Source organism: Zonotrichia leucophrys, chromosome 1 (genome assembly GCF_028769735.1).
Source record: "Zonotrichia leucophrys gambelii isolate GWCS_2022_RI chromosome 1, RI_Zleu_2.0, whole genome shotgun sequence".
NCBI lineage: Eukaryota > Metazoa > Chordata > Aves > Passeriformes > Passerellidae > Zonotrichia > Zonotrichia leucophrys.
The window spans coordinates 5,023,954-5,095,255 of NC_088169.1; the positions used below are offsets into that span (position 1 = coordinate 5,023,954).

The 71,302-nt window shown below is 44.8% G+C and overlaps 1 protein-coding gene across 3 annotated transcripts; it reads right to left on the reverse strand.

Moving 5' to 3' along the window:
* Positions 1-35,412: 35,412 nt before the first annotated feature.
* Positions 35,413-59,746, reverse strand: RIPK4 (receptor interacting serine/threonine kinase 4). Of its 3 annotated transcripts, XM_064705596.1 has the most exons (9): positions 55,064-55,128; positions 50,405-50,522; positions 50,022-50,313; positions 42,194-42,342; positions 41,432-41,481; positions 40,257-40,415; positions 39,268-39,374; positions 38,499-38,751; positions 35,413-37,559 (listed from the first exon to the last, which is right to left on the reverse strand). In XM_064705596.1, the coding sequence occupies exons 3-9, from the start codon at positions 50,304-50,306 to the stop codon at positions 36,382-36,384; spliced, it is 2,181 nt and encodes a 726-aa protein (XP_064561666.1). In that variant the 5' UTR covers positions 50,307-50,313; positions 50,405-50,522; positions 55,064-55,128; the 3' UTR covers positions 35,413-36,381. The 3 variants fall into 3 exon arrangements, with proteins under 3 accessions (XP_064561666.1, XP_064561656.1, XP_064561672.1); XM_064705586.1 differs by lacking the exons at positions 50,405-50,522; positions 55,064-55,128 and adding an exon at positions 59,440-59,746; XM_064705602.1 differs by lacking the exons at positions 50,405-50,522; positions 55,064-55,128 and adding an exon at positions 58,236-58,320.
* Between the last annotated feature and the right edge of the window lie 11,556 nt (positions 59,747-71,302).

Genomic DNA, 71,302 nt, shown 5'->3' on the forward strand with positions numbered 1-71,302 from the left:
GCCATTCCAGAACTTTCTCACCCTTGCTGGAAAAACCTTTTCCCTGCTATCCAACCTGTATTTCCCTTGGTGCAGCTCGAGGCTGTGTGCTCTGGTTGTGTCAGTGCTGCTGCAGAAAGAGCCCAGCCCCAGGTGAGCACAGGCACCTTTCAGGAGCTGTGCAGAGCGATGGGGGCAGCCCTGAGTCTCCTTTTCTCCAGGCTGAGCACCCCCAGCTCCCTCAGGGCTTCCTCACAGGGTTTGTGTTCCCAGCCCCTCTCCAGCCTTGTTGGCACCTCTGGATGTGCTCAGTGTCCCAAGGTCCTTCCCAAACGGAGGGGCCAGAGCTGGGCACAGCACTCAAAGTGTGACCACACCAGTGCTGAGCACAGGGGAAGGATGAGCTCCCTGCTCCTGTGGACCTCCTTTCCTCCATTGCTGGACCTCTCTTGAGCAGTCCCAAGAATTCCCTGAGAGAAACCAGCCCCTCCAAGGGGACATCCAAGAGAGGAACTTGACCTTCTCAGCAAGGCAGACCTCATGTCCTAAAAGGCAGGAGTCAGGGCTGGAGCTGCTGTGACTCACCCTGGGTTTGAGTGACATGTTTCCTGATCCAACACTTCTCCCAGAGCATTTCTCATGTCATTCTGCTCTTAGTCATAAAGTTTTATGGGTGCTTTTCTTCCTGGCCTTTTTACCCTAGCTCAACGCTGCTAAGCAGCCCTTTGTTCCTTTGAGTCATCCACCCACAGCTTTCCCAGTTTTATTGCTGCCAAGATGAATGCTCCTGCTTCTCTAGGCCATTCAGCACATATTGATTCACCCAGCTTCTAATCAGCTTTTTCTCATTCTCCAGTGTGGCACTGGGAATCACCTGAAATTTAAATAGAATCCTGCAGATTAGGATGTCTGCAGAAGCAGATCCTCTTTTGTATGGGGCAGAAGATAAGCTTTAGGTTTCTAAATGCCCCAGCAATCTCTGACATGATTAGCACTCCAGGGAGTGTTCCTGTTATCCAGAAGGGCTTTAATTGTACCCTTGGGGTATTGTGAGGTGGGAGGGGAGCCGACCTGTGCTGGGGAAAAGATAAATCATTTATCACATATCTGGGTGCTTTGAAAGCCCCAGCAAGCATCAGGTTGGAGCAGGAAGCTCAGCCACCATTCCTGCTGGGGGGAATTAGCTGAGGGATAATTCCCCTGAGGAAATCTCCAGGAGTTCTGCTGTGTCCAAGGCACTCTTTGAGAAGACACGGCAGATTTTAGGGCAGACCAGGTGTGCTGTGGCTGCTCCCCATCACTTACAGGGCTGGCAGTTCAGGGTGGGAGGGATCTCAGCCCAAAAACTCCTCTCTGGCATCATGGGCAGCAGATTTTGTTACTTTTTTAATTTTTATTTGTAGCTCCTTTATAGGAATAGCTATCTCCAAGGTCAGGGCTTCATCTGGTAGAAGAAACCTTGTTATCAAGAAGCATAGAGGGAGCAAGGTTATAATTTTTCTCTCGTCTTTAATTAGTGGGATTTTTGAATGGTTCCTTCACAGACTAGCCCTTAAGGTTGCTGCTATTTCTGAATTGTCTGACTGCCTCCTCTTCTCTCTCCATGCTCCAAACTCTCATTTCCACTTTTGGGTCATTTCTTCCCCTTTTTGTTGCCTTTTCCTCCCTGCAGAGTTTATGATCCCCATACCTACTGCAGGTTTTGTTCAACCTGCAGAAAAGGGTTTGTTTAACCTGCAGAAAACCCAAGTGTGAGGAGCCAGTGCTGGCACTGAGCTGTCCCTGCTGTCACTCTGCCCTGCTCAGGGCCAGGTGCCCAAGGGAGCTCTGCCTGCCCAGTCATTGTTTGGAGACCTCTGCAAGCTCAGGCCTGTGGGATTGTCTCTGCTTGGTTCTTTCAATTTTGGCAGGGCTCCCTTGTGACAAACAACTCTTGTCCACTAAAAACCATGAAAAGCAAAACAACCCTGAGCTCACACTTTGTGTCTGTGTTTTCAAACCAGGCTTACAAACCACGTGCTCTGCTATCTTTCTGCACAGACATGTCCTGATCTTTGTGGAGCTCAGCTTTTTCTGTAGGAGTAGCACTGAGGCTGATATTTAGTTTCCCTCTTAAGCCTTAACATCCATGGAAATAGATATAGAAAAATATCTATCTATGTTTTCATAAAGTTTGGGATTGCTTGAATGCCAGGTGAATTCCAGAACAAAAATAAAACAGGCCCGATTACAAGTGTAGTTATAGCAAGTGGGCAGCATGAACAAGAAGCTGAAGAATATTTGGTTTGAGGATATTTTAATATAGAATTGAACTTACTTATTTAAGTGAATGGTACACTTGAGTCGACCCCTACCTGAGTCAGCAGTGTGAAAAACCCCTATCACTTGTTTTTAAAATTTTAAAAGTTTAATAGTAAGAAAATGGTTATAAAAATAGTAATACAATTAGAGTAATAATAATTTGGACAGTTTGAATTAGGACAATATGACACAATAAATACAAAGAGTTACAGATGTCCGGGTACATTTTTCTGGGCAGCACAAGCCCGAGCCCGAAAAAGGACACCTGTTAACCAAGGATTAACCCTTAAAAGCAACAGCCTGTTGCATATTCATACACCTCATACATGATGCATAAATTCCATTCAAACACAGGATTCTGTCTGGTCAGTGTCAGCTTCTTCCTCTGAATCCTGACAGTACCTTCGAGGCGGGAAGAAGTTCATTTCTTCTGATAATGGAGCAATAAATTCTTTTTCTCTGAAAGATTTGGGTGTCCTGTGGCTGCTGTGTCACTGCGAGTCCTTTCTTTAAAAAAAGTATCCTACATAGCATAATTTCTATTTTAACAATTTTTATAACCTAAAACTATTTTTAACACACTACTTAAGAGAATTAATACAGCATTACTTTCTAACAGAACACATATAAAATTCATTTGAATATTTGTGAGAAGCCAATCATAGAATACATGCCTTTTTCACAGCAGCAAGATCAGGTCCACAAAAATCAAAATAATAGGAGAAGTTAGATGTGACCATCAGGCTTCTCATGCAAAAAAAAAATAAAAAGGTGCAGAGAATAGGCCAGGTGTGCATTAAGCCGAGAAGAGGTGACTGCTCAGAGGCCAAGCCCTGGTTGCCCTCTCCCTGCACACCCCAATGTCTTCACCTGGCTCCCAGCCGTGGTGTGGGAGGAGGGAGGAGGAGGAAGGAAGGAAGGAAGGAGAGCAGGAGCTTCCACCTGTGGAGCTGAGCCTTGCCTTGAACTCCTGCCGGGCAGCAGGGCATGGAGACAAGGGGCAGAGCAGGGGCAGCAGCCAGGGCTGGGGAGGGTGGAGCTGGGGGTGACCCTGAGCTGAGAGGAGATGCCACTCTGTGCTCAGAAAAAGGATCTGCGTGTTCTTCCTGTGGCTTTCTTTGTTTTCTTGGTGTTATTTGAAATACCTTCACTCAAGGAATAATTTTCCAAACACCAGATTTCTTAGGAGGATGGGGCAATTATTTCAAAAATGATTTTTTGGGGGGATGTGGACACACACACAAAATCTGTCAGGGACAGCCCTCCATGAAACATGATTCTAAAATCTGCGCACCTTTCAACACAGGAATGTAATTAATAGATTTTTTTCTTCACAAATGAAGCAATCCTCTCCAAGGCTGTCGTGCCAGCCATGTGCTGGGGCTGAGAACTCAGGTGTCTGTAGACAGGTCACTCCTGGGATGCTGAAAGAAATGATCTGTTATTTCTTGTAACCAGAGGTGACTTGGTAATGAGTGTCTGTCCCAATGGCACAAGGCTGAGCCTGGCACAGACAGATTTGCCCTGTAATGATGATACATTATTGATACAAGAATATTTCACCCAGTTACCCTGCAGACCTCTCCCACAATATCATCTTGTGCAAGGGCACTGAAATCTCTGTTGACATTGAGTGTGTCCGGCTGTGTCATTCTGTTTCCAAACAAGCCACTCCTCCCCTTTGTTTCCTAAACCTCTCACTGAAAAAATTATTTACTTCAGTGCTGAGCTACAATGAGAAAAAAACTGGATATTTACAAAGCAAGCACAAAAATAATCTGTAGGAGGGAATTTTTCAACTGGTAGAGGAAGGAAATGCTTTTTTGGGGAGCTGTTTTGTGGGTGATTCTTTCATTATGTTCTTTTATCTTCTTCATGCTGAATTCTTTGGGGAGAGAGAGAGATGACTTGCACTAAGCAGATCCATTGACTGACAAGTGTCTCATCTGAATTTCAAGAATTAATTGCCCTCAAAAGAACTATTATTGCCTCATCTGTTTTTCTGTGTTAAACATGAATGCTTTGGGATGGTAACTTGTCTGTTGACACCTTGTCTTCCTGCTTCCCCAAGTACTCATCCACACTTAAAATACTTGGGATTTTTTGAGGGGAGGAGAGGCTCTTGAGGTTTTTTTGTTTTGTTCTTTTTTTGTTGTTGTTCTTTTTTTTGTTCTTTTTTTTTTTTTAGTGTTTGATTATCAACAGAACTGGGTTGTATAAAGGTGTGGAACAAAGGGACCCTTTCATACAAGGACAAGTTTATTGTCAGCACAGGAATATCTTGTAAAATGTACACAGGTCACTTCTTAGTACAGGTGATATTCTGTATCTCTACAGATATGAGTAGATAAGGAGATATTTATAGGCAAATGAAACCTGGGTTTCCTTTTCAGTTGAAAAGTTTATATGTTTTTATGCCAACTTTAAAACTGTCTTTAAAAAAAGGTCCATAAATTATTCAGATTAGAATCTGTCAGTTGCTGCCCCTGGATTTTCAAGTGTCCAGTTTGAACTGGAATTAGGGCTTGTCATGTCTTCTCTTCTCTTAGGATCAAGCTTCTATGTTAAAAAACATCTCCACTGAGGAAATATTATATGGCTTGGATGAGTAGAAAATATACCATAAAAGTCTAAATGTTCTAAGAAATCCAGCTTATTATGAAACAAAAAGGACACTTCTGTCCTGTATAAGTGATTTTGGAAAGGTGATGTGAAGCTGCCCAAATAAAACTGAAACTGCACCAAAAAAAAAAAAATTCTGAGGTCAGAGTAATTTTTCATTCAAAACTATTTTTGTCAGGAAACTCAAGTTTGTGTATGAAAATGTATGAAAATGGCAGAGGTTCTTTTTGTGCAACTCTGCACGTACACTTGTTGCCTCTTGTATGCAGTCTGCAGAGCAGTCACACAATGACAAAGTTCAAGTGAGTAATGGGGTTTTTTCTTAAGGCTTTATGTGTGCAGGGATTTATAGATCCTGTTGCAATGAGTTATCCTGTGTGGTAACTTCAGAAATAGATTTAGAGTGAACTTCCTTGCCAGTTAAGGAAAGTTATATATGTCAACAGACTTATTCAGTAAAATGCTAGACTACACAGCAAGCTCTGTATGACAAATGGTAATGGGCAAAAAAAAAAAAAAAATATCTGGTGATTGTGTAGTCATCCTGCACTCAGGACGGATAGCAAATGTGGCCACTGTTCAAAATGAGCAGAACACTCATCTGGTCAGTTTTGAAATCTGAATTTCTTCATGTTTAGGAGAGGAACCCATCAGGTGCTGTATGCCAGTCTGCTTTTGGATTCTTACCCATTACCCAATTTCCTTATTTGAGCACACTTCTAATTGTGCCAGTGAAACAAGGTTAAAAAACTCATTTGGGCCAGAAATACCCAGGGTGGTTTAAGGTCAGTGTGACTTTTGGCAGTGTCCCTGCAGTGGCAGGGATTGTGCACCTGTGCTTTGGCTGCTTTGGTGCCAAGGGATTGCCCACAAAAGGGTCTGAACTGAGCTCAGCCCTGCTCTGTTTTCCAGCCTTGCTGGTGGCTGGCCCTGCAGTTCAATGGCCTGGGTTGCAAACACCTCAGCAGGCAGCAGCAGCATCCTAAATTGCAGCTATTAAACTTGGCATGGCCTGCCTGACCCATGCCCTGCAAAGCTTTGCTGGAACTGTTCTGCTCTAAGCTGGTAACAACCAGACCTTTGCAATCCCTGTGCTTGTTTTAGTAAACTGATCTTATCTGCAGATCAAAATAGATTTTAAAGGTGCTAAATGCTGGCAGTATATCTCCTATGGCAACACATTTGTTGCAACAGGTGAAGGTTTAAGACTGAACAGAATGTTGGGCTTGGCTGCTCTTTGCACTCTCTGCAGCTTCAGGGAGGCTGTGGGAGAGATGTGAACCCCTCCACTGTACAGAAATGTGACTTTTGGGGCTCTCTGCAGTGTGTGTTGCACTCTGGGCTCTGATTTGGGCTGTTATCACTCCGTTTCATAAGGACAATATTTACTTTGACACACGTGGTGTTTTTCTTTCCTGTGCCTTACTATTAAATCCACAGCTAAAAGCACGTTGCTGTGTAATTAACACACATGTCCTGCTTTGGGTTTAGAAATAAAATTGCAGGTGTCTGCAAGGGGTATCTCTATCAATTCCAACAAATCAGAGCCCTCTTGTAAAACTTGCCTTGTCTCTCCTTTCAGCCTCAGCTGGAATGAATTCTGCAATTACCTTAGGTGGCAGAGATCTGTGAAGGTGCCAGGGTTTTATTTCTCAGCTTCAGAAATGATGTTGTGATGATGCTGAAACACATTACAGCACTTAGAGGGTGTTATATAACAAGTTAAGTGTGTGCTGGAGCACTTTGGCCAAGAAATTGGGCTGGGGAGAAGAGTCATCACAGGTCAGGGTGTGTGGTGGGGAGGAGGTCAGGCAGCCTGGGGATTTTGGAGCAGAGCTGGATCGGAGGCGCTGCTGCTGCTTTGGGAGTTCTTCCCAAACACTCTGATTGTGGAGAAGCATTAAACCACAAATGGGCAGTGCTTGGCAGAGAGGTGCTACATGACCTGTGCCCTAGGTGGTGAATCAGAGCTGAAATCAGGGGGCAGAGGGTGTTTGAGGGCTTTCCTTGCCCCATGAACCCCAGCTGCCCAACAGCCTTCAGCAAAGACACCACAAGGGCGCATCTTTGCAGTCACAGTCACAGCATCTTATGGGACAGGAGATGGTGGACAAAACCCAGCCATGAACATGGTGGAAAAGCCCCTGTCCATCCTGAGGCCCAGGAGCAGAGCTGGATTTCCCTGCCACCATCCCTGGAGCACGCCCACAGCCTGCAGTGAGTCTGCACTTGTGCACCTCCAAGCTGTGCTCTGGCTGCAGCAGGGAGCTGGACCCCCCTAGATGTTATTAAACACAAGAAGGGGGAGGAAGAAAATAGACTTGTCTAGTGCTGTTTTGTCAAAATACAACCAGGACAAGCACAAACTAATTAGAAATCGAGACAACTCCCATATAAAATGCAATGGTGTGTCATGTGTGTGCCAACAGGCAAAGTGATTACTCAGTTGTTGTTCAGGCAAAAATTCCCACTGAGTAAGGTCAGAGTAATCAGCCCAGGATCTGTCCCTGCTGTGCTTGCCCCCAGTTGCCACCTTGCTCTCCCTGTGAGGAGCTCCAGGCGCTCTCTACTCCCGGCCAGGCGCGTCCTGAGCTCAGGGCTTTGCTGACTCAAGGCAAGGCTTGGCATCACCCTGGACATCACCCCATCCCCTGGGAGAGGAAACACAACCTCCTGGGCTCCTCCATCCCTGTGCCTACTGAAATTGCCACAGGGATGAGGCAATGCTGCCTGTGGGACTGATCACAGCCAATTGATCACCCTCCCCTGCCGTTCCATGTTCCATACCCGTGCCCTTCCTCCACTGTGAAAAATGCCAATCACTTGTTTTTAAAATTTTAAAAGTTTAATAGCAATAAAATGGTTATAAAAATAGTAATACAGTTAGAGTAATAATAATTTGGACAATTTGAATTAGGACAATATGAGACAATAAAGACAAAGAGTTACGGACATCCGGGTGCATTTTTCTGGGCAGCATAAACCCAAAAAAGGACACACATTAACAAAGGATTAACCCTTAAAAACAACAGCCTGTTGCATATTCATACACCTCATACACGATGCATAAATTCCATTCAAACACAGGATTCTGTCTGGTCAGTGTCAGCTTCTTCCTCTGAATCCTGACAGTACCTTCGAGGCGGGAAGAAGTTCATTTGTTCTGATAATGGAGCAATAAATTCTCTTTCTCTGAAAGATTCAGGTGTCCTGTGGCTGCTATCTCGCTGCAAGTGCTTTCTTTAAAGAAGTATCCTACATAGCATCGTTTCTATTCTAACATTTTGTTAGAACCTAAAACTATATTTAACACACTGCTTAACAGAATTAATACGGCATTAGTTTCTAACACAACTCATATAATATTCATTTTAATATTTATGAAAAGCCAATCATAAAATACATGTATTTTTCACATCCACTCTTCCCCAAAAGCTGTGCTGCTCTCTTCCCCACTGCAGGGTGGTGAGGGAGGACTGCTGGTGCCTGGGCCCCTGCTGTACTCCCTGAGCCTCACAGTGTTCTGAGGCAGGTGTATGTTTTACTCCATTTGTACATTTTTGGGGTTTGTATGTGCTGGGGATTCCTCCTGTGTTCTCTCGAGATCAGTGATGGTAGAGCTGTGGTATTTTTGGGGAAAATCCTGGCTATATCAGACCCTTCACACTTCTCCCTGAATTGGTGTTACTCCTCAAAGCCCACCTCCAGGGCCTGTCTTTACCCTGGAGGTGCAAGGCTTGGTCAGCTTTCAGGATCTGCACCAAAGTTTTTGATCTTCACAGGGCAGGAGAGGGTGGCTGTGCTTTTTTTGAGGGGCAGGACTCTGGTGGCTGCAGTTTTAGTAGCTTGGGTAGTCCTTAATGTCAGCGTAACAGCACTGCTAGACAATAAACTGTGTCACACTGTATCCCCAGCCTTCTATTTCAGGGATTTTCAGTTCCCTGCCTCCTTTTCCCCTTCCCCTGCCATGTCCCTGCAGGAATGGATTGCATTAAAAACCAGGGGCTCTCATCATCTCCCACTGCTCCCCAGTCACTGGATTGCATTCTAGGTTAAAAACCAGGGGCTCCCTTCTTCTGCCACTGCTCCCCATTCCCTGTCCTGGGCAAGGAGCTGCAGCTGCCCCTCTCCTGAGCTGTGGGTTCCCCTCCTGGGTCCTTCACACCTACCCCAGGCCAGCTCCCCTCTGCTCTCTTTTCTTCCTGGGCCCCACCCAGCTTTATCTCAGAGACAGGCAGAGATATGACACACAGCTGTGCTCACCTGGCTGATGATGTGTCCCCAATTAGCCCAAATGCAAGCTAGCACAGCAAGGAGGAAAGGAAGTTCTAGGGAGGGCTTGAGAGAAAATGATCAGCTCTGTGGCAACAGCAAAGGAAAAAGAAGAATTGGATTTACAGAAAAAAGGAGGCTGCAAGGTGGACTTCTGGGCCAGTTGGCAGGACTCATCCACAGACAGAAGAGTTCCCACTTTGACTTCATTTTCTGGTGCTCAATGGTGCTTTTCTCTTTTTATTTCACTTTATGTTCCCCCAGGCTTGATGAACGATAAAATGGGGTAGGTTTGAACCGGCACAGCCCAGAATTTGCCAGAAGAGATTTCCTTTTTTTCCCAAAGGACATTTTTCCTTTTTTCTTACCCAGCAATGAACTCACAGCCAGTTTTCTTTCTCAGGAGTCAATAGTACCAGTTCAGGATTTCTACTCATGAACATATTTCAACATGTACCTAAGGAAGACTTTTAAGTGTTTTACCAGAACAATGGGTACTTAAAAAACACAGAATGATTTGTCTTGGAAGGGATAAAGATCAACTCCTTCCAGCCCCTTGTCATGGGCAGGGAACCTTCCACTAGAAAAGATGGAGATGTAGCTTTTGGCATTGTGCAAGAGCAATGCTCTGGGAGGAAATGTCTCCCTTTCTGCTGCTGTGGGTATTAAGTGTGGCTGCTGGGAAGGAAAAGGCCTGTCCTTTGGGAGAGTCTTATTAAGGGAAACCAGCTATTAACAGGTATATATGGAAAGGGTGGGGTTCCTTATTACTGCAGTCATTTCAGCATCTGCTATCTGCCTCAGGAGTGCATCATGGTGATATCAGCCTTTATTAATATAAAACTCACTATTACACATCCCTGATTACACCACAGGTGTAATTCAGGGGCTCCCTGACACTGCAGCCTATCTGATTAAAGTGGCAGTGCAGAGATCAGCGACACCAAATTAAGCTGTCAGTGTCAAGGATCTTTTGGTGCAAAGTTAAATTATATCCAAGGATTAAAACCTGGGAGACTGTGATCTAATTAACTGAAGTTTATCCTGTGAGTGGTTGGGATGTAATAACTTGGTGATGCAGAAATGAAAATGCCCAATGGCCAATTTTCTCTGTGGGAAAGTGAGGAGCTACTTGGGTTTGGTATGTGCTGGATGACTCCTCTGTGTGGTTTTTTGATTTTTTTTTTCCTCCAGTCTAAGGAACATACCATTGTGGAAAGATGTAGTCATTTAATTCTTTTCTAAGCATGTATGGATTACAGAATTTTCCCCTCTCTCTTTGAGAAAAAGTGTCTTTATCTTGTTCCTGTCTTTATTACAGACTTACCACAAAACTCTAATTAGGGGAAGCATGTTTTTAGTGGTGAGGCTGCAAAGAAATTAGCACTTCTTGTCTGAAGTTCAGTGTTGACACTTAAATGCTGTGTGGGAATAAAAAAGCCTGCATTTCTTGCAAAACAAAACTCAATTACTCCTCATGAAACTTTTCCAGAAACATTTCATTTTTATAGTACAAGTGTCTTACACTCTGCTTTCATAGAGATTTTAATAGCAAGATCATAGTTTAAAAAAATCACCCTATCAAAACAATTTTCTCATTAATTTCATTGATATGAAAAATTGTTTCCTTGCTTTCTTGTTAACACTTATATCAAACCAATTCTGAAATACATTTAATTCTTTAAAATTAAAATTCCTTTTAAAATTCCTTTTTACTTTTTAAAATTTTCTTTCCTATTCCTTTTTAAAATTTCCTTTCCTATCCCTTTTTAAAATTCCTTTTTTCCTTTTTAAAATTTCCTTTCCTATTCCTTTTTAAAATTCCTTTTGTTTGTTGTTTCAATAGAAAACTCTTCCCCCAGATGTTGTGATCACCTTCATGCAGCGCACGAGTGCCCAGTGTTCCACCTGGCAGCTGCAGGGTGGCTTCAGATGGATTTTCTGGGACTCAGCACAGCTGAGCATGAGTCCCACAGTATTTACCCAGCCATGAGACAAGCAGGTGTAATTATATTGGCCTTTATCATTTTCTCATGGCTGCCTGGCTGCTAAGCTGCCCTTGGTGAGGAGCCTGCATGCTCCTGTGGCTGTGGGTGCACACAGAGACACCAGGGCTCCCCACTGGAGCCCCAAAAGGAGGGGAAACTCAGCTCTCTTTGTCAGAATTGAAGCTTTTCTTGTCCTGCTGTGGTAGTGGGGACTCTGATGTGGTTCATTCATGTTTCAGGATGCCTCTTCCCTTTTTACCCTTCTCACTCCTCCATACTTTGCTCTGTGAAATCAGATCCCTCAAACTGATCCTTCTTCAGAGGGCTTGGTGCCCAAACTGGCCTCAATTTGCACAGCTTGGAAATAAATAACCTTCTCCAAGTGCCATTATGCTGTGTCTTGTAATATGTCTTGCTTTCTTTTCTTTTTCCTCCTCCAACCTCAGGCTGTTGATGTGCAGAGGAGCCTGGTGGTCCTGCCCTGTCAGTGAGCAGAGGTGGGAAGGAGGATTTTATCATCTGCCAGTCAGTGGATCCATATGAACAGGCAGGAGAAGGCAAGCTGGCCTTTGAGGCAAAAGATGAGCTGAAAAAAAAAAAAAAGAAATATTTTTCAATGACAGTGAGAAAGTGGCATAAGGGATTAAAAATGTCCCAGATTCAGCTTCTTTTCAGTTTCTTTTTCTAGACATCAATATTGAACTGCACAATTTTAGGGAGGGGCTAGCTGGGGATCAATACTTGTGTTTCAAGTCGTGCCTTTGACCCACTCACATGACAAGCTTGTAACTTGGTGTTTAAATAAAAGCTCTGGTGATAAGTAACCAATGCTGTTCCTGAGTGAACTGTACAGGAAATGTGCTGGATTTTTACTCAATTTCCAGCTGGGGAGACAGACACTGGAGTGAAAGCTGAGCCTGAACTCATGACTGGAAACATCAGGAATTGGAAATAGTCATCATTGCTCACAGCTTAACTCAGCTTCCCATTCCCCAGCACCTTTTTGTTGTTACTCGGCCAGGTTTCTCTCTTGAGGGATGTATTTTCCAGTCTTCTCACCTCTCTCATTTCTGTTTCCCTCAGTATTGCAATTTCTGTGGAGCCTCCTCATACCTTTAAAACACCTCCCACACCTCTTGTGGCCAGAAAATTCCCCATTCACCTCCAAATCATCTCTGGGGAGAAGAGAGCAGAGGATGATGTGAGGAGCTGGGGTTACATTTCTACAGTGGGTTTGGGATGGTTATTTCAAGGGCAAAACCTGTAATTTTCTCAGAATTTATATTCATTTCATGAAGACAAAATTCTTCTTCCTGTTCCACTTTTAATTGGCACTTTTAATGTATCCTACTGTGTGCTAGCAAAAAGAAACATGTTCTCTTTATGCTTCCTCCCACTTTTTGATTCTTTTCCATTCACTCTGTTCACTTGAACATCTGATCAGCCAATTTGTCTACCTCAGATTTCTCAAGATAAATATATGATTTGCCTTGTGCACCAAAACACACTAAATGGATAAAAATAAGGAATGTTAATGTTCTTTAAGACCTCAAAGCTCTATATGCCATATTAACTTTCACAAGAAAAGTTTCATGAATTATTTTGGAGATGTTTCATATGGTGAGGACTCTTTCAGGCTTCCTCTCTTGATGCCTTTTTTCCCCCTTAACCAGAAATACATGTTCTTTTGCCTGGTGCCATTTTGATACTCCTACCATTACCTCCCATGCATACCTTTTCCTTTAAGTATTTAATTGGTGCTGGAGACTGTGCCCTGTTCAAAAACAATTACATTAACTCCTGTATTTTTCACCTAATGTGGTATGTGTCTGCTGCAGCCTCCAAAGGCTTAATAACAAGGCTAAATACTCTCTGTGGGTGCAGTGAAGATTAAGCTGGCCTGGGTATGGAAAGTGCAGAAAGAAAAGTGGAGGGGAAAGGTTTTTGTTCAACTGAAGTGGGGTGGGGAGCCTTTTCCTCAAGTGAAGTGGGGTGAGGAACCTTTTTCTCACCTGGGGCCACCCAGGGTTCCCAAGCACTGATGTCTCTGCCTGTGGCACACTCCAGTCAGTAATTCCTTATCCCCCAGATCTGGGATGAGGGCACAGCTGCATCCAGTGGGATCTGTGCCCACTCCTGTCCCACAGCACCAGGACTCCTCATGCTGCTGAGCCTGAAGCCCCCAGGGATGGCACAGTGTCCTGGGTTGACTATATGATGCTTTTATCTCCAATCATCTCGTTCTGTTTATGCTGAGTAATAAGTTTTGCACCTTTAAGCCTTGTTCCAGAGAGTGAAAGGGGGACAGAAGAAGCTGCAGTTTGTTTTCAGACACTGCATGAACTCCTCCACGTTCCTGCTCCTGGCCTGTGCTGTCTGTGCATGGACAGACAGCAGGACAGAGCTCTCCTTTGCTTTTCGTTAGTTTAGCTAGCCGAGGCAAAGAAGTTCCCTGGACTGTGTTTTTTTTCCTTTTCTTTGGAGCTGTTTAAACCTGCTCTGGCCTGAACACCCAGGGGAGCACCGGCAGCTGCATCTGTGGCCACCAGGCCAGGCCTGGCCTGCAACATTTCCATCACCAAGAGACTGAGTGAGCTGAGCTACAGCCCATGGAGAGACTTTCTCAGTTTGTCATCTCTTTTGGAGCAGCAAGGGGTTTTATTGTTTAATATTGTTTAGGTTATATTGTTTAATAAACAGGTTTTTTCCACTTTTCTCCAAAGAGGTAGTTTCTCCCGAACCAGTTGCAGGGAGGGGCCGATTGAAGCTGCTTTCCTACAGGAGCCCCTTTGGGGATTCTCTCCCAAATTTGCTCTGAACCAGGACATACACACGTGGCACGCTCCTGTGTGGGGTCCTGCAGCCCTCTGGGGTCCCAGCACAGAATGAGCTGTGGGAAGGAGCCCAGAGGAGGCCACAAAGGTGATCACAGGGCTGGAGCAGCTTTGCTGTGGAGCCAGGCTGAGAATTGGGGCTGTTCAGCCTGGAGAAGAGAAGGCTCCGTGTAGCCACATTTCACAGAGGAAAGCAAGGCACAATTCTCCTCATGAATATTTCTGAGATTCACATTCTCTGAACCTCAGAGAAAGGAAAAACAATTCTTATCTCATTTGCTGTGCCTGTGTTTGCGCACAAGCAGAATGCAATATGGAGATTGTTTACCCAAAGTGATGGTGTTTTGTTTCCTTGACCTGTCAGGGCCCAGTGTGTGTGTGTGAGTCAGGACTGTTGGGTGACAGCCTCAAGATTCTGTGCAGTTGAGTGCTTAGCAGATTCAGTTTAGATGTAATGTAATATAGATGTAATATAATACAAATAATATAGTATAATAAGTAATTAATTGGCCTTCTGATAAGATGGAGTCAGATGCATCATTCCTGTCCTTCGTTGGGAGCAAAAATATCCACTCTAGCTCCAGGGAGACCTTGGAGCACCTTCCAGTGCCTGAAAGGGTTATGAGAGAGCTGGAGGAGGACTTTTCACAAGGGCATGTAGGGATAGCACCAAGGGGACTGGCCTTTAGCTGAAGGAAGGCAGATTTAGGTTTGATATTAGGCAGAAATTCTTCCCTGGGAGGATGATGAGGCCCTGGAATAGGTTGCCCATAGAGGTCATGGACTCCCCATCCCTGGAATTGTCCAAGGCCAGGTTGGAAGGGGATTGGAGCAACCTGGGACAGTGAAAGGTGTCCCTGCCCAGGCTGGGAGTTAGAACAAAATGATCTTTTAGGTCCTTTCCAACCCAAGTTATTCTATGAGTGGGGAAGTGGAGTCCAGGAGCATCCTTTAGGACCAAAAAGTGGAAATAGAGACTGGACAAAGATCAGTGGAGAGGATGAGGAACAGGGGTGGGACTTTGCAGGGCACCATGTTGGGCAGTTTTCCATCAGGGTGGAGGTTTCACACCTGTGAAACCTTTTTCTGTGCTCAAGAGTGCTTCAAATTCAACCAAGCAAGGACACAGCTCAGCAAAGAGAGCTGTGTGTGCACAGGGATATTCCCTGGTGGAAAGCAGCACTTGTGGTGGCAGGAGAGGGAGAAACTCATGATTTTGGGGAGGGTAATGGCAGGAGAGGAGGGAGGCCCACACTGGTTGTGTGTACAGGCAAGGTGTTGCAAAATTCTAGTTGTGTCAGCAGCTGGCCAAGCCACGTGGATGTAGTGAGGCAGAACTTGTTGCCTTTAGCCTCATTCTAGGGAGCCAGATTGGGTAAAGCAAATTTATTAACACAGGATTTCATTTACAATTTCTCCTGGAGGAGAAAATTCAGAACTCATCTTGTTCTTTTCTCTCTCCCCCTCTATTCTTGCCATGCCTGAAAGCAAAAGTAACCAGCTGAGGTTTAAGGTGTCTCACACCAGTCCTGATGCAATGGCAGTGCAGGCTGAAATAACCAGGTGCAAACCCTGCCTGGGAGCATGGAAGATTTGCTGGTGCTGTGCTGAGGGACAAATCTGCTCCTGGTGCCCCAGCTGTGGCTTCCCAGGCACAGTCCCACCCTTTTAGCCTCTGGTGTGGGCACTGCCCTCAGTGTTACTGCCTCAGCAGGCAGAAGTGCTGAGCAAATGCTGTCAGGTAGGGTTCCCATCCTGAGTCCCTGAGAAATCAGGGTTGTGCAAGGGTGCAGGTTGGAATTCTTGCTGGGGCACAGGGAAGGGGAAGTTGTAATGGGATAAATGTATGCAAGGTAAGATCCTGTGGGACAAGAGAGGGTGACAGCCAGGTTTCTGTCTGCTGGTTGGGGAGCAGATCATTCAGCTGCTGGTTCAGTGTGCTTGTCATTCATGGTGTTTGACCTGATGTAAATCCCTGTTATCTGTTCATATATCCATGCTATTGAGCCGAGCAGGTCCCTATGCCATCACTAGCAGTTGCAAGTGTCAGACTTGCTCTTCAAAACCAGGTTCAATTTCTCCTGGAGATGTGTAAAAATGTGCCCTTTACACACACCTGGACTTGGGTGGCTGTGACAAAATTCCTTACAAGTCAGGCACACAAACCCTTCAGTTATAAAAGGAAAAACCAAGGTAACATGATGTGAGTGTCACCCTGATTTTTTAAAGATTTTCTAAGCCTTCTGATGTTGACATTCTTGTAGCGAACTTTCTCACACACTTGCTATAAATAACTCATTGTTTTGCATTCTTTTATAGAGGAGGAGAAATTTGATGGACTGTTAGTTTGTCCAGTGTCATTGGAGAGGTGGCACTGTCACCCTCCAATCCACTGTCACTTTTGGAAAACTATAAATGTTGGAGTCAGAAAATAAACTCCCCTTTTCTTCTTCACCTTGAGAGCAGAGGTGTGTGTGTTCTTTCATGTCCTATAGTGACAATGTGAGGGTCTGTAACAGATCCCTACAGCATGGAAAGGGATGCAGGGTGATTTAAAAATAAATAAAAATCCCTGTCATGACTGTCTAAGGATGGGACCATGTGTTAAACAGACATCTCACTCTCCCAAAGGTCAAGAGAAGAAGGTCAACAGGAGAAGGAGTTTTGTGGCCAGGCTCCTCCAACATGGGAGAGACAGCTCATCTCAGGAATGGGAGGCAGCTAATAATAAACTGGATATTTCAGTATCCTTCCTGGTTAACAGAAATGGATTGAACAATCCCAAAGGTGGGAGTGAGCTAAGTGATCATAAAAAAAGCTGGGTCACTACGATAAGAATCATGGATTTCAGGAAAGGTAGGGAGCTGTTTGGGTGTTATCTGGGACAAAAGTCTAAAGGGTAAAGGATGACTGGCATTAAGAGACTGTACACAAAACATGCTGGTAGACTCTCCTGATGCAGCAGCCAGCTGGAAAGCTTTGTCTGGAATGCCCTGGAGATGAGTTTGGTACAGACAGGCACAACCCCACCTCAGATGTGGCACAAATTCAAGTGTGGGGAGCAGTTCCTTGGCAGACCAGAAGGACCCAGCTGTGCACAGGGTACGGAGGGTGTCCAGTGGCAAATTTGGCCTTCAGCAAGAATGGCCAAACTCTAAGCAGACTTGTGCCATGTTATAGGCTCTCTGGATTTGTTTGTGTTTTGAGATTCCAGCACGTTGTACCTCGAGTGTTTCGTCTCCACAGGAATGTGAGCAGCATTGAAATCAAGATGAGGGTGATTGATACCATGCTGTTTGTTTGCTAACCTGGTTCCAAAAGGTTATTCTGCTTTGTACTGTGCTCTGGGGTATAAATGGAAGTATCCTGATGTCTGGGTCTGCTCTGGAACGTGCACAGTGGAGCCAAAGGTTCACAGTGCTGACATGTTGGCCTTTATGCAGTCTGGGGAGACAAGGAATGTAGCTCTTGCTATAATAATATTAACAATAATACTGGTGAAGAGCAAGAGATTTGCAAGAAATGTCATGTAATTACCAAAGCCCTGTGAATCAGCCAGCTTTGTTGTCTTGCAGCCCTCTTGCACACTAAATATGTTCTGTTAGCTGCTGCTAGAGGTTCCTTTTACTGTTACAAAGCTGGAGCTTGAAGAGAAATATGTGCCATGTCCAGCTTTTCCTGTTCTGGGAGTAATTTTTTCCATGACGTTTAATCTTTTTCTTTTGCTGAACTGTCAGCAAAGCCAGACCACTTTGGCTTGGCATTCCGCCCACATCCACCTACATATTTTTCTTAACAGCAAACAAACTAATTAAATGCCTTTATCTTATGAGGCATTCCTTTCTCTGGTAGTTACTGATTAAAAAAAATAAATAAAACTTCTCACTATTTTGAGAAAACAACAGATGAGTCAATGTGTTCACAGCCTGGTTTATTATTAAATAAGAAGGCAGGATCAAAAAAAAAATGAGCAGGGTGGAAAAAAATGTTAGTGCTTGTCATATTGTGTTTGTGGCCAATGAAAAAAGACTGTTCCCACTCCAGTGAGCATTTCCAATATCTATTAAAATTCATGAGCAATACATTTGCACATGAAGGTGGACAGGGGTACATAAAAGAGGAAGACGTACCTCTCATGTGAAAGATTATTGTAATAAAATGTAAATTTTATAAACCCCAGTTCATATTGCTTCATGTTCAATAGCCCTTTCAGTAATGCCAGCTGGAAGTAGAAAGGCAATTACTTTCAGAGTCAACAGAGGTTCTCCAACTCTAAAAGATAACAATGACCTTGAAAAGAAGATAAAACTTCAATTAGAAACTCTAAAAAAAATTGTAAATTTTAAAGTGAATTAATTTGGAATGGAAAAATTCAGATGGGCTGTCCAAGCCAACACCTGTTATTGGGGGAGTGGGGGGATAGCAGGACGTGTTCTCCGGAATTTGTAGCTCCCAAACAATTCCCCTGATGATTTGGATAAATTCCCTGGGTACATCTTGTCTGGTGGCTGTCAGGACACACCTGTGCTGCAGAATAGCCCAGGATAGCAAGGCAGCAGGAGCAAGGGCCACAAATCCTGGCTTTGGGTGGTGCCACGAGAGCAATGGGGCTGATTCTGGGACGGTTTCTCGTGCCAGGACAGAAGAGCAAAGGTGGTGCTGGTGAGGGCAGGCGGCTCTGGTGTTAACCTGGACTGATCCCTGTGGACCTCCCGGGCCTGAGCAAAAAGCTGTCAATGTCTGAGTGCTGACTGCAGCTCCCTGGTCAAGCCAAGGCACCAGCCAGGCAGCGAGTGCTGAGCGTGTTGATAATCTCCTGCCAGGACAGCAGCCACTGCAGTGCTCTAAGCCAAAGTGAAAACAACAATAAAGAGGTCTTCAGTTGTCTCCTTCCCTAATATTAAGCCCGGTTCTAGCCTTGCCTGTGTTTGTCTGGAGAACATTTTGTGCCCCAAGACAAACCAGGAGACGCTTGCTGCTATTACCAGCAGCCCTCATTCTGCTTTGGGAGGTGTTGCAAAATGTGTAAATCAGCTTAGCTTTTCATCCCTTGGTTTTCTTAATCAGGGCTTCAACTCCAGCCTTTGATGCAGGCTTTACTCACAACAGACCTATTAAGTTATTTGCTCCTGCTATTGTATACCCAGGAGATCCACACATGCCCCACAGTTACACAGAAGCCATCCAGACTGACACCAGTGTTTATGCAAATCTCCAGGATTTATCATTTGGCCTAGACTTTTGGGATAAAGTGCCAAACCTGTATTTAAAAACTGATGGAGAAGCATCCCAGCCCCAGGAAAAAAAAAAAGAAAAAAAAAGAAAAAAAAAAAGCAGGAGCTATTGGCTTCCAGTGGCACCATCTCTAATCCAGCCTCCCAGCCCTGAATGATTCAGAAGCAGGCTGAGATCTCCCATGCATTGTTCTGAGCCCTAATCCTGCTGGATCCTCCTCCTTTGATATGCAACAGAGGGCTGCAGTTTGCCAAGGGGTGATGAGGAGGCAGCAGATGCTGGAGGTTTGGTAGCACTGGGCAAAGTGGAGTCAGTGTGGCCTGAACAGGGAGCTGGGAAGGCCCCGTGGGTGGAGCTGATGGTGAGCCTGGCCAGACAGTGATGGTGAGGAGGGCTAAATAACCCTGATACCAGCACCCACCATCTCCCACCTGCCTCCCCACTGGGCCCATCCCAGCAGGAAAACAGGCTCTGCCAACCCAAGCATTGTCTGTGTGCCCGTAGACACAAATGTGGGAGTCCCTGCCTCATCCCAAAACACCCCAAAAGTCATTAGCTTGTCTTAATACCAGCCCTCCTCCTGCTTGGGAGCTCTGTGGATCACTAGGGCTCCACCAACCCTGCTGTTCCTAATCTTGGCCCTCATCTTAGCACAGGACTTCTGGCAGCTCATCCCTATGGAAAGCACTAATCCCTTCAGGACGCTGAGCAGGCTCTGATCCCAGGCTCCTGGATTTACCTCGTGGTAAAACAGGAAACTCCTCAGATCCTGCTGAATGAGGCCCTGGCCCTGCCCTGAGCTTTCTGGGGCGTTTCCACTGCCTTTGGGCTTGGATTAGCACTGGTGCCACGTGGGTGGGGGGGTTGAGGCTCCTGTGTCTGAGCGACCATGTGGAAAACTCGGGGCCTGAAGAGTTGCACGAATCAATATCTCTCTGTGCCTACAAGGCCAAACAAGCAAAAGAGAGGGTGTTATCTTGAGTTACCTGTGATTTCTTCAGGTGTCAAAAATTCTGAAGGTTGTTTTGAGATTTTTTGGTGTTTTTTTATTTTTGTGGGGGTTTTTGTTTGTTTTTTTTAATGGAAGAAAGCAGTATGGTCATGGGGTTGGTTTATCACTGGCTGAAGATCTCTTGGGTTTTATGTCCTGTTCTGCTGTGTCCTGATGGACATTTACAAATAGGATGACTACCCTGTGGATGAAGAATCCTTATTCATTTTGTGCCAGCTCAGGGCCTGTAAGCAAGGATATCACCCCATCATTAGGGCTCAGGCTGCTCACAAAGCTGTAATTTCTGTTCGGTTCTTGTAGTGCCATAAAAGTGAAGAGTCAGCATCACCTGGGGCAAAAGGGTCATAATTCACTTAGGTTCAGCTCAACATCACTGGATTAGAGTGTTGAGAGCAGAAGCTGAAGAGTTTGATATGACATGAGCATCTGCAGGGCCTGTCTGGCAAAGATAAGGGCTGATTTATGTGGAGGCAAATAGTCTTTGATAGGCTCAGAAGGCAGATGAGATTTTATTGTAAGGCTAAAACCAGCCAGTGGCTCCTGGTGTAATCCAGTGCTGATTATTCTGGGCCAGATTCAGCTATTTGTGTATATATATATGTATAGTCTATATACTGAACAGGTATTTTGATTTGCACCCATGAAAAGCAAACTACAGGGTAAATGTGACTGTGTTCTGAGGATGAGGGAAGAGACGAGGATCTGACTCCATGTTTCAGAAGGCTTGATTTATTATTTTATTATATATATTATATTTAAGCTATACTAAAAGAATAGAAGAAAGGATTTCATCAGAAGGCTAGCTAAGAATAGAAAAAGAAGGAATGATAACAAAAGCTTCTGTCTCGGACAGAGAGTCTGAGCCAGCTCACTGTGATTGGCCATTAATTAGAAACAACTCTATGAGACCAATCACAGATGCACCTGTTGCACTCCACAGCAGCAGATAATCAATGTTTACATTTTCTTCCTGAGGCCTCTCAGCTTCTCAGGAGAAAAAATCCTAAAGAAAGGATTTTTTGTAAAAGATGTCTGTGACAGGTAAAAGCAGATGGGGTTGTGGTCTAGGCAACAAGGGCAAGATGGGTGTTAGGTCTCAGAAAAGCAGTTTTCCTCATTGTGAAGTGAGAGCTGGCTCATCACAGGAATGCAGAATCAGGTACCCTTGTTTAGGACAAATGAATGTTAAGTGTTACTGCAATAAGTTACTTGTTCCTGTGGTGACCACTGGCTTGCATTCATCTTCTAGGTAATATTGTTCATGTTATTTCTTTTGATCACAAAAGAAGTTTCTAGCAGATTCTCAAAGAAGCCACCCCAACCCCCAAAATATTGCCATGCAAACCCAATGCACCCAGAAGATAGCTGGCATGCCTCCAGCTCTGAGCCTTCCCTACACCCAGGAATCCTCAGCCAGTGTCTCCAACCTTCCAGAAACTTCCTCCATGACTCATTTTAGGTCATCTTCTGCTGAGGCAGAACCCTGACACAGGAGCCTAAAGAAGCACTGCTAGCTCAGGCTGGATTACACAATTACCCCCAGAGGCAGCAGCACTCACTGGAGGGCTTTAGTCCCTGATAAAAGCAGAATGTTGGACTCAGCTCTTTGGTTCCTTCTGGACTCGTGTCCACAAGCATAACCCAACCTCAGGGTTAGCCCAGGAGACTGGGCAGCTCAACCCACCCTGTTGGACAATCAGCTTTGCCAACAATCTCTCACAAGCAGCACTCTGCCCAGGGCAACCCATCAGAGGAGACACCTGGCTCTGCTGCTCCTGCACTCCTCTGCCTCCCTCTAAACTCAGGCATGAGCCCAGTGCTCCATCTCCTACACCAAAATCCTCCTGTAGCTCCAGTGATGCCCTGAGGTGTGTCCCAGGAGCTTCTTACTGCTGGGCTTTCCTGGGGCTGTTTAACAACACAGTGGAGGCAGCCTAGGTGGGATCCTTCCTTCCTTCCTTCCTTCCTTCCTTCCTTCCTTCCTTCCTTCCTTCCTTCCTTCCTTCCTTCCTTCCTTCCTTCCGCCCCTTCCGCCCCTTCCGCCCCTTCCGCCCCTTCCTTCCGCCCCTTCCTTCCGCCCCTTCCTTCCGCCCCTTCCTTCCTTCCTTCCTTCCGCCACTTCCTTCCTTCCTTCCGCCACTTCCTTCCGCCACTTCCTTCCGCCACTTCCTTCCGCCACTTCCTTCCTTCCGCCACTTCCTTCCTTCCTTCCGCCACTTCCTTCCTTCCTTCCGCCACTTCCTTCCTTCCTTCCGCCACTTCCTTCCGCCACTTCCTTCCGCCACTTCCTTCCCCTCCCTCCCTTCCTTTCCCTCCCTTCCTTTCCTTCCCTTCCTCCCATACATCCCCAGACTGAGAAAGGTAGAATGGATGAATAAATTCAGTGTTTTCCTCATTTTCTCCCACTGGTTGCTGGGGGAGCTTTGGCACACTTGCAGGGATACCTGAAGCTGGGTGTGCTGCATTCAATCTGTCTATGAAAATTTATATTTAATGAACAGCCTAAACAACTGTGATTGTGTAGCTGGCAGCCCTATTTGCTCTGGTTTCATGGTCTCTGGTTTGGTCAGGTATTTCTATCCCTTGCAAATGTGTTTTTTTGGTCCTCTGTTGGTGCTCCCAATAATTAATTGGTGAGAATGTTTCCTGCTGTGGGCTGAGCACAGCCCCTGCCCTGGTTGTGTGGGAGCAGCCCCTGCACTGCTGCCTGGTGCTGCTGTGGGAGCACTCTGGGTCCTGGGGGATGCTCAGACCCTCGGTGCTGTGGATTTCAGTTCTGAGAAGCTGAGCCCTTCCTTGGCATCCCTGTCACTCCTGGAACAGCCTCTGAGACCACACATCCATGTTCATCCAGCATGTTCCCAGCAGGAACGGATGGCAAGAGGAGGCCAGGGAGAGATGCAGCAGTCAGAGGAAAACAAACCAAACCCACAGCCTCCTTTTTGTTAGGAGCTGTCAGAAAAACACCCGGTGGAGAGCTGATTTCAGCTGTTACCTGACACCAGGTGATGTCATGGTGCTGCCCTGGGTGGGGTCTGCACAGCACAACTTTGGTACAGGAACATTAAAGATGTAATGGCTGATTCAAACAATGGGAGTCAAGGGAAATAAAGGAGGAGGATAAGAAAGTAATTGTCATAATTAGGTAGGAGGAGAAAACTGAATAGGCTGTGTTGGAGGCACAAAAGCACTGCTGGGTTACCTGCTGCAGGTGTTGAGCTGCAATGGCAAAGTCTCAAAAGGAAAAATTAGGAGTTGTGGAATTAATACCTCCTGAATAATGCAAATAGGTGCCCTCACAAGTAGTTGTATAACTGATTTTGTTACAGGGATGCTGCATAATTCCACAATGTGCTTTTCATTTCCAGCTCTCTTCTTGATGTTCTTCCTCCATGTTTCTGTTACAGGAGTTGGCTTTCTTTTCACTGAATTCCTAAGTTGGCCATGTCTGTCCCCATTTTGCTGCTGCTAGAGAGAGAGATCCTTAATAACTCAGCTAAGATAGGAGGAAGTGCAAGGCAGATCCCTGTGGATCCAATGTAGGTGGCAGAGAGAAGAAAAACACTGTAGTGACTGTGCAGGGTCACAGAATGAGTTACAGAGGATGTTGGCAGCTGTAAAACACTGAACCAGCTTCTCCAGGGAATGAGACCTCTCCAGCCTCTGGAGATACAGAGGGGAGAGAAAATCTCCACTGGACAGGGCTTGAATAACACAGGCTGTCCTTTGTGTTCATTTCCCTCCCTCCCCTGCGCTGTGAGTCACTGAGGATTCACCTTCCAGCTCTGGGTGCATGAATTCAGCACGACTCAAAGGGCACGGCCCAGAAGAGGAGGAGGGGATGAAGAGAGGCTGAAGCAGCCTGGCAGTGGCAGCTGGCACACCTGAGCAAAGGAAGGGCAGGCTGGACCCCTGGCATGTGTGGTGACTGCAGGCACAGCCATGTGTCACTGCTGGGTCACCCTGCAGCGACAACACCCCTGCAAGAGCTGCTTCAAGGGACACCAAATGTGGGCATTTAGGAGCTGGCCTAAACTCTGATGGGTGAAGTTTGCAGTTAAGACTGAGTTGAAACAAAGACACGACAGATAAATTTGCAGCTTAATGATCTTTTTCAGACAAGAGATCAGCATTTAATGCATCCTAGGCACAAGACTGGAGCAGCCATTCCTCAGAGAGCCTTATAACTTCCTATTTTCATGGATGCTAGAAAATATTTCACCCAGATGTGAGTTTTTCTGGTCAGGAAATCTTCCTGTCCCAGGTTCTCTTAATGGCTTGATTGAAGGATGGGATGTCAAATAACACTGAATTTAATCCATGGTTAAAAGATTATTTCTTGGCTCCTCAACAGCAACATATTCTGTGGAAACCTGGTGATCTTGCACGTGTCACAATATAATATTTATATCCTTGTTAGGTATTAATTGTGTCACAACTCGGATCTGCAGCCAAACTCTGCTGGCATCAGATGTGTTTGTACTGACATCTTAACTTCCCTGCTGTCAGCCAAATGCCTTTTGGGCGAAACTGGAGGGCTGGATTGGGTGTTTAAGGAGTTAAAAGCACTGGAGGGGGAGCCAAACCCAAAAACTGAAGCTGGCTCTGGCCTTCTGGCAGGTTTCTCCAGCAGCAGCAGCAATGAGTTCCCTCTTCCACTTCCCTCAACTCTCCTGGTGTCCTGGGGAGCAGCAGAGCTGCCCCCAGAGCCCCAATGTTGTATTTGCAGGGATGCCCCAACGAAGGCAGGAATGATGAATCTGACTCCATGGTCTCAGAAGACTAATTTATTTTTTTTATGATACTATATTATTAAAGTATTAATATTATAGTATTAAAGAATACTATACCATGCTAAAGAATACAGAAAAGATACTTACAGAAGGCTAAAAAGATAGTAATGAAAACTCATGGCTCTCTCCAGAGTCCTGACACAGCTTGGCCCTGATTGGCCAAAGAGTCAAAACAGCTCCCACCAGAATCCAATGAAACAATCACCTGTGGGTAAACAATTCCAAACACATTCCACCTGAGCACAACACAGGAGAAGCAAATGAGATAAGAATTGTTTTCCTTTTCTCTCAGGCCTCTCATAGCCTTTCAGCTTCCCAGGAGAAAAATCCTGGGCAAAGGGATTTTTCCAGAGAATGAGCATCTCTCAAGAGCTGGGCTACGCCTCTCCCAGAACAGACCTCTCAAGAAATTGAACTTTCTGTGGAGCTGAGCTGCTGGGGCTGGCTGTTCCTGCAGGACATCAGTGCCTTGCTCAGGAGAGACTCTTATGGCAGCTGGGTCTGTTCCCAATGCTTGCTGCTGGCACAGGAGCTCTGATATCTGATCAAGAAAGATAATTGAAGGCTCTCAGGAGGCCTTCGAGGAAGCCATAATCCTCTGGCATGACAAGTGGCTGGTGAGGAGTGGCCAGGGCTTGGCACAGAGCCCCGGCACTCACCAGGGGCTAGGGGACAATTTTAGCTGAGATACAGAAACCTAACTTTACTGGAAGTCTTCATCTATTTGGCTGGAAGATTTTGCCCCTTGCATCTTGGTCTCTGGTGAATTTTGTTAATCTGGGATACATTCAGGGCCTTAGAGTAAAGGAAAATAGCAGAAGGGCAGGAAGAGGTTTGATAAAAAGCAATGTAGCCCACTCTATGTGTGCACATGTATGTCAGCAATGGAAGTCAGAAATGCTTGATAAATCCCTTATTTGTGGGCCAAAGAATGACCTTTAGGGGAGCAGCAGTTATTAAAATATGGTGGATAAGTCAACTGGGGGACAAGGGGAGGAGTCACAGAATGGTTTGGGTTGGAAGGAGCTTTAAACGTCATCCAGCTCCAACCGCACTGCCATGGGCAGGGACACCTTCCCCTGGACCAGGTGCTCAGAGCCCCATCCAGCCTGGCACAAACAAACCACAATAAACCCCTGCAAAGACCTGAGGCCAGAAGTAAGTGAATTACTTGCAGCTCCTTTAGTTTTTGGTGATGCAGGAGCAGAAGCCTCATGTACCATTATGGCCCCAAATCCTTGCACCTGGGTTTGGATTTGGGTTGTTGGGATGGGATAGGGCTGGAGCTGTTGTCAACAAGTAGCATTGTAGAGGAATCAGTAGGAGTTTATATTCTGTCTCATGTGACTGCGAAAAAGAAGGTAAATATGACTTATTGAACATTATTAAATATGACAAGAGGATATCTTGTCATATTATTAAATATCTTGAGGTATTGAATATTATTAAATATGAGAAGAGGATATATTGTTATATTATTAAATATCTTGGGATACTGAGTATTATTAAATATTCAATTGTCATATTATTAAATATCTTGAGATATTGACATATATGACAATATATGTCAATATGACAAATGACATATATGACAAGACGAGGCAGAAGCAGAATCCAAAGGTAGGATACCTTTAGACTGATCAAATAAATGCTTTCAAGGAGTTTTTTTAATGTGTGTGAATATATATATATATGCACACACATATCTATTTATATGTCTGGATATGTATAACAGTAAATATGTATCTATTAATAATTTTTAAATGGTAATTGAAGAGCAGTGTAGGATTCTGGAAATATTTATATATTTACTATAGATAAAGTGGACACTGTGATAAATGACTGGGATGCAGAAGGTATTTTCCCTATGAGCACTGTTTCCTGACTTAGAGAGGAATTCTGATTTGATTTTTTCTTGGGCTTTTAACACAGGAAACTCTTGAGGCAAAACCAAATTTAAGGAATGCTGGTCTCACCCAGATTGTACTCTCTGAGCTGGGAACAACCAAACCAATGTTCATGGCTGAGGAAGTGGGTGTTTTTTCCTCTTTCTTTGCAGATGGGATTTGATTCCTCTCTGGCAGCAGCAGTGTCCTACAGGAGTGGATTATGGGGTTGTGATGTGTCACAACAAACTCCAACCCTGAGGACACACCCTGAGGCAGCTTTTATCCCCATGGATGCTCTGCTAGACCTCAGGGAGCTGGGATGGAGTAGCCAAAGGGGAGAGCTGCAGACTGCTGTGGGGCCAGGTCAGCAAAGCATTGCACAAGCAGAGATGAGTTCCTGCTATCTCCATCCTTGTTGGGATCATTAGCTTGTCAGAGAGACCCTGAGAAATATTAGAAAGTCTCTTTTCTCAGCCTGGCGCTTGAAAAAGGAGTCAGAAACTCTTCGTTTCTCAGTCTCAAGGTTCTTTATTGTATCTTATCTGTAAAATTTTTTCTCCTGTCGAGGTGAGGTCCATTCAGCAAGACAGAGGCACTCTGCCTGTCCCCAGGGTGGTGTTATCTTTTTATACTAAAAACTACGTGTACAATATTTACAATTACTTCCCAATACCTATCACCTATGTTAGACAGTGAGCTTCTACTCTAAACCAATCCAAAAGTGCCAACATCACAGCAGAAGATGGAGGCCAAGAAGAAGAAGGAGAAAGGCTGGACATGCCCAGTTCCCTCCATCTTGCCTCCATAACCCCCATACCAAAAACCCCAAAATCTACTTTTTCACCCCATGATAACTTCACTATTATTCTACTTAAACTGTTGTGGCTTGCTGATCTTCATCTAAGGTTGGTAATTTGCTCCACGGGTCATAATCAAACCCACAGGCACCTTGGGCTCTGTGCCAGGGTCTCTGAGTTCCCTGTCAGGGGTCTTGGCTGCTCAGGTCAGCCAGAGGGGTGTCCTGGGTTCTGACACATCCTTGTGATTTTGTGCCCCTGAAAGGAGAGAGCCATGGCCCTGCTTGTGCTGGGGGCAGTTTGGTGGATGTAGTGCTCTGATGTGGAGGGACAGAATGTGAGAAAATAAAGATAGTGCAGAAGGCAATCTCACAGGGGTGAGATACAGCTGAGGAGATGCAGCTGTATTAATCACCAAAGATCAGGAACAGGCCTGCCCTTAACAGGCCACAGCTGTGAGGATGAGTGCTATCAAGAAGTGGGTTATTCAGCTGAGGACAGAGTTGGAGTTTCTTGGCTGTGCTGTGAGGAAGAAGGAGTCAGTGCTGCAAGGAGCTGCACATGAGCAATCACTGAGAAGGTATGGGAGCCTTTGCAATAAGGTGACAACACTCTGAGAGCTCCCTGCCGTGAGAAGTGGAGAATTTTTAGTGTGAAAACAAGAAGTGAGTGTTGTGTGAGTGAGCACAGGTGTGTGCCTTTGCAGGGAGGGGCATTGGCAACTGGCTGTCCCTGTGAGGGCAGTGAGGAAAGAGCCACTCTAAAAAGCTAGAATGGCTTGAGATCCCATCCCCATGGCTTCCTACCTCACCCTGTCCTGTTGATTCCCCACAAATAGCCCAGATGGGGTTGATCCGTGGGTTGGGTCTTTCCCTGGGAAGTCCCACTGCCTTTCTGTGAGCCTTGTGACACTGGGAGAGCTCTGCCTGCCAGCTCAGAGAGGGGACAAAGTAATGGCACACACTTGGTGGCACATCTCAGAGCAGTTCTGGGAATTTTACATGGAAACAACCTGACTTTACACATTTTTCTGGATGCTGCGGTGGGGGCCAGGAGGGAGCAGAGAAGGTGGCATTTGAAGGAGCAGTTCCAGATGTCTGCAGGCATCAAGCACAATGCTGGCCAATCCCATAGGTCAGCATCCCTCTGGTTTTAATGAGACTCAGATGCATAAAATCTTCTTTCCAGCCTTGGGAACAGGCTGCTGTTGTTAAAGCAATGACAGCCTCCCCTGGAGCACCTTTTCTTGGCTTGCTTCAGGCTAGAGAGTCTGTCAGCACAGTGCTGAAATCCATGGAGCAGAACAGTCCCTTTCCAAGGGTGGGCTTGGCCAGCTGTGCCAGGGCACTGCACCCTCTGCCTGACCCCTGCTGCCCCCCTGCCCTTCAGGAAAAAGGGAACCCCCTCTAGGCACAACCCTCTGCCAGCAGGGCGAGGCTGATGTATTCCTCCACACTTGTTGGCCTTTTAGTTTATTTTTTCTTTTAACTCCTCCAGGAAGGAGGGGCTGAGTTACCTCTCAGCTAATTGAGAGGGAAGGGAAGCTCAGAGGGGGGAGGGGGAGGATCAGGTGTGCCTCAGCTTCCCCAGTGGCACAGGCTGGTCCTGGGATGACTCCCCAGCCCTTTCTCTTTGGTGGGTGTGCTTGCCAGCACAGCTCATTAACAACAGCCTTCACCATCAGCCTTCACCCTGGCTGGAGTGGCTGTTTTGGTTACTAATGAGGAGAAATGAATGGATAAAGTCCAGTGGCACCTTCAACACCACCTGCCTGCCAAAAGCTGGCTGGCAAAGCCCAGCCAGCCTGTGAGCAGAGTCAGCTGTAGCACAGAGCTTGCTGGCACACGCTGAGCTGGCTGCCACCCGGGGCCAAGGGCTGCTGTAGGGCTGCCTCATCCTGGCAGGCCTCTGGGGAGGAAACACAGGGTGCTGTGCTGAGAGCATGTCTGGGGCTGTGTCCTTGGCACGGCCACGGGGATGTGTCCTAGTTCAGAGCAAACTTGGGAGAGAATCCCCAAAGGGGCTTCTCTAGGAAAGCAGATTCAATCAGCCCTTCCTCACAACCAGTCCGGGAGAAAACACCTCCTTGGAGAAAAGTGGAAAAAAACTGTTTATTAAACAATAAAACCTAAACAATATTAAACAACAAAACCTCTTGCTGCTCCAAAAGAGATGACAAACTGAGAAAGTCCCTCCATGGGCTGTAGCTGAGCTCGCTCAATCTCTGATCAGTCCCTCAGTGCTGCAAATGTCGCAGGCCAGGCCCGGCCCCATGGGCCTCAGGTGGAGCTGCCAGTGCTCCCCTGGGTGTTCAGGCCAGAGCAGGTTTGAACAGCTCCAAAGAAAAGGGAAAAAACCCCACAGTCCAGGGAACTTCTTTGCCTCAGCTAGCTAAACTAACTAAAAGCAAAGGAGAGCTCTGTCCCGCTGTCTGTCCATGCACAGACAGCAGAGGCCAGGAGCAGGAATGTGGAGGAGTGAGAGCAGTGTCTGAAAACAAACTGCAGCTTCTTCTCTCCCCCTTCACTCTCTGGAACAAGGCTTAAAGGTGCAAAACTTATTATTCAGCATAAACAGAACAAGACAACTGGGGATAAAAGCATCATATAGTCAACCCAGGACAGGATGCCAGGAGCAGTTCTGCAGCTCTCTCTTTCCCCAAAGCTGGCAGAGACAAGGGTGAGAAATAAGCCCCTCAGTTTACAACTCTGCAAAGATTTTGGTTTGGAAATGACATACAGCTGAGAGCTTTTTGGCAGAGAAAATACTGGTGAAAGGGAGGGAGGTGCAGACTGTGGGTTGTACCTGTGGCCCAAGAGCTTGTCTGCATCTGCACTGGCTGCCCTGGTTTGCTGCAAACTAAAGCAAACTTCTTCCCTGGGAATTGGTGCAGTGAGAAATGTGTCAGGAGAGCCAAGATGGTCCTGAGAGCAGTTTGGATTGGTGAACAATGGAGCAGTACTGCCTTTCTTTAATAAATCACCATCAGAATCTGGATTTATGCCGAGACCTGGGGAATAAAGGCTTTTCTGCTTTGGCAAGTCAGTGGTCAGGCTGAGTTAATCTCAGGGCATCCAGCATTTTCTTCAAGATCTACTGAATAGATTTTAAATCTTACCTTTTTTAAAGGAAGATGTAGTCTTTTGTGAGCTGTGGAGACTGGCAGAGGTTAGGCTGAAGTCAGGTTTTATATTCACCACAAATGTCTAGACTTTGATTTTGCAAATGCCTAAACCCCATTGCACGTGTGCTTTTGGATGTGTGATAGAAGTTTCCAATGTCAATTATAATTGTGCCCTGCTAAACCTCCTACAATGCCCCTAGCTAAGCATCTTTGCAAAAGCAAGGCAATGCTGGGGCAAAGCCAGCCTCACTGGGGGTTTTAAAACACAGCAGACATCAGTAATTCAGCACAGGACTTGGCATGTTCTGCCTGTTAGTGGACTAAGACAAGCAATCCTATTTAAATAGATAAAAGGGAAACACATTGGACCCGCTCCCTGTTGAGGCAGGGTCAGGGCATGAACTCCTGTGAAAACTGGCTCTGCCAGGATTTATTTCCTCTGATCTGATCAGGCAGTGGAGATTGGGGTGGGGGAGACTCGTCAGGCAGATTTCTCTCCTTGTGCATGCTCTGAGTTGGCCCACGGCCCTTGTTCCTGTCAAGGGTTACTCTGTGCCTCTGGGGCAGAGCAAACGGGCTCCTGCCTGCTCTGCCAGGGGAGAGTGCAGAACATCCTTCCCCTTCTCCTTGCCACAGCTGGAGTGTTTGCCTTACACTCCTGCATGTTTCTACTCGAGTCTCTCAGGCAAGGTGTTTCTGTGTGGATCACAAGTTGCTCTTTGTTAGCTTTTAAATGGTCTTAGCTCTACATCACTGCAGAGCAAACCCCTCCCACAGTATTTCAAAAACACCAGAGTGGCAGCACTGATTTTAAATCCCATTCTTCCTCAAGTGCCTGCTGAGTGTTTCTCTATAAGCTCAGGATTCCTCTGGTGCAGCAGTGAGAGTTTTCCAGCCCAGCTGGGTGTCGTGCCAGCCTCTGCAGGGTGTCCCCAGGGCACAGCCTCCCCACCCTCCTCTTTCCATCCCAGCTCATGCCCTCCCAGCCCTGTGTCTCACTGTGACAGCCCCTGACGCCCAGCTGGACGTGTTGGGATCTGCCTGTGCCACCTCCCCTGGAAAGGGCTTCCTGTGCTCTCACCCTGCCCTGCTTCAGCACCGCTCCCTTTGGGCTCTGAGCCTCTCCCTGGCTTGGCTGGCAGTAGTGGTGGACATGGCAGTGCTGGGTAAATGGTTGGATTCGATGATTTTGGAGGTCTTTTCCAACCTGAACGATTCTGTGATTCCTGGGTTTGGCATTTCACCACAGCCCTGGATGAAAGAGTGTCCCAGAGGAAGAGAGAGGGGAGGCAGTGGAGCAGTGCTGTGAATGATCCATCACTCTCCGATACCAAACTGGTGTGGTCAAAGCTGTTACACTCTTCATGCAGAGACCTGGGTGTGCTTTCAGGTTGTTTTGACCAAAGAACAAGACAGGCAAAGTGCAGCTGGGCATCTTCCCTCAACCCCCCTCACCCCAGGACTTGAAGAACCCACTTGTGAAAAATGCATGTATTTTACGATTGGCTTTTCACAAATATTAAAATGAATATTATATGTGTTGTGTTAGAAAGTAATGCTGTATTACTTCTCTTAAGTACTGTGTTAAATATAGTTTTAGGTTATAAAAAATTGTTAAAATAGAAACTATGCTATGTAAGTTACTTTTTTTTAAAGAAAGGATTCACAGCGAGATAGCAGCCACAGGACACCTAAATCTTTCAGAGAAAAAGAATTTATTGCCCTCTTATCAGAAGAAATGAACTTCTTCCTACCTCGAAGGCACTTTTAGGATCCAGAGGAAGAAATTGATGATGACCAGACAGAATCTTATATTTGAATGGAATTTATGCATCATGTATGAGGTGTATCAATATGCAACAGGCTATTGTTTTTAAGGGTTAATCCTCTGTTAACGGGTCTCCTTTTTCGGGCTTGTGCTGCCCAGATAAAGGCACCCGGACGTCTGTAACTCTTTTATTTATTGTCTAATATTGTCCTAATTCAAATTGTCCAAATTGTTATTACTCTAATTGTATTACCATTTTTAATAACCACTTTATTACTATTAAACTTTTAAAAATTTAAAAACAAGTGATTGGCGTTTTTCACACCGCTGCTCTGTCCTCCTTACTTTGTGGGTCTCCTCCAAAGAAACATCAGAAGTCAAGGAAGGGGAAAGGCTGGATGCTCCCTCCCCAAGACACAGGAACAACGGGATCTGATCAACAGCTGAGCCCAGAGACAGCCAGGGAGGTAACACAGCTTTGCACCCCATGAGCACTTTTGCACCTGAAGGCTTTCCCTGGGGTTTTTGGAGACACCCATGAGCTGATCTGCACCCCATGCCACCCAACTGGGGTTAAAGGAGGGAGAGGAGATTCTCACCTCCTCCAGAGCCTTCTGCTAAGGAAGGCCTGGCAGAGCAGCTCCCACATGCCTTGTTTTTCTTGCAAGCCTCATATTGAGCGCAGCCAAGGTGGTGCAAGAGAGGAGAGGAGGCAGGAATGAAAGAGCTGAGGTTTGCCTCAGGGCCTCTTTGCAATCACCCAGCAATTCTCTCCTCTCTGCACCACCTCCAGCAGCAGCGTGTTTGAACCGCAGGCTTGTCGAGTCTTCTCGAGGCCTGTACAAACACAGCAGCAGGTAAATAAAGCTGCCTGGTGCTGGGAACAAACTGCTGCAAAGACAGGTTAATGCAGCAGGGGCTGTGTGTCCCCTGGGGGCAGAGGCTGGGATGGAGGAGTCAGGAATGGGGATGGTGTGAGGCACCTTCCCCATTGCTGGGGCTCCTGCATGGGGAGATGGCACCAGTGGGTGCTGGCAGGAGCCCAGACTGTGCCACCAGAGCTGTGCAGGCAGAAAAACCACATCTAGAGATGAAAAGGTGAAGGTTATGGTCATGAAAAGCATTTCACTGTATCTTTTTTTCTTATGTTTCGTACTGGGCTATGTTTCTCCCAGGAAATAGCCACCCGGGGCCATGGTCAGAAGCCCATGGATGAGATGGAAGGAGGGAAGGAAGGAAGTGGATAAGATGTCTGCAGAAACTCTGCAAACAACCTCTGCCTGATCTTGGAGGCGAGCAGGAAGGGTTGATGTTCATCTTTCAGCCCTCTCACCTGCAAGAGGGCAGCTGGGGTACCTGGAGCAGGCTCAGCTCCATGGAGCCCTTCACACAGCACCTCAAACCCACCTCCCAAACCTATAGGGTTTTTTTGAAGCAACACACCTGAAACTGGAAAGAGACAAAGAAATGCCTGTAAGCTTTAGGTCAACAGCCAGAGACTTCAGCTAAGTCAGAGGAGTGCACATAGGACTACAAAAGTCACCCGCAGGAGACCTTTACAAAACAGTAATTCCTAATTGCTGCATTAGTGCCAATTTAGCACCCCCCTCATCCCTCCTGCCCCCAAGGAAGGCTGGTTCATAGGGAAAAATACGACAAATACCCACTCCAATACTGCAATACTGGCAGCATATCATTGCAATCCTTCTTTTTTTTTTTGTCTAGTGGTGCCAGCTGTGTTGCCTTCCCTGTAATGCATAGCTGGTGCCTGTTATTGTGAAAGACAGCATGGAAATAAAGACTCATGAGTGTGGCCTCATGTTTAATTAGAAGCTAATGTACTATTATTATTAGGCACTGAAGGAATGCACTGGCGAAGCAGTGTTTGAGCTGTTTTAAAAGCATTTTATAAGTGTACTTTCCCTTTGCCTTGCTGGTGTTAACCACCTTTATTAGGAGGTGCAAGACTGCTGTTACCTGATCTTACAGCTCTTTTGCACTTCAGGCAAACACTGGGATTTAAGTATCTTTAATCTCACTGTTCAGGAGACTGTGAAATAGAAGGGAATGGTGTGTGCTAGACTAAGCCAAGTGTTTAAGCTTGAGAGACCAAGTGGTCTGTGGTTGAATTTGCTATATTGAGACAGTGATTAAGCACAGCTTAATGAAACATGGCCACCTTACTGGTCTCCAAAGAAGTGGAAGGAAGCAGGAAGATGACAGTTGTTTGTTGAGTGAGAAGTTCCACTGTCAGCACCTTTAGGAGCTTGCTGGGACTGCCATGCTCTGCTAAGAGTGGCATTGCTTTGTAACCTCTATGTAGTGGCATGAGGGTGGCTTCACCATCTACTTTTTAATACCATTTCATTTCCCACTAACAGCTATAGCATAAGAGGAAACCATCCCAGTTGTACATCAATCTGTTGCATGCATAAAGATTAGGTTAGGTGAGGCTTTATTCTACAATTTTGTTCTGTAAATAACAAACACCTCCCATTCCTGCAAGATCCTGGCTTTCTGTAAAGCTGTAGGGAATGTAAAACCAAGGGCAGCCTTACATGTCAACAGTTTGGACTTCAGCATGATTCAAGACAAGGCAGGATGGAGCTCTGAGCAGCCTGATCTAGTGGAAGGTGTCCCTGCTCAGATCAGGGGGTCTTTAAGGTCCCTTCTAGCCCATTCTATCATCACTGAACACATGATAGTTGTGTTCTGCTGTTGTTGGTCAGTGGGTTTTCAGTTGCTTTATCGACTCCAAAATACAGACAAGTTGTGGAACACAATTTTTTTATTAATAACAGGCCACATTTGTACTTCGAAAAGAGTGAAATTAAAAGGTGTATTAAAACATACCCACTCTAAGCAATCTATTTTCTTCAGTAGAAAAAAGCGTACAACAGGTAGAAATCCTATATACACAGTATATCAATTCTATCATCAGCCTCTCCAAACAGTGTTTTACAAATTGGTACAATGGTGTTAGAACAGACCATCCAGTTCCAGTCCAGTACGAATTTCAGCTCTTTACTTGCTCATTTAAGACAAACCACTAAGCACCTAATCCAGTTTACTGATCTCAGGATACTTACAAGGGAGTACTGTACATGAAGACAGCAGTGTTAAGCTTTTACTTCTGCTTAATTTTTTTTTAATCCTGCCTTGTTATTAAGTCTGCCTCATAAACTTTGGGTATGTGGAAATCTGTAATCAATGTCTCCATTAAAAAACGTAGCAGAAATGTGATTAACTGTACCTTAAACAGCCCTTTCCTCAACTCCTGCATTATTTTCCAGCAGACTGCTGTTATGCTTATTCTACACTGGTGGCTTTCAGCCCAAAATATCAATGAACCACAAATCTATGCCATCTTTTTTTTTTTCTTTTTACTTTGATGAAAATAATGAACCACAAATCTATGCCATCTTTTTTTTTTCTTTTTGCTTTGATGAAAATAAAAAAAAGCATAATGTTAGTTCTTAAATTAGTTTGGCACATAAGAAAAAAAAAAAGGCAGGGAGAGCACACAAGTTGCATCCTTCTCTCACAACGTCCTTGGGGAGGGGAATGTCCGGATCCAGGCAGGTTGGGCAGGCATGGAATGAGTGACAGACCATGGTAGATTGCAGCACCTGGCCTCAGTTCCACTCAAACACCTCAGTCCATCATCTGCCACCGCTGGTGAGCACATCCCTGCACAGCTGGAGAAGGCCCTGAGCTCCAGCAGCCTCCTCACACCAAGTCAAAAAGCACCACTGGGCATCTTTGGCTTAAGTGTCACTTAACAACACCGTAAGTGAGTTATTCCTGCTGTGCTGAGCAGGAGGGAGCGGGGCCTGACCCTTGGGTCTCGGCATGTCAGTGTGGGCCCCGTGCTTGAGGAGAACCTCCACTGCTTTGGCATGCCCCCCTCGCGCAGCCAGGTGCAGAGCCGTGAACCCCTCGCTGTCAGAAATATCGATATTCTCCGCACTGACAAGTTCTTCCACCACCTCAGAGTGCCCATTTTCCGCGGCAAGGTGCAGCGCTGTCCTGTTTAAAGGCCCTCTGGCTAGCACGCTGGCCCTCTCATCCATCAGCAGCTTCGTCGTGGCCAAGTGGCCGCTGCGCGACGCCAAGTGCAGGGCTGTGTATCCCTCAGCCGTGGCGGCCTCCATGTCTGCCCCGTGCTTGAGGAGCAGCCTGGAGGTGCTGGTGTGGCCGGTCTCAGCGGCGATGTGCAGAGCAGTCTGCAGGAGCCCATTGCGCACGTTGACGTCCGACTCCAGGTCGATGAGGAGCCGGGCCACGCGGTAGTGACCCCGCTGGGCGGCCAGGTGCAGCGAGGTCCTCCCATCCACGGTCTGCACGTTGACGTCGGCACCGCGCTGCTTGGCCAGCAGCTTCACGATGGGCAGGTGGCCCTGCCAGGCAGCGTAGTGAAGGGGCACCCAGTCGTCCTTGCCCTTGATGTTGACGTTGACGCCTCTCCTCAGCAGGATGCGCACGATGTTCTCCTGGCCGTACTGGCAGGCTATGTGGATGGGGGCTCTGCCCTCAAAATCCACCTCGTTCAAGGATGCGTTCTTGTCAAGCAGCATTTTGGTGCTGAAGTCATCCCCGTTCTGGGCAGCAAAGTGGAGAGCGGTCCACTGGTCCTCGTCTTTGGCATTGACGTTGATTTTCCTGGCCATAATCAGTTCCACGATGCTTTTGAATTTCTTCTCGATGGCTATGTGAAGAGGGGTGGACCCTTTCTTGTTGGTGAGGTTAGGGTTGGCATTGTACAGCAGGAGCCATTTGACACATTCTTCTTGACCTGCTTCAACAGCCAAGTGCAGAAGGCTGGAGTTCCCATCTAAAACAATATCAACATCTTGAGGCTGAAGGATCTTCATCAGCTTGCTGGTATCTCCAGATAAAATGGCCTCCGTTAGCTTCCTCTTCTGTATGTCTGTGGTACCAATATCTAAATGGATACAAGGAAGAAAATTTTTTTACCATGAAAAACATTTTACCATGATTACCATTTTTACCATGGTGGTGAAACACTGGAACAGGTTGCCCAGAGAGGTGGTGAATTTCCCGTCCCTGAACACATTCAGCTTGAGCTATTTGAAGATGTCCATGCTCATTAAATGTCCATTCCAACCCAAACTGTTCTAAGATTCTATAGAAAAGACAACACCACAATTCTGACACCCATCAAACTATACCCCCCCAGCAATGAGCTGCCTGCACAGCAATTCATACCCCTTGCTCACAGGAGTCCCAGAACATTTTCAGGTCAGATTTGGGCCCCCACTAACTCCCTTTGTTGTGGCATGAAGACCAAAGGATGTTGTGGTTCATCTCCCTGCTCTAACCACTGTTTACCTAACAGGAAAACAGATGTCTGGGGTTTGCAGCCCTGGAATGAAAAATAAAAGTGAGGGGGTCTTTATCACAATGGCCCCAGGGGCTGCTGAGAAGGTGGCTTGAGTCCTCTCAAAAACTAAAGTCTTGAGGTTTAGGCTTAGTATAACTGAAAAAGCCACAAGCTCAGCTGACCTGACTGGGCAGTGGCTTTAATCCCATGTCAAGCAGGATGCTGGACTAGTAGTGACCTCCCTTCCAACCAACCTCTACATGACTGATTCAGTAATTGCTTTAATGGGAGTTTACTCCTTTACAAAACTAAATGAGATTTATTATTTCTCATTAGATCATGTTTGGGAACCACATAGGTTTTTTTTGTTTTGTTTTTATTTTTTTCCTTTTAAATAACTACCTCCAGTAAACAAATTTGTAGTGCTGACAGCAAGAGAAAGCAAGGCTAACAGTAATTTCCAGAATGTAATTCTGCTCTCTAACCCATTGACTCCCATGCCCCAATCCAAACAACTACAAAGGAAAACTTGACCATTACCTGAACTCTCCCGTTCAAAGGAAAGGGAAAGGGATCCTCTGGATGAGAAAGCTGAATCTACAGATGAAACTCCTGAAAGCCTCTTGTCACTGGAGGCAAGTTTGGACTCAGAAGAGCTGCGGCTGAGCTCCTCAGGGCCTTCCATAGTCTGTGAAATCCCCGAATCCAACTGGGACAACAACTCTGAGAGACTGTAATCCTTAACTGATGGTAAAGCAGGCTCCTTTTTCTTCTGGGATAGTGCACAAATCCCCTTCAAGAGAAGCACACAAGCATTTTAGAAAGGTCAGCAAATAAAACTGAGCACAAGGCCCTACAGAAGAAGCATAAATTTGTTAGTTTGCAGGTAGCATTTAAGCACTGTATTAAATGAAATCTATGAATAAAGTCACTGAATTTTTTCAGAAGCAGGAGGGCAGTTTCCATCAGTACTCACAGAGCCACTAAAGCCTTGTGGCTCCTCTGTCTATGATGGTTTTTAAGATCAGTCACACCCACACAGTTCCAGCCTTTATTTCCTAACTGTCCTGCTCTCCCTCCACAGAACAAGATGCACTTGTCATCTGGTTCTGCCCTGAGGTTTTCCTGAGCTGGTCCATGCCCCTGCTGTCATTTGTGCATCCCAGTCCCTCACCAAGACCCACTTCTATTGGTCAAGGTGGTGCTCAAAAGCAGCAAAAAGAAGGTTGCTTGGAACCTTCCAGGTCATAAAGGAGCCTGTTCCTCCCAAAACCCTGCAAGTTTGAACAAAAAGTGAAAGAGAAAATACCTCAGGCTGCTGCTCTGGGGCATTCTTGGTGTCCAGGTCCTGAGTTATCATCTCTTTTGTGTCATCTTCTGGTTTTTCACAAAGGGCCTCTGTTTCTGAAGTGATTTCTTTAAAGAAAACAAGAGAAGGTTTTAGTGCTTGGTTTTTTCAGGAGGAGAGTTTCTGAGATACCCTGCTGCCTTCCTCTATCAACTGAACTTAAAATCTCTGAGCTGCTGAGGGAGAAGAACTCCAGTGCTGACCAGTCCAGTGGGCACAAGCCTGCAGCCAAGCCAAGGGCACACAGGGCTGCCCAAACAATTCATTTTCAGTCACACCAGGCTGGTGTTACACAGGGCCCACACTGCAGGACTGGGAAATAGGAACCACTGTACTACTGGCAGATTTAGATTTTTTTTTTAAAGATGGAATTCCTCATCCCTTCAGTCCTCATTCCTTGTTTGAGAAGGAGAGGGAAGAGGCAAATCTCTCCCATTCTTCTAAATGAAGCTACATCCCTCTGCACACTTGAATTCATAACAGGTGCTTTGGACAAGTTCAGACCTTTTACTGGCAGAGAAGTGACTGTACAAACTGTTTCAATACAAGAAAATAATTCCGTTTCTCAATGTACAGATTTCAAGAGCCAGTTCCTTCAATGCTTTGGTACACTGCAAACCACACCAGCTCCAGCTTGGCTTATGTCCTGACACTCACTATCAGTGAGTGAGTGATAATAAACATAATTTCTGGCTCAATGGACCAATGGCTCAGTACAAGGGTTATTCCTGGCGTGTTTACATAACACCATCATGGTCAGACATGTCCTCAGATAATCCCTTCCTCCACAAATGAGTAAGTGGCCTGTATCATTGTCTCCACCACACAATGTGCTCTATTTACTCTGTCACAGAGCTTCTCAGCCTTTACCCCAAGGATTAGCAGAGTCCTGAGCAATAATGTGACTCACAGCAGAATAAATGGGCAGCCAAGTTAAGAGGAAATCTTACCTTGAAATGTTGGCCGCTCACCAGGATCATCTTGCCAACATTTTTGCATCAGTTTGATCAAGTTATTACATGACTGAGGTCTGGATTTGGAAACAGCAGGTAGCTCTGGGCGGTGCCCTTTAACTACTTTTACCATAATATGTAAAATGTTGTTTTCCTCTGCAAAGCAAAAGCACACATATTTAGATGGCCCAGCAAAAGGAATAACTTCTCTTTTTTCCAAGAGCATTCAGAGTGCATTAAGCTGAAAATTTGTTTTCACACTTTTCTTTCTAGATTTCTTATCAATAGGGGAAAAATTTTTGTTGTCTTCTCCAACAAGATATTTTTAATGCAGTAACATCTGATTCTCATTTATCATTTAAAGAAAAAATTTTCAGTGAGTGTTCTTTTTCCAACCATTAAAGAAAAAGAACAAAAGGAAAGAAAAAAAACCTCAAACAGTTCTTTGCTACTTCTCTTTGGATTTCCATATCTGCTGTAAGAAAACAGAACCTCAGGTTTTATTTAGACCAGGTACCTGAACTATTCATAAAGGTGAAGGAAGAACACAAATCAAGAGGTGCAGCTATGCAGCTCCCGACTGTAAATCAATCACTGGGCTAAAAGGAATCCCTCACTGGGAGAAAAACCAATAGTAGACTGGAACTTGCTGGGACATGTTTGCTATACATAGGCCAGTCACAGACACAGGAAAGTCATAAAGAATAAACAGCTGCCTCTTGAGGTGCATTTACTGCAGGGTGGAACAAGGCTTATTCTCACAGACAGCTTTTCTTTTTTTTTCCTTTTTTTTTTTTTTTAAGGAACAAATCTGTACCCACAATCTACAAATAAACTACAGAACCTCTCTACAGAGGAGCTGCCTCTGAACAACAGCAGAGCTGCCTGCCAAGGTGGCTTTGCCACACACTGATCTGAAGCTGTGCAGCAAACCCCAGCCGAAGAAGAAATGTGCAGACAAGGGTTGCTGCAGCAATACAGGTTCTGTTTTCATGACACAGGACAAAGGAGGACTCAAACTTGTGATCAAAATTTGAGAGCTTCAAAGTCTCTGCCACACAGGACTGTCAGAATTTGGAGGTCATGCACAAAAATCTGGGGCTGGTGGGGCAAGAAGTGTGCTTATCAATGGGAAAAAGGGGAAAAAAAATCCATGATAACTCATAACTTACCTGCAAAAGGCTTCTTCTGTGTAAGAACTCCCCAAACCACGATGGAAAAGCTATCAAAAAAATTTTTAAAAGGTAAAAAAAATATCTAGAAAATCTTTTAACTAAGAAAACCTCACCAAAGTGTAATTCATTTTCCTTATCCCTCCACTTTTGCACCTAATTCAGCTGATGAACACACACACAGAGGAATGAAGCTAAGAACCATGATTTCAAAGTCTGGCTTTGGCAGGGAGGAACCTAAGGCAGCAAACACAGGGATTTGCTGGAGGCTGCCAACCACTCCACATCCACCCTGACAAAGTCAGAGAAAGCATTACAGTGGGTTTAATTTAATGCTTCTGCCCTGCAAGATGACTTAAATCAATTTAATTTAGAAGAAGAGATATCTTTTTAATCTAAAGCTGTGATTTCCTTTTCCTAATAATCTTGCCATGAAAGAAGAGCCAAAGACCTAGTGATGAAATCCACAGAAGATAACTCAGAATTTTGCCACAGACTCAAAAAGTAGGTCAGGATGTACCTTTAGAAGGGAAATTAAAGGTGGGCAGAGTGCCTCCCACTGCCAACAAATGATTTCAAGACCCAGGATCACCTGCAGTTTTTAAAAGGCCTCTACCCTACAAAGACTTTGCAAAACCCAAAGCAAATGTGACACATTTCAAGACGAGGCTCAAATTGGATTTAGGGGTTTCATGCTTTAAAAAAGGGCTTATTTTACAGGGTTACTAAAATAGCATTTAGGTGTTTTCATAGTTCACTAACCTGTACACATCATGTTTGGTGTCAAAACACCTGTTTTTCTCCTTGATGCGCTCTGGAGGCAGATAGGCAATGGTGCCACACAAGCCATCCATGCTGATGTCATGGGAATGGGACAAGCCATTGCACTTTGCAAGCCCAAAGTCAGAAATCTGAAGAAAAGAAAAAAAAAGGAGGAGGAAGAAGGTGAGAAAAGTGCATGGTACCATCAACCTTTCAAGGTGTTCACAAAATATTTTCTGCACAGAACAACAGATGCAACAGGATCACCCAACAAATTCAGTGAAGGGCTGTTCAGAAATATTAAGCCAATAAAACATCTCTGGAAGCATAATGCTATGGTAGGCTTTTCTTTATGGTTAAGCTAAAGGAAGAAAAAAAAAATAAAGGCAAGCAGTTCTTACAAGCAGCAGCATGCCAGCCCATTACACAGCAAACACAACAAACAGTCAAGACAATTTATTGTAATTTAAACCAGTCGAATTTAGCTACTGCAAACTACTTTAATGTAATTATTGGCCCTGCCACCCCCTTTCCCTACATAACCTCACATTCTATGAGGTGTTTAAATGTCTGGCTCTGCAATGAACTCTGGAGAATCACCCTTTCAGGTATCCCTGCTACACTGACCATGCCAATGAGCACCAAGCCCAACAGCAGAGCCACCAAGTGCTACAAAAACCGAAATGGAAACACACACACACCAAAAAGCCACACTGGGAACTCTTTTTGGCAGCCAGGAGATACAGCAAGTTGGTGCAGTGACGCAGGGAGCACAGCTGAAATGAGCACAACAAGTGACAGCAAGTTTATAAAAAGGACACACCTCCACTTTAATTTGAAGTGTCAGGCAAATATGCATTCATTTGCTCTCAAAGGCATACCAATCATCGAGCAAACAGATAGGGCAGGAATTTCCTTTGTCTTACTTATTTCCCACTGGACAAAAATGTCTATTATGCCAAGTGGTAATTTCAAGAAAAGTCAAGTCTTTTTGGACCACTGAGCCCACTGATTTTTGTCTACATGTCAGATAAGACTCCCCCTCCCCCTAACTTATACATTCCTTTTATCTAATAAATACTCAGGTTTTTCAATGACTCATTCCCCTTTTGATCTTCAGAGCTTCTCCTTTGAGAAAGTTTTCCCTCAAAACAACAAGCATAATTAAAAAAAAGCTTTGTTTTTTTTTTTTTTAATAGGCACACTTTGAGAAGTTTCTCTCTAAAGATACCACAAAACCAGTTGTAACATGTGTCCATTACTGGAAAGGGAGAAAACTGCTGCCAGCTTCAGCCTCCTGGAGAACAGGCGCATTACACAGCCAAGCAAGGCATCTCCCTATGCCATAAAACAAACAAAGCAACCCACACAGCCTCAGCAAGAACTTCTCCCATGGACAAAGAGCTCAGCAGAGGAATTCTGAGGAGCTGGAAAAGTCCTGCACCCTAAAACACAGGTATGTCCAGCCTGTTGTCCCTCTTTAATCTGTAGGGTAATGTGGGAATGACTTGAGAACAAAAAAAAAAAAAAAAAAAAAAAAAACACATACAAGAAAAAAAAAGAAAAGGGGTAAAAAAAAGAAAAAGCAAAATTATCTGGAGGAATACTTTCTCATCCTTGTGGAGCTACACTCTCAAGAGAGGGATTGCTGGATTTCTCACTAAGCCAAGCATTAGAGCCCAGGAAAGCAGCAAGAAACCTTATCCACACACCAGGTCACCCTGGAAAGAGCCAAATTGACCACCACAGGAAATCCTGCACGAGTCTGGGGCACTTGGTGCTCCACAGGAGAACAAAAGCCCAAGCCCAGCATCACAGCAGGCTGTGGTGTCAGGTTCATAAATGAACTGAACCCTGCAAGTCTGAACGGATCCGAAGCGCTGCTCTCCTTTGATTAACGTGAGGCACAGGCTTGTGTACACCTCAAGAAATCCAGGCATAATTAAAGCCACACACCTCCCTCTTTGTCTAAACAATGGCGTGTTTCCTACTGCCTGAGTTAAGAAATGAAGATGAAATGCAGACAGCAGGGTGACACTCCTGTGTTTGGAGCCACCAGCTACGGTGTGAATCTAAGGCTGGGGGCTAAGGCAGAGCTGCGCACTCCAGACAGGAAAAAATCACTCTACAAACTAAGAAACAGCTAAGGTACATAGCATACACCCTCCCTGGGCTAGCAAAATCTTCACCTTGTGGATCTGTCCCTACCTAGTGTGAAGGGCTGGGTGTTATGTCAATAATCACCTGTACAGCAGGGCTTCGATCATACCAAATTCTGCAGGAGAAAGCACTGGAAATTGAGGAATTGTTATCTTGCAGGCTGCAACAAAACAGCAACATTCTGCAGACAGCTTTTTGTGGCTTTTATTAGTTCCTCTAGGGCGAATTTTCCACACTACATGGGGTGTATTTAGTCATGCAGGCTCTTTAAACACCAGTGGGAACTGTGCAGTGGGTGGAAGATGCAGCCATTTAGCTCGCCTGGTTTGCCTTTAAATTGCTTGCCAGGCACCTTGTTCTGCAACTCCCTGGCTGGGGGAGGCACTGAAAGTGGAGCACCCTTCCCCACTCCTTCCTCCACATCCTTGCTGGTCCCTACAGCCCACCCCAGGCTCTGCCCTTCCCCTAAATTCCAAGGGAATCCACAATCTCACTCCTCATGTTGATGCCTTGTGTAGGCTGACCTAGAACAGAGACTGGACAGAACGAAAGAATAAAACGGATTTATTAAAAGGATTTCCTCAATGGATACACCTTGAGCAGCACAAGAGCCCAGCCAGGGCTGCACCCAAGATGAACCAAAATGGCCACAAAATGAACCCAAAATGAACCAAAATGGTCCCAAAATGCACAACTGGGCACAGGGTCTCTCCCTTGGATCAGTTCTGCTCCATTTGCATCTTGAAATTCATTGTCCAATTCCAGCTTTAGGTTATGCAGTCCCATCCTGCTTGTTTTTCTCTTTTGGGTCTACATGGTTTATGCTCTTGGGTCTGAAATTTGGATCATTTGTCCTTGGTGCCCAGCTGGAGCAGGAATTGTTTTGTCTCCCTGCTCTGTGCACAGAGCTCACCATTCCCTTATACGAAGCCCAGACCCACACACTAAAGCAGCAGAATCTGAAACATATAAAACCTAAAACCTGAGGCACCAACATCAGTGATTTCAGGTGGGTCCCATCAAAAGCACACGTGGCAGCAGCAGGGGAGACACGGAGGCTCCACACAAAACCCACGGCGGGAGCTGGGAGAAGGGGAAGGAGCCTTGGCCAGAGCCCACGCAGGCTCTGGGCTGTTCATGTTCAGGCAGCTCTGCTCCTCCAAGGGCTGCATGAGAGCCAACACGTGAGCACCAAGCAGGGACAGGAGCTGCACGTGTTCTCCTGCCCACTTCCAGCAACACTCACTCTACTGAAGGGCTCCGAGATCTGAAGATTTCTATTTATTTGTTTTTATTTTTAGTTTGGTTTGATTTTTAACTCAATGCACGCAAGACTTTCTCTGCTTCTGCCATTCGTGGATCTTTCCGTTCTAGTTCCTACAAAAATGCTCACTTACAAAGTTTTAGATGCTTTTTGTAATTTTTTTCTATTTTGTAATTTTTTTTTGTTTTAAAACTAGAAGATACACTCACATAACCACAACAGCTACTACAGTCAAGCACTGCAAGGATCTAGCTCCCAGGAATAAAATGAGTGCTTGGAAAGTGCTTTTTTTTCCTGACAGGCTGACCTGAACTCTGCTCTCACCTCCTGATGTCCTGAACTGTGCACTTCGCTCCTGATGTTTTATGTCATTTTTCTGCAAGGAAAACTCAAGAACCCACTGCAATGGACTCAGGGACAGAGTTCACCAAAAGGTTTTCTGCATCAAATCTACTGGATTAATTTTTAATCTGTGCTCCAACATGCAGTATTTGTCTCTGTACAAAGCCTCTGCACTTGGATATTGAGAATGCCCCCACATTTGTCTCTGTGGGGTATTAGGGCGTCTGGTGGCAGGGGATGTATGTTTCCTTTGTTCGTTTTTGTGGGGATAGGGGGAAAAGACTGTTACATTTTTTATTCTTTGAAAATGCCTGAAATTTTAAAGAAATTAGCACGGGTCACAGATTTGGACTACTAAAAATTATGACTAAAAATGAATTCCAAATACCAACACAATGTGCGCTTCAAACCTATATCTTTATGAATAGGGTTTTTTAATGAATGCACTTCAGTTAGCTTCTAAAATAAACTTTTTTGAAACAGATTGTATTTCCTTCCTTTTCCAACCTTTCCTGAAACTTTTAACTCCTCCAAACCAGTTTCAGGTGGGACATTTGTAATGCTCTTTTCAGAAGCACCACAAACAACCCAAAGCCAAACACCCATTTTAATCCATCCTGAATCTGCATTACTGTAATAGGGATGGTTTTGTTCCCTCCCCTACCACCACAATCAGATCGATCAGAGAATTGATCAAGGTGCAAACCAGCTTTGTTGGCTGGGATTAAAGAGCCATGCAACAACAGCCCTGCATGGAAACCTTGATCAGGAAGGGTAGGAAACAAGCAGAAGGGACACACAAAACAAAGGCTCTCCTCATCTGTAATAACAGGAGAGCAATTGCAGCTGATAAAGTGGCTATGCCACCTACATCAGGCAGCCTCTGGGTATTGCTTGTACCTACAGTTAACAACCTACATGAAGAAGCTTTCTGATCATGAAATTTGCCATCAGACTAGGCTGCTTCTAACTCCATTCCCAGAAATTTTGCAGCTGAAGCAAATCAAAGTGAAGACTACAGAGGCAGCACCATCAGCACAGTATACAACACAGCAGCAAATTTCACATTGGTTTAAACTGGAGAACTGGGGAGGGGAAGAAAAGCAACTACAGAGAGCTTAACCCAGTGCACAGCTGACAGCAGCTCGTTCTCCTTCAAGTTCCTTAAAACCAAAATGTAGGAGGTGAAAAACAGCTGGTCAGACTTGTCTCTAAAAACCCAGGCTGGATAGTGAGAGAAACAAGAGCTTAAAAATAAGGTTTTCCCCCAAAAGTATTAAGCTGCAGGTTGGCTTAATTTTTAACACCTGAATAAAAAGTAACTCTTGACCACGAGATTTTGGAAGACAGGAGAGCTGTGAAGCAGCAACAGAGATCACGAGGGCATGGCAGCTGGCAACAAGCTGGGCATGAGATTTCTGCACGTGGTGGGGGTGTTTATTCTCCTATCCAGGGCCCTGGAGAGATCACATTGCAGCAGGGAAGGAGCAAACTCCCAGCCCACGAGGGCAGCGCTGGAATGTGGCATTGCTTCCCCCGTGCCAGCGATTGCCACATCACAGCAGCTCAGGGGACACATCCAGAGTGTGTGTGGAGGGCAGCAGAGCTGAGGAGTGAGCTCAAAAGATGTGGGTGAGCAAAGAAATAGATGTCAGCATGTAAATATTGGAAGATGGGATATGAGGAAGACTGGATATGAGGAAGACTGGAGAAAGGGAGGATCTTGGTGGTGCGAATAAGAGAAAAAGGCTGGCATGGAGGACAACAAAGCCTGCCTGGGTATGGAATAATCCTGCCAAGGAAAGCACAGTGTTTAAGCAAACAAGATGGAGCAGGACATGGCAGGGAAGGGAGCTCCCAGCACCAACTCACAAGGGAGGATGGATGTGTGCACCTTCCAAAAACCAGCAAACCTTTCTCTCTACACGTTACACACAAACACTTAAAAAATCACCAGGGAATCCCCCAATGTGCCTTTGGTAAAGTCAATATCTGTCTATCTATATCCCTGCCCATCCTCCTAATTATCCTCCCAATTCAGCCCAGGCTTATGTAATGGCCAGGCTTTATGATATGGAGGCACCCACTTGATGATAAGTTGTGCTCAGCAGCACTGCCTGAGTCACCAGCCTCACTCAGGGCTTTGCAGTGAGCACAGCACTCGTAAAAGGAGCAGGGTGTGTTTGCATTTAACTGCAGCATGGCACAGCAGCATTTCCAGGGCTCTCCTCTGGAAGACTGACTGCTTCCTGGCTCAAGGGCAAACAGTTTGTAAAAGTCCTCCCTACCTACAAACTCTTCTTTTGCAGTCTGCAACGTCTCTTCGCTCACCTTAGGATTCTATTAGGGACAGGTCACATACTAAATTAATGCTGACACTTAAAAACACTTCAATCAGCAGCTCCCATTAGCCTTCCAGCAAGAAAATGCACATTAAATCAAGCTGCAGGGTCTGAAATTTAATTGTAAATTTCAGGTCACACAAAGAGAAGGTTCGGGGCCACATTTTTAAAGGGAAGGCGCCTCACAGAATATGTTCATCTCTCATTCTGCATATGGGTTCCTGTGCCTGCTCTGCTTCTTGGAGGGCTCTCCAAGATGCCTGTGGGTGTAAAAGACTGCTGGCTGGAAAAGGTTTGGATTAGACCATTCCATTCTGGACTCCATGGAAAGGATCTGAAGACACTGATGTGTTTTGTACAGAAGCACATCAGTGTTGTCAGCAATGACTTCACCAGAGACTTTTCTATTTTTGTACATTTTGCACTTTGCCCCCTCATGTTACATCACCACCCAGATATGGGCCATGCATCAGGCACTTCAACCTCCTGAAACAGTGAGAAAAACAGAGCCTTGCTATCTGGACTCATGGATGAGTCAAGAATCAGGAATTTAAGAAGTTATGCAAGCAAGCATGAACTTTTAAGTAAATAAATACTTAGCAAAGGTCTCTCAGCTCTATTGTGTGAGAACAGGCTTTCAACAGTTGAAATCCTGATGTTATGGTCATAATAGCATGACCACCTGCAGATGCCACCTACCTCAGAAAGAAAATCCTTCTAAGAAATAAATGACTAAGAGGCCTAGTAAAAAAGCTGAGACCGTCACAAGTGCGGCTTCATTAGTGGCACACACCTCTTAAGGCTCCAACCCTACCATGACATCAGGAAATCTGTCTTTATTTAATGAAAACTTCATTTTTAGAATGATACAGGGAAGACCAAAAGCACTTGATCCGTGAGCAGATGGATTATGGCACTGCTAAAAAAAATTGAACACTAAAAAAATATAACAGGAAAAAAAATTGTATTTCAGTCTCTGTGCTCTCTAAAAAGAAAGTTGAGAAGGCAAGCACAACCTCCTTGGTCCAGCTGACCACAGAACCTCCAGCAGAGAAGGCTAACAAGTTTGCCTGTTTACTCTGGAAACGGATAACGAAAATAATTTCATGCTGTTACAGCCACAAAAGAAATTCCTTTCAGTGACCTGTGGCACGCATGAACAGTCAGGACAGAGATCCTTCCTCACTGTACATGCCCTGAGCAAATGGAAATGAGCTGCCTCTGGGAAGGCTTCTCCAGGCTATAGCTGTAAATGAGATCTGTGCATTTAGTGGCGCAGACAAAGACCCAGAACAAGGCAATCGTAGCAGCTGTGGAAGTGGCAGAGACGATTTAGAGGTTCACACCACTTTTCTCCCCCTTGTTCTCAAAGAAATTTGTGGTTCTGAGACCTAATGGGTCCTGCTAGAGTTCCTGAATGCAGTTTGAACTGAGATGCAGTTCCTGAGCTGCATCCTTCTAAAATTTCAGGGGTTTTCTCACAACTTCCCTAACCACACCTCTATTTATGTACTAAAATAAAATGCATAAAATGGTGCATAAACCAGGTGCATTTCTTTAAGGGCTCTATCTGGGTGGATTTTAACATGGGAATCAGAGGTGTTGGCTCAGTGAGCATTTCTCTAATTCCAAAGGAACGCTGCTGCTTTCTCTCAGCCTTTTTGCACCTGGGGGACCATCCAAAGCTTGGACACCCTGGCACAGAGCATCCAGTGCGTACCTTGACGTGGTAGTGGGCATCCAGCAGGATGTTTGCAGGCTTGAGGTCCAGGTGGAGCAGGGGAGGGGACATGCAGTGCAGGAAGTTCATGCCCACCGCAGTCTCGTGGATGATGCGGAAGCGCAGCTCCCAGGGCAGGGGCTCGGAGGCCAGCAGCTTCTCCAGGGACCCTGTCTCCATGTATTCCATCACCAGGCCCACTGGCTCTCTGCAGATGCCATAGACAGGGAGGATGTAGCGAAACTTTGCCATTTCCATCTTCCTGGCTTCTTCCAGTAACTCCATGCGCTCCCTGGGTGGAAGAGAGAGGGAGGTGAAGGATGGAGCAGCTGCTTCTCCTCAGGCCAAACAGCACAAAATATTTCTTATAAAACCCAACACACCTTTCACATCATCCCCTGGCTGACCCCTGCTGCATCTCACCAGCCTGAACCCCTGAACATCTTTCCCAGGTGTATTTCCATATTTACTGATTTGGGGGTTTATGCTTTCAATGGTTGGCTGTGGAAGGAAGAGGTTTTACAGTGACTTCTGTGAGCCAGAGAGAAGTTTGATAAGAGGATCCATGTTTACCCCTGAAAGAATTTTCTACCAAGGTTGTTGACATAGAAACCAAGAAAGAAGGATAAATAAGAGAAACCTGCAACTGCCTATTCCAAAGAACACTTGGTTTGTCTCTCATGAGCAATGAGTAAAGTGTAAACTTATGAGTTTTGTAAGAATGTACAAAAAGCATGCACGCTATAATAAAAATTAATAATTAACGGAGCATTTTCTAAAAAAACCCAGAATTTTCTGTTTCATTAAAATAATATTTTTTAAAAAAAGCTCAATTTCTGTTTGGACCAGATCCAGTTCATTGAATGAATTAAAAGAATAAAAATTTAAAACAGTTGGAAGCCTTCTGGAAATGCAGTGTATTGCTTTGTATTGTCTCTGTCTCAGCTAGGACCGTAGGCAGCTCCCAGCTGCAGGAGCACAGGTGAGCCCTACACTTCTACAATGTGAATATCCTGAGTGCAAAGCCCATCTGCCTGCTCTGATGGTCGTGCTGTGCTGCTCAGAAGGAGGAAGATACACTTAGAGCCCAGATGTACACTGCTGGAGCTCCTTGGGCTAAAGTAATTAACTTTTGGTGAGTCACAAGGCTGTGTTAATCAGAAGAGAAGCCAGACAGCATCTCTTCAGCAGCCCTGCTGGTGTATCCTGAGTGCTCACAGAGCCAAACCATGGGAGAAGAATCCTTGGACCCACCATTGAGGGGAGCAAACTGCTGGCTGTAACCAGGGGGACACAACACAACAAAAGCCTCCCCAAAATACAGCTCCGACAAGTCCAAAACTGCACTCACTCAGCCCCAGCAGGTGCCCAAAACTCCCAGCTCACCATTTTCAGTGATGTAACAGGCCTGGGCCTGGCAGCTGTAATGAGCACCCCGGGTTGTTTACAGGTCACTCCAGCCTGACCCTGCACAGGGGTAAGTGTTACTCAGTCCCAGCTGCAGCCACCCAGGGCAGGACCCTTAATTGCTGTGCTTTTCTTCTGCACCTCACTCACAGCCTTCTGCAGCAGCCCACAGGACCTCAGGCTGGAAAGAGGACACAAGGGTTCTGTCCCCAGGCTGGCTGTGCCCACAAAGAGAGGCCACACTTGATGGTTTAAAGACCCTTCAATCTGTAAAAACTGCATTATCAGTGATTATGAACCCTGCCCAGAGGAGCTTTGAGCACTGACACATCACTGCTGCTGCCACAGATCCACAGAAGAGGGCACAGGGAGGTCAGACAGGTAAAATTTCCTGAGCAGACCCTCTCTTATTACACAGCAGCTCCTGCAATGCCCCCAAAGATGTGCAAGCTATCTAATGGACAACAGTACCTGAAGTAAAAGGACAAAGTTTGTGCTGTGTGCCACCAACAAGTGATGCCAGTTACCAGTGTGGAAGCCTCATGGGAGATCCCCAGCTCAATCAAAACTGTTTTGGTTTTAAAATTTCAAATCCAAGCCCAGCTAGTGGCATTGTGCACTTCTAAAAGGAGAAAACACTAAGTCCAGCCTGCACATAGCTGAGACTTTTCTTCTCATGTGTCCCCCAATGCCTGGATGACCTGGGAGAAGCTGAAGCACAGCCTGTGAGGGACTCTCAGATTTTGGGAGCTGTCATTTAGCCATCAGACTGGGCAGCAGGGCATTCCCCAAGGCTGGCAATGTGGTCTGCAGCCTGCTGCAGGTAACATTTCCCACCAGGACCCAGCCAGGAGCAGCAAACCCATTTCAGAGGCAAGATCAGGCTGAAAAATGGCTTAAAGAGGGACATACATGCAGAGAGACAAACAGAAAAGAGAAATATTTTCCATTAATCATGTTACGCAGAGAGAGAAACAAAAAAGATAAGAGAAATCTTTTCCATTAACCATGTTGGCTCCTGCTGCTCCCTACAGCAACTCTCTTGTGAAATAATTGCCTTTGCAGACAAGTCCCCAGTTTGCTCTTTGGCACGCTGGAAGGGAGCGCCCATGAATAACACAACCAACTCCTTGCCCCCAAGCCACACGCAGAGCCAGCATAATTCACCTGAGCTGGAGTCAGGGATGTAAAATACCTGTCTGAGCCCTCCCAGGCAAGGCAAGAGCCCAGCAACAGCCAAGGTCTCACAAGAGCCACTAGACTCATGTTCTCAGGCTAGCAACAGCCTCAGAGAGCATCGCCGAAAGCGCAGATTGGCTGCTGGAAACGGGGCGTTTGCTAAAAAACCTGAATTTTCTGTTTCATTAAAATAATGGCTTTTTTTAAAAAGCTCCATTTCTGCTTGGACCAGAGTGAATTAACAAAATAACAGGTGAGTGCCCTCTATGTAATTTGCCTTTTTAAAGCCCCCATGCAACAATTACCACCCTTAGCACTTTCCCATACCCAGAGCATTCAAAACCCAACCAACCAGAGGCCTGGCACAGCTTTCCAAAGCACCCCTGTCACCTTCTGAAAGCAGAAAGGGAAAGAAGAAAAAAAACCAGAATTCTCTGTTTCATTAAAATAATGTTTTTTTTAAAAAAAGCTCCATTTCTGCTTGGACCAGACCCAGTTCATTGAGTGAATTAACAGAATAACAGGCGAGTGCCCTCTGTGTAATTTGCCTTTTTAAAGCCCCTATGCAACAATTACCACCCAAAATAATGTTTTTTAAAAAAACTCCATTTCTGCTTGGACCAGATCCAGAATTTTCTGTTTCATTAAAATAATGTCTTTTTTAAAGAAAGCTCCATTTCTGCTTGGACCAGAGTGAATTAACCAAATAACAGGCGAGTGCCTTCTATATGTAATTTACCTGTTTAAAGCCCCCATGCAACAATTACCACCCTTAGCACTTTCCCATACCCAGAGCATTCAAAACCCAACCAGCCAGAGGCCTGGCACAGCTTTCTAAAGCACCCCTGTCACCTTCTGAAAGCAGAAAGGGAAAGAAGAAAAAAAACCAGAATTTTCTCTTTCATAATAATAATGGTTTTTAAAAAAAGCTCCATTGCTACTTGGACCATATCCAGTTCATTGGGGTGAGTGCCTTCTATGTAATTTGCCTGTTTAAAGCCCCCTTGCAACAATTACCACCCAAAATAATGTTTTTTAAAAAAGCTCCATTTCTGCTTGGGCCAGACCCAGTTCACTGAATGAATTAACAGAGCAACAGGTGAGTGCCCTCTATGTAATTTACCTGTTTAAAGCCCCCATGCAACAATTACCACCCTTAGCATTTTCCATACCCAGAGCATTCAAAACTGAACCAGCCAGAGGCCTGGCACAGCTTTCAAGCATCTTTCCAAAGGACCCTGTCACCTTCTGAAAGCAGAAAAGACAAAAGCAGCGAAGGGAGCCAAGGCAGTCATTAGGAGCACGCTCGCATGAACGCCACTAACACCAACAGCTGGTTAGGGCAAGATCTCCTGCAGCAGGCAGAGATCAAAGGTCTCTCCCCTCCCTTCCCTTCGCCCTGAGGATGCCACCGGCGCTGGGCACAGAACGAGGCAGTCCTGGAGCCCCAACACTGAGCACTGCTCCCGGAGCGCATCCCGCGCATCAAAGGATGCAGCAAGGATGGGGATGGGACTGCTCCGGTATTCTGAGCTCAGGAGTTATCCCAAGCTATCCAAAGGGAAGGAAAAGCAAAGCTCCTGATGGGGTTTCTCAGTCCAGAGCTGTAGGTTTAAGCCTGGTTTTTATTTTGTACCCACGCGGGTGAAGAATTGGGATTATCACCTCTAGGAGCCTTGGCTCCGCTCACCTCTCACTGCAGTGGGGTATCCTAATTTTATTGTAATAAAGGAGAAAGAAAAAAGGGAAAAGAAGGGGGAAAGAGGAGGAAAGAAGAAGGAAAAGGGGGGAAAAGAAGGGGGGAACAGAAAGAACAAGGGAAAAAGAAGGGGCGGGGAAAAAATGGACAATGAAAAATGGACAAAAAGGGGGGAAAGGAAAAAGAAAAAAGAAAAAGAGAAAAAAGCAAAGAAAGAGAGAAAAAGGAAAAAAGGAAAAAAAAAGGAAAAAAGGAAAAAGAAAAAAGGTATAAGAAAAAGAAAAAAGGAAAAAGAAAAAAGGAAAAAGAAAAAAGGAAAAAAGGAAAAAAGGAAAAAAGGAAAAAAGGAAAAAAGGAAAAAAGGAAAAAAGGAAAAAAGGAAAAAAGGAAAAAAGGAAAAAAGGAAAAAAGGAAAAAAAGAAAAAAGGAAAAAAAGAAAAAAGAAAAAAAAAAAAAAGAAAAAGAAAAAAAAGGAAAAAGAAAAAAAAGAAAAAAAGGAAAAAGGAAAAAAGAAAAAAAAGGAAAAAGAAAAAAAGAAAAAAAAGAAAAAAGATTTAAAAAAAGAAAAAAAAATGTTACACCCAGGACAGCTGAGGTCATGTAAATGATGGGCTGCACACACTTTCTCCTGTAAATATTACCAGGAGACAGGGGCCCACACATCAAGAGCTCCAGCACTGGGTCTGGTGCCAAAAGAGCACCTCTGTCACAAAAGTCAGCACAGATCAGTCACTTTCAAAGCAATTAGAAATATTACCTGAATGGGAGCCCTCCAAAGAGCTGTCTGCTCCCACTCCACATCAGACAGACAGGGCTGCATTCCTTGGATGCTCCTGCAGACACAAGGGCCTCCTCTTGCCCACTGCCCCAGTCCCCAGGGCCCAGCCCTTGTCCCACAAACCCTGCCACAGGAACAGCAGGAATTACAGCTGTGCCTGCATTTGCATGGATCCAATCTTCATGCCCTAGAGATAACACTGCTGTAAAACTACAACCTTAGACTCACCAGGCAGTCCTTGCAGTTTTATATTCCCCCACCACCACCATCGCATTTCCCTAATGCAGTCTGAGACTGAGCAGTTAAAAGTTGCTCCAGAGAAACCCAAAAATTGCTCCAGAGAAGCTCAAAAAATTGTAATTGGGGCCATTTGTGTGAGGCACCTCCAGACACAGAGCAGCCAGGGGAGATCCAGCCCTGCTCTGCAGGCAGGAATTGCAGCTCCCTCTTCACAAAGTGCTGGTGGTGCAGATGGGGGTCCATCAAATTACACCACCCCTGAATATCCGCAGAATTCCTCTCCCCTGCATCATGGCAGAGGTTTGGAGAGCACACAGCGGCCTCTGCTCTGTGGGGTTCATATTTAACAATTTCCACACTGCTGACTTGCAGAGAAAAATGTGAATATGAGACAGAAAGCACTGTGTGGTCAGGGCAGAATATTGGGGTGGAGGGGGGGAAAAAGGAAGAAAATCCCTTTTTTCAGGTTTAACAGATGCCAGCCCTGCTAACAGATCTGTGCAGTTCTGGTAGCAGAGGATTACAGGACAGCCAGGCTCTCCCCAACTCTTTAAGGAGAACAAAGTGACTCTTAGGTTCTCCCTACAGAAGAGACATTCATTCACCTAAATAAATGCAGCATCCACTACCAGCAAGGCATTTCTAAAACCTCCTCAACATCAAAGTCCTGCTCCATTCCCAAATCCAGGATGTGCAGAAGGAGAAATATGTAGGGCTTTGCTTGTTTTTTGGGGTTTTTTTCCCTAATCAAGAATTTTTTTCCACCTCCACAGCCTGTAGTCATCCTATGGCCAACACCTCCAGTAAAGTTCCCCCTCCAGGAAATGTTACACCTTACAGCCAGCACGTTTATGTTCAGCAGAAGAAATCAACAAAGGATTTTGTTGATTTTGCCACTGTTTTTCTCCAGACCACACCGATAAAGAGAAGAGACTTCCACTGCAAGTCCTGGGGGAGAGGCTCCTCCACACTTCTGGATCACAAAATTCTTTAGTTTGGATTTACCTTGAACTTCCCCCTGCTGAGAGCATCCTGAGTCCCAGGAGAGAAAGGAGATCTCAGGAAAGTGGGAGCAAATAAGGAGTTAGCAATGGAATTTGGCTGGATTGTCTGAGAGGGCTTGGGCTTAAAGGTAAAAAACACTCCTGGCTCTACATTCAGTTTTTCTTCTGCTTGAGGCCACTTGGCTCTGTGATGTGATAATTGCCGAGGGAATTACTCCAAATTTCTCACTGTCTGCAGAAACACGGCAAGAGAGACTCCACAGGGTATTACCACCACCAAGCCATTACAAACGGGGTTTTAATGTGGTACCAAATAAATACATCAGAAAAAGCCTCTGTGCTTTTCACTTAATGTTTCTGATACCACCGGCAATTCTTCTAACTCTTCACAGGGTTCCAAGAAACAGCTAGTCAAGTTAATCTGCTGGATTAACAATCTAATTACACAGGCTTGTTGCAACCTGCCAGCTGAAGAGGCTGTGTTTGATTCTGTCTGTGCCCCCCACCATTTGAATAGCACAGGTTTATTAGAAAAGTTTTGGGTAAAAAGTCTCAGCATAACCATCTCCTGAAAGGGGTTTGATAGAACAGCCCAGGAATCAAAGGAGAAATTAAAAAAAAATATTTTAAAAATCAGTTTACATTTATTTAGCAGGGGCAGCTCTTTCAAAGGGCAGGGACACTCCAATTTCTTATCAATGCTCTCCTCAAGCATCTGAAGCACAGATTCTGCAGTAAAATAAATTAGTGCTTCAAGGAGTGGTTTATTAAAATCAATCAGAAGCTGCAGGAGCCCTATGGCCTTAAAGTTCCCAAATTCTCAAGGCATTTTTTGCTTACTGAGCTGCATGTTTGTATGGTCTTCCAGCATTTGCACACCTCACAGCCATGGAGGGACAGGTGGCTCTCTACTGCACATGGTATATATTAATATAGAGATCTGATAGCAAATCTCAAAACAAATTATTAAATATTAAACTAATAAATAAATAATAAAATTCATTACTAGTCATATTAAAATAGGTGACAGCATCCTTTGTCTCAGAGTGGAAATTAACTTTCAGAGTAAATTTCAAGATGTAAACGAAAAATGAAAAGTTCTAGCTTATTTTTCAGACATGTTTTAATCTTAACTTCAAAATTAATCAGCCACGGTACTATTTTGATCAATAAGCATCAAACCTGAAATCTCCTTTAAGGTTTTAATAGCAGGGGGCTTGCACATTAGCACAATAAAATACACTGTGCAAGTTCAAGGTCTTTTCCATTTTATTCACAGACAGCAGTTAGCCTATGCTTATCGTAAACTCTCCTTCTCCAAAGGACATTTAATTTCATTTACTGCACTTCACAAGCCATGCCTACTGCAAAGTCAGCAATCCACATTCTGGAAAAGATGCTCAAGTACCCGAGAAATCCTGCAGAAGATGGGTTTACAAAGGTTTTCAGTCTTGGGCTGGCTGATCTCCCTCCTTCAGCAGGAAAGGCACCAACAGGAAACCTTTTGTGACCGAGCCAACCCACGTCTCAAAAACTGAACTGCAGAATCAGCTTGTGAGCTGGTGGAGATCCCAGAGATCAAGTGGAGCTGGGAGAGCTCCAGGAACACGATTTGGGGGTATTCACCTCCCTGTGCACAGAGGCTGAAGCCACCACTGTCCCTAAAACACAGGGATGTTGCTAAAGCTGCACCTGACAGAATTCCCCTCCTGGAAAGGACACCTGCACTCCATAGCTCCCGTCCCTGGAGGTGCTCAAGGGCACCCTGGATGGGGTTTGGAGCAATCTGGGGTAGTGGAAGGTGTCCCTGGTCATGGCAGGGGATGAGCTGTAAGGTCTTTCCCAACCAAAACCCATCTGTGACTCTGCAATCACAGTGTGAGAGCAGCACAGCCCATCGTCCTCACCGAGTGACAGAGGGCAGGGGAGTCCCGCCGTGGGGCACCTTCACCTGCACTGCAGCACACAACACACCTGCACGGCCTCATCCCGAGCAGACAGACACACGGACAAGCGCTGCCCCTGCCCTGGGGCCGGACACATTGCCTAGCCCGACTCCTTTCAGCGCCCCAAAGACACCAAACCCGCGGCTCCACGCCCGCACCCCAACATCCCAACCACATCAGCCACAACTCCTGCACCTGGCAGCCAGACCTGGCTCTATCCAAGCCCCTGCATCCCAGACACATTCCCAATCCTCCTGCCCTTCCCTTCCCATCCCGGCGCGGTCGGTGCCTGCTGGGGCCGCAGCGGGTCCGTGCAAGCCGGCACTCGCAGAGCCGGGCAGGGCAGGAATGCTTTCCGCATGGCTCCGAGGGACAGGCGGGCACTGGGGCGGTTCAGGGTTCCCAGGGAACTGCCAGGACATTTGGGGCATTCCATAGTGCCCAGGGAATACGCAGGACATTTAGGGTATTTAATTGTTCCTAGGGAACACGCAGGACATTTGGGGTATTTCATGCATACCAGGGAACACGCATTTGGGGTATTTAATTGTTCCCAGGGAACACGCAGGACACTTGGGATATTTCATGATTGCCAGAGAACCGCCAGGACATTTGAGGTATTTCATGCATCCCAGGGAATGCGCAGGACATTTAGGGTATTTCATTGTTCCCAGGGAACACGCAGAACATTTGGGGTATTTCATGATTCCCATAGAACCGGCAGGACATTTGGAATATTTCATCCATCCCCGGGACCAGGCAGCACATTTGGGATATTTCATGCATCCCAGGGAACACGCAAGACATTTGGGATATTTCATGATTCCCAGGGAACATGCAGGACATTTGGAGTATTTCATGCATCCCAGCGAATGCGCAGAACATTTAGGATATTTCATTGTTCCTAGCGAACAGGCAAGACATTTGGGATATTTCATGCATCCCAGGGAACAGGCAGGACATCGGAACTCCTAAATTCAGGATATTTGGGGTATTTCATGGTTCGTGCTGTTGGTTGTGACACGGGCAGGGCTGCACACCGGGAGCGCTCGCTCGCCCCGCAGCTCCCCAGCCGCGCATCCGCGGGGTGACCGAGGGCTCGGAGCGCTTCTTTGGGAATAATCCCTCGTCCCCACAATATCCCCATTCCCTTTTCCCCCCTTACTTCTCATCCACATGCAGGCTGGGCGAACACTTGATGGCGAGCCACGTCTTCCAGTGGAGATGCCGCACCTTATACACCTGCCCGAACCCCCCGGAGCCGATCTTCTCCCAGCTGCTGAACTCGCTCTCCTCGAAGGTTCTGAGCAGCCCCATGGCCCAGGGGGAGCCGCCGTGGCCCGCTGTGTCCTTCGCCATGGCCGCGCCGTGTGCCCGGAGCCGCCCGGCCCGCGGAGCGCAGCGCCGCCGCTGCCGCCCAGGTGAGTGACTCAGGTGTGCCCGGGCTGCCGTCACTTCCTGGGCCGGGCCCGTGGGTGGGTTCTGCACGGCTCCTTTTGCTGTCCCGGGACAGAGCAGAGGGGCAGTTCCAGGGTTGGAGCAGCCCCGGGGCGATGCTCGTGTCCGGAGCGATGGGGTGGGAGGGGAGCGCACGCTGCGGAGCTGGGACAAATAAACTGTGACAAATAAAGTGTTAAATAAAGGAGAGGGGAGCGCCAGCCACGTCATTCCTGCCTTTTCTCCTTCATTCCTGCCTTTTCTCCTTCACTCCTGCCTTTTCTCCTTCACTCCTGCCTTTTCTCCTCTATTCCTGCCCTTTCTCCTTCATTCCTGCCTTTTCTCCTTCACTCCTGCCTTTTCTCCTTCACTCCTGCCTTTTCTCCTCTATTCCTGCCCTTTCTCCTTCATTCCTGCCTTTTCTCCTTCATTCCTGCCTTTTCTCCTTCATTCCTGCCTTTTCTCTTCTATTCCTGCCTTTTCTCCTTCATTCCTGCCTTTTCTCCTTCATTCCTGCCTTTTCTCCTTCATTCCTGCCTTTTCTCCTTCATTCCTGCCTTTTCTCCTTCATTCCTGCCTTTTCTCCTCTATTCCTGCCTTTTCTCCTCTATTCCTCCCTTTTCTCCTCTATTCCTCCCTTTTCTCCTCTATTCCTGCCTTTTCTCCTTCATTCCTGACTTTTCTCCTTCATTCCTGCCTTTTCTCCTTCCCCTGCGGGTCCCTGTCCATCTGTCCCCTGATCCGTGCATCCATCCCAGCCTGGAGTGCGGAACTCCAGCCAGCCTGCCCCAGGCTGCTGTCTGTCTGTCTGTCCTGGCACACTCTGAAGCAACAGATTTTCCTCTCTGAGAAGCTATTGCTGAGAACTCAGACACCTCTAGGTTTTAGTTGCCCGTGGGATTTGAAGCTTTGATGATCCCAGTGCTATATTTCTGTGCCTGGATCCCTCTGGGATCTAATTGCAGGGACCACAGAACCCCCAGAATTGTTTTGTTTGCAAAAAACGTCTGAGATCATCAAGTCCATCCTCTGGACAATCTCCACCTTGTCACTAAACCATAGCACCAAGTGCCATCTCCAATTTCTTGAGCACCTCCAGGGATGGGGGCTCCCTGGGTAGTCCTCCCAATGCCTGACCACCCTCTCAGTGAAGAAATTCTGCCTGATTCCAGCCTAAACTTCCCCTGGTGCAGCTTGAGGCTGTGGCCTCTCATCCTGTGCCTTGTTCCCTAGGAGCAGAGCCCGAGCTTCCCTGGCTGCCCTTCCTGTCAGGGAGTTGTAGAGAGTGAGAAAGTCCCCCATGATCTTCATTTTCTTCACACTAAACTCCTTCAGCTCCCTCAGCCACCTTTCATTGGTCTGACTCTCTAGATCCTTCACCATCTCCTTTGCTCTTCCCTGGATACACCTCAATTTCCCTAAATATGAATTTTGGGGCCCAAAACTGGACCCAGGATGGGAGGTGTGGCCACAGCAGTGCCCAGCACAGAGGGACAATCCCTGCCCTGGGGGATCCCCACACTATTGCTGACACAAGCCAGGTGCCCTTGGCCATGTGGGCACACCTGGGCACACCTGGGCACACCTGGGCACATCTGGGCACACCTGGGCTCGTGTCCAGCTGTGACTCAGACCAGTGGGTGCAGGGTCTCACCCTGAGATGCTGCATTTGGAAGGAAGGAAGGAGCCTGCACCCCTTGGTGTGTGACAGGATTGGTGAAGAGGCTGTTCTGACCTGCATCACAACCTTCACACCACCTATCACAGGTCTGAAGGTTAATAAAGCTGGCCTTTGTTTGTTACTCTGAGTATCAGACTCGAGGGGATTGTTCTAGGCAGGCAGTGTGTGTCATTTAATCTGCCAGGTTGGGCAATAGATAGAGGACAATGTGTTTTAAAGCCAGGATAATAGCAGTTCTTTGCAAAGCTCCATTTAAAAAAGAGTCTACAAAGACATTTAATTACTTTCAAAAGGCACAGGACATGAAGCCTGTTCTCAAGGCTTTATTCCACATGGATTTCTTCCTGCTTAATTTACTCTGGATTAAACTAAACAATGGTTTACTCTGAATGAGAACATCTTTGTATAAATAAATCAGGAACAAGAAATAGCTGTGTGCAGGGACAAGCCCATGGGTCACCTCTGTGACCCAACAATGCACCTCTATCTGCTCTCCTGCTCCTGGATATCATCCTGGCCTGTTCCTTGCTTTTATTTGGGATTCAGCTCTCAGTGGGTCAGCCTGGAGAGTGTGCCATGCTCTCAAGGAGCTCTGCTTAAACTGAAGGGATTTGGAGAACCACGGCCCTGGAATTTCTGGAAGAGTGCACAACTTTGTTCACAGCAGATATTTTTAATTCCTCTAATGATACATTGTCATTCAAACCCCTGTTTCACTGGGCAGATGGTGAAAGTGAAGCAAGACAAAGCCCAGCTTGCATTTAGCTGGCAGCTAAATTTAAACAAAAAGTGAATTCTTCACCTTCTGCCTCCACTGTGATTTGAGAATTAATTCAACAAACACCAAGCAACAAAGGAGACAGAGCTCATGACAGAATACGGAAAGAGCTCATCTGAGAGAATTTCAATTATTTAAATGCTTTCAAAAGGGCTAGGCCTAAATAAAATTCACATTTAAGGTGCTTAGAGGACTGGCCTCCCAGGCTCTGAGCTTTTTCCTGATGCAGTGTAGGAAGGCTGGAAAAGGACACCAGAAGGACTTGTCTTCCAGAGGCAGACAAAGAAGCCATCAAGGGAATTCCAGAGCAGTCAGGTCACTGAATAAAAATGAATAAATAAATAAATAGACTCAATAACTAATTAAAAATTTAAAACATCCTAACAGTTGGTCAGGCTGACGAACAACAGTGAGCACCAGGTTTATTGAGAACAAATCTCATGCCTAATTTATCTTTTTTGTGGCAAGATAACCTGTCTCATATAATTCCTTTTCTCCTGTGAGTGTATATTAGCAGGGGCAGCACGGAGAAACTCTGTTCTTATTCTGCTTTGTTGTCTTGCAGTATTTCCCAGTCCTTTCTGAGAACAGAATCCAATCCAGTGCTTCAGCTTGGTCTTTTTGGAACAAAATGCTTCTAAAGGATTGCTTGGCATGAGTGAACTCAACCAGCCTGGTGCTTCAGCAGGTCACAGGGCACCTTTGTCCCGTATGTTAGAGCTAAAACATTTTGCTTTTCCATTCTGTGCACAGACAGCAGCTGGCAACTAGGTAATGGCTTTAAAGTCGATATAAAACAGCACTAATTTGCAAAACTATTAAACAAAAATCCATCTATTTGTCCACTCTGCAAATATTTAGCTGTGTTGTTTTTTTTTTTTCCTAGACAGATGGTGCAATAGTGCAGCTGGGTTGAGCCAAGCCCAGGCTCTGGAGGAGGCTGCCATCCCCTTCTTGTGCTCCCATCCCCACGGCTGCCTTTGCCCTCACGTGGTTGAACAGTAACTGAATCAGCTCAGTGATCTCACTGAAAAAAAACTCCCTGGGTTAGTTTGGAGCCAGATCAGAAAGCTGGCCTGACTTAGCAGGTGCTCCTTCATGGCAGCAGCCAGGCAGAGGAGAGGGCTGGGAGGAAGCTGCTCCACAAGGAGGGGATGAAAGGAGCACGGCTGGGCTGGAGGAGATGCTGGAGCTCCTTGCTGGTCTCACTCAAAGCACCCTCACAAACCTTGGAGAAGTGCAGAGATGGAAATGAGCAGTGGGAAGATGTGGCAGTACCAGTTGTGGGTTTCTCTGGGACTGGATTGAAGGCACCTGAGATGGTGTTTCATGTTCACACTCAGGTATTTATTATTTCTTATCAGTAAAACAGTCTCACTGCTGTGAGTTTGGCAGCTTTTCATTAAAGGCACAAAATGGCCAACAATCTCTTGTTCCAAGGACTTTTAAAGCTGAACTATCCAATGAAGAACTGACACCTGGATTATTTTCCCTTTTAATCCAATAACTGATCCCACAGAGCTGCAATGGGGACTTTTCTGCCCAATTTCAAAATGCCACCCAAACCCATGGAGAAGAAGGAGGAAGAAGGATGAAGAAGAAACCCAGGACAACATCCTGTGCCCTCCATCTTGCTTCCATCCAAAACACACTAAAAACCCCAAAACCTAAATTTCTCACCAAGTGATACACCTACACTGCTCTCTATAATCTATTTCACACTTTTATGGATTCTAGGTTATCTTGAAGTCTGGGAAACTTTCTCCATGAATGAGGGTCAGAGTCAGTGCTGCCCTGGGGGTCAGGGTACCTTAGAGCAGACAGAGAAATATTCCCTGTGTGCCCTGGGTTTCCACAGGAAGACAGGGGGAATTCTGAAACCAGCTTTTACTGAGGAGCATTTTTTAAAAGCAAGGTGTAGATAATCCTGCTGAAGTCAATGACATGCTGGACCTGGGCTGCTCTGGGCACATGTGTGAGTTTTTGGGAGTTCAGAGCTGAAGGCATTGGAGCTCTGCCTGCCCAGTACCCCTAGAGTCAGTTCCTTTATAAATTGGTTTGAATGCACTAAAGGAAGCCAGGAATTAAAAGGCAAGTTGAGGACCACACTTGGGCCTTCAGCAGAGGGGTTTTAGTGCTCGTAATATCTGAACAAATGAACACAGGTTAATAAAATCCTTGTGGCTTCCTCATAAAGATGAGAACTCCTCTTTAGAGGCAGAGAACTGAGGCACATCATCATTTGCTGGAGATCACATAAGCTGCTTGCTGTAGACAGCAACAGAACAAACTCTGTATTTGATGTGATCTAGTAAGAAAATTACTGGTTTGGGGCTTTAGGTAGGCTTTGCACATTGCTTTTAACAGGTCTTATTTCATGGAATTATATGCTAAAAGCCATATCAGGGCAACCACTCCTCTCCCAGACACCAAACTTTAAAGCCTGTGCAAAATAATAGTACTGCTTAGTGAACCAGCTTTGGGATTCTTTTTTCCCATAGACAAATAAAGTGTTTTTTTCTCTACTGCTTTCTTAGAAACTACTGAACTAGCTTTGCTAGCATTCTGCCTCTACAAGGATAATAAAAAAGCCCTACATTCAGGAACATAATTGAGAAGTATTAAAGAACCCAAATTTTACATGCACCTTGTTATCAGTTCTGTTAATGATGGAGAGCCTGTATAATGTGAAAAAACAGTAATTAAAAATATATTAATCATGTTTGCATTAGCAGCAAATGACTAACGTGGTTGTTTTTGGATATTTGGGAGAAGAATGCCTAGTTTTAAATTTTAATTCTTCAACCTCTGAGAACAGAAAATGCTTTCTGGATGATTTCCTCCAGCTTGGTGTTGCTCTGCTCCTTGGCAGCCACGCTCATTTTTCAGGTACATTTCTCGGGTACATTATTGGGGTACATTCTTTAGGTACATTTTTTCAGCTACATTTTTTCACCTTCATTTCTCAGGTACATTATTTGGGTACATTTTTGGGTACATTTTTTTAAGTACATATTTTTGGGTACATTTTTCGAGTACATTCTTCAGGTACATTTTTTCAGGTATATCTTTTAGGTACATTTTTTCAGCTACATTTTTCCACCTTCATTTCTCTGGTACATTATTTGGGTACATTTTTTCATCTACAATTTTTGGGTACATTTTTCAGGTACATTTTTCTGATTACATTTCTTGGGTACATTTTTTGGGTACGTTTCTTGGGGCACATTTTTCAGGTACAATTTTTTTTGGTTCATTTTTCAGGTACATTTTTTTGGGGCACATTTTTTGGGGTATATTTTTTGGGTACATTTTTCAGGTACATTTCTTGGGTACATTTTTTGGGTACGTTTTTCCAGGTACGTTTCTCAGGTACATTAATGGGGTACATTTTTGGATACATTTTTTTGGGTACATTTTTTCATCTACATTTTCTGGGTATATTTTTTGGGTACATTTTTCAGGTACATCTTTTTTGGGTACATTTTTCAGGTACATTTTTTTGGGTACATTTTCTGGGTACATTTTTTTGTCTACATTTTTCAGGTACATCTTTCAGCTACATTTTTCAGGTAGATTTCTCAGTTACATTTTTCAGCTACGTCTTTCAGGCACATATTTTTCCCAGCTGCCGGCTGCGCTGCAGGGCACCACCTCCTCGGGCATGGTCAGAAGAGCTCTTTGCCAGCACCTCCTGCCTCCACAGAGCCCAGGGCTGGAATCCAGCACCGAAATCCAGCTGGATGCCGTGCCAGAGCCCAGGCAGACACCTCGCTGCTTTTCCACCCCTGCACATTGGAGCCGGCTCCTGCTTTATCTGATGCTCCGGCTCCTCCAGAACCAGCCCTGGTGACTCACGGCCACCTCCAACCCCTGCACCAGGAGCTGTTCTTCAGGCTGGATCCCACAAATCCTGGCAAATGATGCCTCGTTCCTGGCAGAGCCTCCTCCCTCTTGCATGGAGGAGTGTAGGACGAAGAGATTTGCGTGGTACAAGCCCTGAGTGAGTTCAGATTTCCATGCGCAGACACCCACTGCAAAATGGGACACAAGTGCGTCACTGTGATATTTTCTGAAAAATCCCTTCTCCAGGATTTTTTCTCCTTGGAAGCTGAGAAGTTTCAGCTTCTCCATGTTTTTCTGCTTTAGAATGGGATTTGGAGAATCGTTTACCCAGCATGTGAATTGTTTTAATTTAGTGATCAATCACCGTCCAGCTGTGTCGAGGCTCTGAGGAGTCGAGAGTTTTTGTTGTTCATTCTTGTTTAGCCTTCTGATGTATCCTTACTCTGTTTCTTTAGTATAGTTTTAGTATAGCAATTTTTTAATATAATACCATATCATAAAATAATAAATCAGCTTTCTGAATCATAAATCAGCTTTCTGACATGGAGTCAGATTCTCATCTCTCTCCTCATCCTGGGGACCCCACAAACACCACACCAGTGGGAGCACCCACTCCTCTATGGAACATCACTTCACACTCTGACATCAATTTCAGAGTTATTTCCAAAATTAGGCACAGCCAAAATTCCACTTTTCAAAGCCAAATGGGTTCACTCATGGTTGTTTCAGTACAAAAAAGTTTAAATTTCTTATCAAAATCAGGGGAGGAAATGGAGTGTCTTTTCACCAAAATGCTTTTGAATGGGTATTTTATTCTGTACATTTGCACCAGCATCTTGGGGTGCTAAAAATCTTAAGAAAATATTATTAAAATTTTAGCATAAGATTATTAAAACTATTAATGTCAAATTTGAAGAAACGCTGAAATAATCGTAGCAAAATATTATTAAAATCTTCACCAAATTTTTTTAAAACGTTAACATAAGATTATTAAAAATATCAACATAAAATTTTAAAACCACAAATAATCTTAACAAAATATTATTAAAATCTTTAAAAAGATTATTAAAATTTTAGCATAAGATGATTAAAAATATTAACATAAAATTTAAAAAAACGCTGAAATAATCTTAACAACATATTATTAAAAGCTTAACAAAAGATTATTAAAATTTTAATTTAAGATTATTACAAATATTAACATAAAATTTGAAGAAATGCTGAAATAATCTTAACATCATATTATTAAAATCCTAATAAAAGTACTAAAATTTTAACATAAAATTATTAAAGATATTAACATAAAATTTGAAAAAAGGCTGAAAATACCCTGAAAATCATCATTGCTAACTTCTGTTGTCAGAAGTTCTGTTTAGCTGACGAGTGTTAGCAAAACCTCTATATACAAGCAATTAGAAAAAATTGTAATGTAATTTGTAATGTAAATTCTAAAATAGATTACTGACAAAAAATAAAAATTATGTAACTTTTATCTTTGCAAACCCTTTGTGTGAATGCAAGCTTTGTAAATAATAATGAAATAAGCCAGGTACGTAAGCAATAGAATAAAACTCTAGAGTGTCATAAAGCACTTTATTTTAAATTAGTGCTTAATGACACTCTAGAGCCATTATTTTTAAAAAAATATAATTTTAATTCCATTTTTTAAATAATTATTTAAAAAAATATTTTCAAAAATAGCTCTCTATGAATAAGTTCTCATCCCATTTGGTCTGACCCCACAGTTGATTTTGCCTTACAAAATGCATTTAATAGGCTCACAGGAAGAGGTGGGAACTTTGGACTTGCAGGTTGTATTCTTGCTCATGTTCAGCTCCACAGCACAAGTACAAATCAAATAACACCGTGCTTTAATTTGCCACTGAAATGGCAAAATGACAAATAGAAACCCTGAATGGCCTTGGTGTAAATTAACCTTGGTACCTGCACTGAAGGCAGCAACCTCCCCATCAGGCATGGGGAGTAAAAGTTGGGATATTGGACAGGTGAGGTGTTGTAAAAACCTGGAAAAGGCTCCCGTGTGCCCTGGCTGACTCATCCTTTCCATTGTGAGGGACTCTGGGAAGGGTTAACACCTCTGTTCTTTGTTGCAGCCCTTTGATGTTTAGCAGGGGAAATCCCAGGGGCTACAGAGGGACCCATCCATGGCCCAGGGAAAGGTGAGTCAGCCCTGCCTGGCTGCGGATATTGAAAATGCTGCCTCCCTGACTCATGCAGATTAAAATCAGGCTGACACCCACGTGTGTCTGGCCTCCCCCCTCTGCACAGATGGCTCAAGTGCTCTTGGAACATCATTTTACAGCCCAGCATATTTAATGAGAGTAAAACCTGAGCACAGAGATCTCAGCTGCCTGTAAAGCAAGAGCTTTTGAGCATGGGAGGAGATTTTTACACATGTCCCTTTTATTGTGACTATATTTGTGACAGGGCTTATAAATTCCTTTGCAATATTTCCATTGTAACAAGAAAGTCTCTCTAATAACTCCTGAAATATTTTTGAAGTCACTAAATAAAGCTAAGAAACCCGCCAAAATTTTTATATTCTTTTATACATCTCACAAGCTTGTTACTGTCATATTTTTTTGAAAAAATTCTTTTTGCTCAGGATTTTCTCTTGGGAAGCTGAGAAGCCTCAGAGAAAAAGGAAAACAATATTATCTCATTTGCTTCTCCTGTGTTTTGCTGCTTTGGAATGTGGTCAGAGATTTTTTTTAAACATGTGATTTATTTTAACAACCAATCACAGCCAGGCTGTGTCAGACTCTGGAGGGGAGAGTCACAAGTTTTTCATTATTATCTTTTAAACTTCTGTCTGTATCCTTTCTATATTCTTTAGTATAATTTAGCATAGTATTCTTTAATATATTCTAGTATCATAAAATAATAAATTAACCTTCTAAGAGCATGGGGTCAAATTCATCATTCCTCCCTATGAAAGGAGTCTCAAAAAATACACACAAGCTCTTAGCTAATTTCTAATAAATAATATAGTGGGCAAATAAAAATGGGATGTTTTAGCTACCAACTCAAACTCTTTGTCTCATGCATTGGCTCAACATTTTCCCCACTGTCTGTATGTTTTTAATAAATAAATGAACACATATATATACTATGAACACATATATATGTATATATATGAACACATATATATGTATATAATGAATATGCACGAAATTCTATTAATATATATAACTTAAAAGTTTCTTCTCAAAAAAAGCTATAAATGAACTTTTTTAATGTGCATGGCATTGTGCTGATCTTGCATATATCAGAATAATTTAACAAGAAAGCTGAGAAAATGGTGTTATATGTGAGATTTGACAAAGATAAAAGTGAAAACTTTAAAACTTGCTTTAAGAAAGCAAACCTGTCCCAAAGAGTAAAAAAAGTAATACTTTTCATATAGTGAAAATAATTTTTTACTTTCATTTTTTCACAGTAAAAATCCAATAAAATACTGTTTTGCAAGAAATATATTTGAATTTCTAAGCCCAGTTCCATTCCCTCTCTGCCAAAACTGTTTTGACTTGGTCAAGACTCATCACCATCTATAAATCCTGCCCCAAACCTGGGCTGCATCCAAACTCCAGTGACTTTCATTGTCATCTCTAAGGGAAAAAAAATGAAAATAATGAAAACATAAACTACAAACATAGCATTTGCAGCAGAAAATAAGAATAACATTGAATTAGATTGCCAAAACTGATAATGTCAGCAATTAAAAGATGAATTAGGTTGTTGTTTACTATGTGGCACTCAAACAAAAGACACCCTCTGTGATGGAACACCTGCAAGAGGGCTCCAGTAAGGGGTTTTTATCAAATATGCAGAATGTAAGAGAAAATAGGAGATACATATTTATAACAATATTTTATTTGTTGCATTTTCTTGTCCCAGAATGGAGGGAACAGCTGGTTTATACTGAAGAAGCTACTGATGTATTTCTGAACTCTCTTCCATTGGTACAACTTGCAAGGCTAAAATATTTCTTCTAACAACATCAGTGACAAGATTTTCACAGTTGTAAAAGCTATAAAAGCAAAAAATCCTTTTTACTTCCTTGGTTTAACCATCTTAGATTTCACTACCATGATGGAAAACCTAATGCAAAGTAGTAAATTGTTTCACACTCAGAATGTCTAAAGTGGAACCAAACTTTAAATTAATTATCTGGATCTCTGAATCAGGATGTTGTAGAAAAAATACTTTATGGTCTGAGCAAGAATCAGCTGGTGAAATACCTGAAATGAGAATGGCTGCTGAGTTTATGAGCTTTTTGGAAATGTTGGGTGAGTGAATAACTCCAGGAGAAATGACAGATATGCAATTTATATTCCAGAAAAAACTGTTCGAGTCATAGAGGGCTTGTACATATATATGACCAAAAATTAACCCCCTGTTGAAAAGTGGAAAACCACACTGGGTAGCTGAAGAAGTTTTGAAGTTGCTTCCTAAAATATTTCCATTTTGTGGTTGTTAGAACTGGTCTGATTAAGGAACCCAGTGAATGTGGAAATTCTCTGCCCTGACCATTGCTGCTGCAGATCTCCAGGAGCAGGGTGGGAACAGATCCCACGCAAATAAATTCATTTTACAGCTCAGGAGTGATCACAGCCCAGGAAGCTGAAGAAACAGGCAGCAAGCATGCATAAATTACAGAAGCTGAAATTTAATGTGTGGCCACACTCACATGATTGAAAGTTTCCCTATTTTCAGGTAACATATTAGTTCTAAGAATGGAGTACCAATGCAGAAAGGTGATGTTGGATTTTAATCCCTGAAATACTTTGCTGTTGAGATTGGAATTGGCATGTGGGGATTTTTTCCTTTAAAAAAAAAGGGAGGTGGGAGGAGGTTGGCCAGAGTTCAAGACTCTGAGAATGCAACTGCATGTACCTACAGCAAGGACTCAAAAGGAGGAATAAGGAACTTGCATAACACTTGCAAGAGTCCTAGAAATGTGTGCAAATAACTGCTGGATTTGTTGCAAAAATAAAATATTTCATTAATTCACAAGAAACCAAATGCACATAAACTTGAAACCTTAGTCTCATTTAGAGAAATGTATTTTATCCTGCTCTTTATTACACTCCCCACATGCAGCCTCTTGCAGTGCTGTCTCAAAGCTGGTGAAATCCATGAAATAAAACCACATCCTCCAACATCACAGCTGTAGGCACCTGAATCACAGTGTGTTTCAACATGTTTATGTAGATCAGAGGCACTCTGAAAACTGAAAACAAGGCAAAACAAAGAGCAGATATA

Coding starts and splice junctions, on each gene's coding strand:
- RIPK4 (XM_064705586.1), bottom strand. CDS start 59,633: ATGGCGAAGGACACAGCGGGCCACGGCGGCTCCCCCTGGGCCATGGGG. Junction 50,314..59,439: donor AGCCTGCATGTGGATGAGAA/GTAAGGGGGGAA, acceptor TCTTCCACCCAG/GGAGCGCATGGAGTTACTGG. Junction 39,375..40,256: donor TGAGCGGCCAACATTTCAAG/GTAAGATTTCCT, acceptor TTTTCTTTAAAG/AAATCACTTCAGAAACAGAG.